The sequence below is a fragment of the Apteryx mantelli genome, chromosome 4 (genome assembly GCF_036417845.1).
Source record: "Apteryx mantelli isolate bAptMan1 chromosome 4, bAptMan1.hap1, whole genome shotgun sequence".
Classification (NCBI taxonomy): Eukaryota; Metazoa; Chordata; class Aves; order Apterygiformes; family Apterygidae; genus Apteryx; species Apteryx mantelli.
The window spans coordinates 67,404,384-67,476,472 of NC_089981.1; the positions used below are offsets into that span (position 1 = coordinate 67,404,384).

Sequence of the window (72,089 nt, forward strand, 5' to 3'; positions counted from 1 at the left end):
ACCTTGAGTAGAGACTGCCTGAAATACTTTTGCACTCAGAAAAGCTTATCAGAAAAACTGACAGTGGCCCTTGATACCTTTCAATGCAAAAACAGTCCTTCTGAGATTTACTACAGAAATCTGTTACAGTGCCATGGAAGTCAAATCACATTTATCTCACCACATTGCACAGACACAATGGTGCTCCATCTCTATTTATTTTTCTTTTCTGTAGATGAAAGTTAGGACTAGGTATTGAAGTCTTTGTTAATGGGAAGATTGCAACTCCCTCACACCTTCGCTTTTGGAAGAAGTCATTTAGAGTCTTTTGACTCTAGTAGCTGGCAGACTAGAGTGTCTTTTTTTTTAAATAATTCTTTATGCAACTAGGCAATACCGTCATGATCCAAAAATGTCTTTAAGCTCATGATCATTTAGAGTTGAGGAACATTCTGACATTTATCAAGTAACACTAATAAAACAGAGGAGATGCAGATTTACAAATGATATTTTGTATTTTTTTAATTTTAAATTAAGTGTTCTAGTGTCAGACTGAAAAGAATACAGCAACTGAAAAACAAACAAGAACAAAGTTGAGAGCCAGGAGATTGCAGATGCACTTGTTCTCAGTGAACAAGATGCAGTAGCTATTTTTACAGTCATTCATATACCTGGTACCTTTTTCCCATCACAGATTACAACTCCCCATTTGCTACAAGCTTATCAACCTGGAAGCTTAAAACCGCATTTCAGAAAGTTGGCAAATCCATTCCCCAGCTCCCTTCAAATCTGTTTCACAGCAAGGAAGGTAAAATAAGCTAGCTATCCCTCTGACGCCAGCTCACTTGAGCACACAGGCGATCACATCGCAAGCCCCAGCCTTGCTGGGAAGGGGAGGAACGACCTAAGCTTGAGCTACCTCAGGCAGAAGCTGGTGTTAGTATCAGCAGTCCCGTTTCCTAACTAGGTGTATAAGTGCTACTGTCAGCAGCTTTAACTGTTCAGAACTAGCTTTTCTCCAACACCTCAAATACATCAGACAACTGTGTAACTGGTTGAAGCCTCAGAGTTTTTCCCATTGATGGCTTGTACAGTCATTGTCTCATTGCTCACTTACTCTATTCTCCTTCCCCCTAAATGTTTCCTTCCCCATGAATAAGCACACCGGAAAGCAAACCAATATAACACATTTATGAGGGAAGACTTATACCACAACAGGTGGAGCCTGAAGGTATGAGCAGGTATAAAGAGGGCTGAAAGGCAGGAAACACATTTTGTCATTTTGCTCAGCTTGGAGTACCCCGTCCCCCAGTATCTACTTCTACTCATTGGATTATCTGTGCCTTAGTCTTAAAGATGCAATAGTAAGCCTAAAGCTACTGCCCACTTCTCAAATCACACAGCAGTTCCATGTCTGCCATAAACAGTACAGATGTATATACTGAAAAAAACTATAGTAAGTCTCTAGCAGTGCAGAAAATATAATCCAGAAATGTGCTTCTGCTGCACCCCTCCTAAATTAAAGATTGATTTTTGAGAGGAACAGGACTGAAAGAAATGTGAGTATCCTCATATAAAGAGATGCATTTGGTAGTGGTATATATCAGTATACAGGATTAACAATTGACATCCTTGTATCATAGCCACTGTGAACACTGAGGGTAACCACACACGTGGTATCTTTATTTCACAAGATTAAAGATACAGTACAAAATGAATCTGTACATCTTTCTATTAACAGAATTTGTTTACACAATTATATTACATTTGACCAGCCTTTATACTGATTTTTTTTTAAATACAAAATATACAAAACTCCTACAATACCCTTTTAAGAACTGCAGCTGATAAAAACAAAGGGTTCCCCCCAATAATACCTATTTGCCATATGCATTTGCAGTAGTTCTCAAATCAAACTAAATCTTCTTAGTTCAATATTCTCTGAAACAAAAATAGAATTTCAGTTTGTTGCCTATCTAAAAAGGAAGCAACTTGCAAAGATGAGTGTAATCCCCTGTAATAATCCTTTTATAGGCTGAATCTAGCATATAATAGGTGGAAACTAGATAATGCATAGTCTTGAAAGTCCTTTCACAGCCATGTTTTGATATTCTTCCCCAAAGAGAAGAAAAAAAAAATCTGTAAAGCATGTTATTCTTGCAAATTAGTCAAAGAACAGCTGATGCCTTACAGAAGACAACTAAAAAGCAAGTAAAATTGTCTCAAGAGTCTCATTGGGTTATTTATAATCAAAGGCTCTACCTTCCATTACATTGTCCTATGATGGACAATATAAAGCAAGGAAAAGTATTAACAGACTAAGCTCTGGGTCAAATTGCACCAGAGGGAAGAACTAGAATCCTGTTTTCACAACAGTTCAATGTTATTTTTCAAACTGCAAGAACAACTGATGTGTTTATTAATTTGAGATGCTGAACAATGTTTTCCCCTCAAATTTTCATCTTTCCACCATTTTTCTACATGCAGAACTCCTACTGACAACAGTTACTGCTCTCATTCCATTTGCCATGCAGGGAGAGAAGAGGATGTGTTTAGGAAGGTCAAACAGGCAGGCTCTGGCCTATATTACTACCAACAAAGAATACAATTCTTCCATTCAAATCACACTGCACATTCCTAGGAAGGCATCCCTTAAGTAGTTTCCCCTTGAAACTACTCCTGCATATAAAGTGTAAGACAATGTGTGCACTACTAGAAGGGAAGAGTACTTCACTCCAGTAAACTGAACCACCCAGCTCCCATAGGGAAAAAAAGCTGTTTGATAAACTGAGTGCACAACACAAGAAACATTGCTAGTAAGTTACATATGCTTCCCTCAAAATGCAAGTTTCAAATAGACTAGCAAGGGATTGTCAGAAAAACTTAAGTGATGTTCTAGACAGATTTAGAAAATGTATTCACTTCTTTAATCCCTGAGTGAACTTGCTATTACTCATGGTAAGTACCTTTCTACTACTACCACACTTCATTCAAATGAATGTCATCTGAAAAAGTTAAGTGGTAGCAATTTGGTGGGAAGGGAAAGAGCAGGACTTCCTTATTGCTTCTTCAAAAAGCAGTTCTTTAAAATGAAACAACTTGCTGATCTTCAATTTTTTTTGCTGATTTCTTGAATGTAAAATGCAACAGTTCAGTGAAAAGTCAGCTATAAGACTCTCACATAGCAGCAATGATGAGAGATTCTCATGCAAGTAGGATAGAGTTTTTAGAATTTAGTTATAGTAGATTAAACACAAGAAAAACAACTTTAAGATTAAGAAAGTTGTAACAAAATTGTTAAACATCCTAAGAGACCAATACCAATGAACCAACGGTAGCTAACTGGAAAACAGCCTCCATACAATTAATTTATTCATGCTGAGCTAAAAAGAACTATTAGTGACAGAGGTAAAAATACTTCAGAGGAAGTGTTCAGAAGTCACAGATATCTTAGAAATGCAGCTGGAGAGTGCTGTACATTTTAGACACTATATTTAAGCTCAATACTGTTCCATTTCCTAATGATGATTGGGACTGAAACACGACATTCCTCTATCACATGCTGCATCCCTCTAAACTAAAATGAAAGATTTGTCTGTACATAACCAGCACAAGCACTTTGAAGTACTGAGAAGCTCTACCTACATTTTAATACTAGTCACTGATGACATTTCGGTTTCCAAAAGAGTGGATTTCTTATCCTTGTTCCCAAACTACAGCTATATTGTGCAATGGTCTCCTTATAAATGCATTAAGTATAAAACCATACAGACATCTCAGTTCTACAGCATATTGATATGTTGCTGCCAATCCACTGGAAAAAAAGCTTGTGCATGAAAGGAAGCCTGTAACTCTTTAAACGCAACAGATTTTGTCAGAAAGCAGGTAAGACATCCCCATATTTCATTCTGCTTTAAGACAGCATATTCAGAGGGTTTAATGCTAATACAGAAACAAATATTTAACTGTTATTGAACAGAAACATCTGTATTTCTTGCCCTACAAAGCTATTCTCCCCCACCCCCCAAACTGTAGTTCAATGAAAAATAGTTACTAAGTCAAGACTCTTATTGCAGTCTAAAAAACATCAATCCACAGGTGATTTCTTTACTCCCATTAGAAGGCCTCTGCACTGACCTGGTGATATATCAAGAGGCCACAGACAATTAGTCTCCTGTCTCTTTGGATTTTCTGGTTACAAGGGATCCTCAGATGGCATAGCCATTCAGGAATGTCATTCTGGCCCTCCAGTATATGTCAAGGACAAGAGAGGTAGGCCACAGCCAGAGCACTGCTGTGATTTTTTTTTTTTTTTTTTTAAACCAGTCAGCCACACTTTACCATTACTGGCATAAGTCCATGCCCCTTTGTAGAGAGTTTGCTACTTGGGCATAAAACAGGTGCATGAATAAGATACCACATCCATTTCAGCCACACAAACATCTTGCAGTGCAGGTCACTTACAGGACTGTTAAATTATACTCAAGACTTCTACCTCTAGAAACAAAAAAGTAAGCTGACTCACTGAGAAGACTTCTGCCTGTGTCCTTTCTTCAATGTTCACGCTAATACTGGCAATTTCTGCAATCTAGACTCAGCCTCTCTATAAGTGCAAGGTTCAGCTATTTAGGAACACTACCAACTTGTCCTAATTTCAAGGAGGATTGCAAGTTACACACAAGCTCCAGAAGTTTTAGAAAGGCTGGGCACTGTGTGTATAGTTTTCAACTGACTAGCCTTAGGGACCCAATCTGTCCCAACCCTTGGGCTACATACTGACTGCTGACAACTGTCTACACTAAAATTAATGTAGGAAAATATTTGCAACAAAAGCACAAAGGCAGAGCGACTTGTTTGCTGGCGTAGTTTTACAGATTTTATAAATAAACCATGTTAAACCATCCAAGACAGCATAAAAGACCAAAGTGTAAGAAATACTAAGAAATAAAATAAGAACTGTAGGAATACTTGGGATACTTCGGATGTAGATCTGAACATAAGTACATATTGTCCTAATCTTTGACTTAGAATATTTTCAGCTTCTGGGACTTAAATTGGCCATAAGATTTTTATTTTTTTTAAATAGGTCAGCTGCTATCAGGCAGGCAAAACCTTCTAACACTAGTCTTCTGCTCTCTCTAGGAGATGAAAAGGACTTTGAATAAAGAAGAACTAGATACAGCAGGCAACATTTTTGTAGTAGCACACTTGTGCTTCCATGAAAAAAGCCATAGTGTTATTCCATTGGCACTGAAATAACATTCAAATCAGTTTCAAAAGAAGTTTCTTATCCCTGAAAAAAAGGCATCATTCTAAGCAGCTTTCAGACTTTTTTTTTTTTTTACACACTTCTTTGTGCCTCTTTTTGGGGGAGGGACCGTTAATCGAAAGTCCTAAATCACAATGAAAATCATTCCTGTTGGAAAAATCCAGTTCTTTCATTGAGGTTCATGTTGCTATTGTGGTGGTTGATGCTCTGGTGGTGGTTCCTGTTGAGGCACAGCTGGCCGCAGTCCTACTGGTCTGGGAATTGCCTGGTGTTGCCTTTGTCTGTAAGCTATAACTGTCCCCAGAAGCAAGGCGATGATGGTCATAAGGTAAAGATCCCACTCAGGCCCCAGCAGCTGGTCCATGTCAATATGTGAGAATACTTCCCTGATCTAAGAAACAAGAAGTCCACACGATCATGTTAAAGAGCAAGAATGAGAAGTTACTTTGATTTTAAATTTGACTTAATTTTTCATGTACAAGTACCAATTTTAAGACTTGAGTAGCTCTTTTCCACTCTGAAAAGTAGTAGTCTCCTCAGTGACATCCTTAATTTCCAGGAATTAAAAATCCATATGAGCCACACTCTGGAAGATGAGCTATTTTAAAGACAGAGCTCCTTGCTACATAGCTTTGTGACTTTCAGATATGTAGCATTAAAGAACACAGATAATTTAAATCTGAATGGGATATGTAACAATACTAGTTGTCTTGAAGAAAGAGGAGCAAATACCAAATACACAGAAACAGCAAACTAATCAGTCCAGCCAAAGTGGAAGCCATCAACAGATGCCAGTGAACAACAGAACATTAAACCCCAGGATGTCTGTGTAGACAAATACTGAGAATCATGTAGATAAGGCACAGGCAAATTATCAGCCAAAGTGACTTACTGTTAATTTTGACTGAACTGCTTTTACATTGTACTCTAATTTGCTTAGACATTAGTCAATGCACAGTTGATGCACACTGACCTTCCTATGCAGAGACATTGTCAATTTGTCTGCATTTGCACACTTGAAACTTGGAATATCAATGTTCTGCATAATAGGTTCTGTTAGCATACATGGATATTTGCTCGATTGGTTTAGAATATTTTGATTGTCCACTCCAGAAAAACCCTAGTCCTAGACTACTGAGTGTGGTCAATCTTAGCTGGATTGCTAAAGTCTAGTTTGCTGTAAGTAGGAATAACTTCCCTACCATTTGAATTCATCAAGTAATCCAAAAGACAGTAAGATATCAGAATATTGATCATTTCAGACACTACATGGAGAGAAGTCACCTAAAAATTTAGCCAAGTATTTCAGTGCCATCATTCAGCACAAACTGAACAGTAGCTAGTCTAATACATGTAATCTCTTTACAGAAATCACACTGGACTCAAGGGGGATTGTTACAGACAGCATAAAATTAGGGCTACAAAAAAGCATTTCTTTTTTCTTAAACAATGATCATGTCATTTGAATCATCTGTTTAACAGATGATAACAGGTGCTCATGGATAAGAACAGTCAAACAGGTTAGGGAAATTCTCTCCAAGGGAAAAATAGCGCAAGAGTGTTGGCTGGGCACATTGCAGTTTCATACAATAGCAAAAATAAGTAAGAAGGATTGTGCTTTCAGTAATTTTCTTGAGACAGTGCAAAAGCCATCTATCCCAAGTTTTCAGAAGGCTCAAAGAAGATTTCTATTTTTAAATGAATTGAGTTGTGAACACATTCTTTGTTGTTTTTCTTTTTAATTCTGCATTACTTACATTGATTTCTCGTACATACTGCAAGGAGTAAATCACTCCAAGCTTGCAAAGTGCTAGGAAGACAGGAACCTGAGCATCTGGGCTTGCTTCAGCGGCCATATCATAGAATCGTTTTGCAAGGTGAATATCCTATGGTTAAGAAGATATAAAACTCAAATTTGAAAGAAACAGAAAAGGTCACCATAAAACCGAGAGCTTTTTCTATTTTATACTGTCACTTAGAAATAGGACTTGTTGGTTGAATTAACAAAAAATATTTAATAAGACTTCCCCCTTTTTCTCTCTGAGGGATGCTGATCTTTGAAAAGTAAAGGAAACCTTTTATCTGAAGATGAAGCTATCCTAGCTGATACTGAAATTGAAGACCATAAAGAGACTAGTATTAATATAGTCAAGCCATGCACTGCAAACTATAAAGTACAAATTTAGATAGTAATCACACTACATCTCCAATGCCACACTAAACAAAAGCCTGAGAAAACAGAAGACATGCAGGAGGACATACTAGCTTCTCCTCCCAGTTATACTATAGTATGCCTGTTGCATAGAGCCTGCAATTTCTAACCATTTCTGCACATACTCCCAAATTAGGTATAATCCTTACCCAAATTGACATAACTTGCATTAGTGAGGGCAGCTTGGCAAAAGCATGAGTACAAATAGTTAGCAACTTTAGGATGAGCTTGTATTAGTGTTCTCTGCTGTAGAATTAGGATAAGAAGGTGACTGTAGTGAGAAGAACAGATGATACATGTAGTTAAAAAGTTTAGCTTTCCTTTTTTTGGCTCTGCTTCATGCACACGCTGCAAAGTTAGGACATTTAGATACAAGTTGCCTATGTTCTCATTTGGACTGATGTGGAGAATAGCATAAGACTTACCTCTAAGTGCTCACAGTCAGATACTTAAAATAAGAGAAAACTCCAGAACTTCATGAAACATGCTAATTTTAGAATTTTATCCTAATTGTGGAATACCTTCATCATTTTGTTTGCTGATATAGCAAAGCTTAGTGTCATAGTAAGTGAAGATAACAATATGAAAAGATACACATTCATGTATATCAGCTAGCTCCCATACTTCAGCATTTTAGTTCAATAGAACAACTGTGAATACTCCTTGAGCCTGGGAAGTTGCCTTTTGAAGGAACTGTTTTAAATAGCTGCTTATCTCCCTTGTACTGTGTTAACACAGAAGCAGATTCTAATCATAGCTCATTTTCATTTCTAATTAGCATGCATTGTTCTGCTTACATATTCTTCATTCTCACTTGATAGACGAGCGAGAACTGAAACTCATGAACTTTAATACACATGAAGAACTGAAGTACCATGCCAAGTCTTAGATGTCTATGAAAAAGTTAAATTATTTTGAACAGGCTGTTCATATATGGAAACAACATTCATTCTGTGATAACACAGACTCAGGAGTTGGACTACATATTAAGTCCATGAAAAGCAAGTGTATAACAGTTTACATGTGTGAAATTTCTGAAGGGGCTTAATATTTGGCATGGAACTAAAAAAACTCCTATGTATATTAAATTAGACATGGAATCCTATATGTAACAAGAAAAAACATTTACTCAATAAGTAAATACTGAATAAGGCAAAGCCTGTATGGGGACAACAGTAAGGAATATTGTAGTTGTCCAGGATTATTCAGGATAAACAGTGACCTGAATTGAAGTTGTGCAGGCCACCTTATTGATCATTTTCTCTAATTTGGGATTGCTTGCAATTTTATGATGTAGACATAGGTAGGGAGAGAACAGAAGAGCATACAACCCTTTCTTCAATACTGTAAATCCCCAATTTGCTGGATACCATAGTACTATACTTTATGTCCCTTCCACAGATCTCTGGTGGAAGAACAGACTTCAGTGGTAGCCATCATCTGCTACATGAAGAAGCATTACTTCAACTGTCAGTTATTTTCAGAGATACTCAAAATTCAGTAGTTTCCATTCTAGGAAAGGAAAGGCAAATATTCTTTTGCTTCACTCAAAATTCAATCTTTGTCTTTTCCAGAGTATCCAACTTCATTGCCTCATTTTAGTCTTATCTAGTCAGTAAGAATCTCCGTTCTCTCTCATCTTACAGTCCTAGTCTTTCTGGACTCAGCAAGCAAAGAAATTACATATCCAGAATTTGTAGACTGGTTTCATACACTGAATTTCCTTGCCTAGACTTTTGAGTGCCTGCCTCCTGCATCCCTATTAAATGTCTCCATTTCCCATGCAGTCCAGCTCTTCCTTCTGTAATGGATCTATATAAAAGCATTATTCAGCTAGATAAAGCAAGGCTGCTTTTGCTTATCTGAGAGAACATGAGAGCCCTCCTGCACTCATTTCAGATGTCTAGGTGCAGCCATCTCCACTTCAGGTTGGAGAATGCTCAGTGCAAATGACAGCATCATGACTCACTCTTCTCAAGTTCTTGGCAGTTAACCTGAGCATGATGTAACAACATTTTCCAAGTATTTATTAGTGACTCTAATTTGGCTCGTTTCCAAGGCAGAAGCAAAAGGAACACTCTTGTAGTCTGTGCTCAAAAGCATGAACTTAGATTTTTAAAAAAGAACTCCTAACTTTAGCACTGTTACCTTCAGCTGCAGCCTCATTTTCAGAAAAACTGGCTAAACTGTTTTTAGTTAAAAGTCTGAAGTAGGTATAGACCCAACTGCAAGCTTCCTAGCTTTGAGGACTCAGTTTTACAAAGAAAACAGTTCTAAATAAAATTTGAAGATAGGCTGAGAAATAATGCTGCTTGCACACTGTACTGCCACCTCTGCAGCTAGGTCATTAAGCAGTTTTCAAATGTTGATTGCTTGCTGCTGCCACAGTAACAATATAGGCCTAAGACCTGCCCTATACTGTTCTGACTTTTTGCCAAGAAAAAATGGTCTTTTAATAGACCAAAAGAATAAAGAGATGCGTACCTACACAAAGCCAAGTGTTGAGGCTCATTGAAAAGAAGGAAAATGAAACTGTTCCTTACAGTGCCAGGTAACCCAAAAGATATTACTAAACTCATTCATTAATTGTATGGATTAATCATTAAGGTGATGTAGGCTGCTCAAAATTAGCATGCAAATACAAATGACATTATTTTGATACATACAAGAGGATGATACACAGGGTTTACAGGATTCTACAAATCTTATTGTTCATTGCTGTCCAAGAATTAAGTTTCCTAAGGCAACCAGATATACTGCCTTATTTTAGGGAATGTAGTTTGTAAAGCAAATCGCAGACTAACCTAATTTGAAAAAACATAGCTAACAATCACATTGTCATTAGTGCATCTGGTTTGTCACTTAAAGATGCACAGAGCTAAGGTGTTTTCAAAACATCACAATGTAGAAAACATTAACTTAAGTTTCAGAGAATAAGAACAACCTTGTGCTAAAATACTTTGACTCTGGAATTGATCTGCATTCATTCTGTTATACTTCAGAGCCTTGAAAGTATCACTCAAGGATATTTTAAGCCTGAGTTTTTTTGCCAGTCTTCACAATTCTGGACAATTAATTTTTTTTCCCTGTCTATGCTTCATTTCTTCATATACAGAAGTGTGAAGTAGATATACTTATCCATCTGCTCCTGGAGAACACAGAGATGCTAATTTCTGTTAAGTATTTATATAGTACCCAAAACTCAATACTGGTTAGGGCCTTTGTCTAGCATTAATAAATATCCTTTTATTTCAGTAAACCACACCATCAGTCTACAGCTTACTCACCTGCTTGATGCCCAGTCCCTTCTCATGCATGTAACCCAGATTAAACATTGCCTGGGCACTGTGCTGCTGCTCTGATGCCAGTCGATAGTGAATAAATGCAGTTTCATAATCAACATCAGTGCCAAAACCATAAAAATGGTAGTCTCCAAGTTTAATTCTTGCAACAGTATATCCTATAAATCAAGAAAGAGTACAAAAACCAGAAAAACAAAAAACAAACACCCCCCCCTCAAAACCCAGAGATGCAAAGTCTAATTTCACAGGAAAATGCTTTAAGAAGGACTTCTGAAAAAAGTATTCCTTTCCAGTTTGCACAGACCAGTTCCTTGGTATTCCTTTCCAGTTTGCACATACCAGTTCCTTTTTCCTCCCCCATGTAAACAGCTTTTCCAGAAATAATTGGGTTTAGATAACCAAAACCCAATTGTTTTCTATTTTTCCAGAAAAGTGATAAAGAGAAGGGTCACATAATCCCAGCAATCTTCGCAGCGTTCCTACTTTTGAATACTTAACCATCCTTTACTTTCTTGTAGAAGACAACACTGTAGTTCTACAGACTTTTGGACAAACCCTTAGGCTCCATTTGCATGATATACTTGCTCAATAAACAGCTAATAGATAGACATTGATGTAGATGCATGCACCTGTGTGAAAGTGACTTCACATAGATGTTTAACAATGAAGTTTAGCTTTGCTTATTTTATGATAGGGTCATATACACCAATGCATAAACTCTAGTTCATTGCACATCAAGGCTGCATTCTTGATCCCTGAGCCTTGCTTGCTTTGAGTAGGAAACTATTTCTTAATTGATCACAAGAACCAAAATCCTAAAGGGTATATACAGCCACTTTTCAGAGTGGATCTATTCTTAGAAAAGTCAGTTTCAATATACATTCATCATAATATTGTTCAATACTATTCTATAACTCCCTATGGAATAGCAAGAGAAACAATGTATATACACCAGATCTACACATTTGTGCTTCCTTTTATTCTTCAGTGCCTCAGAATTGCAAGTATACTGCAATTATAACTGCATTAACTGCATTATAACTACCAGTGGAATGAAGAATGGCAGCTAACCTATCAAGAATATAACTAATGCTGAAAAGAAACAGATAAGCTTCCTCCCCTTCCCTGTTTCATAAAAAAACATGAAATCAAACATTAGTGGCTCTGCTAAACAGTTCAATTGGAATTGTGGAGTATAATATAGACTTTAGTTTATGAAAACTTGAAGACTGAAGAGTATGTATAATTCTGGGAATTACTATCCACAACAAAGGGGACTGAACAAGACATGGACAGGTAGATGCGGTAGTCACTTAAATATTTTGTCTAGTTTGCAGTGTGAAAACTTGCTCACATGCTGCTTAAGGATTAAGAGTAGACTCTGCTTAGCCAAACTACATGTCAGCTGGATACAAGAAAATATACTGTTCTGGGAGACTAGATCTTATTCCAAGACAAGAAAAAAATCTACAAGATTAGTAACAATAAATAGATGGCATCTATTACTGGGTACACTCCAGCCTAGCTAGCAAGCATCAGACAGGAGACCTACCTTGAGAAGCTGCTCTATTCCAGTGAAGCAAGGCTCGAGGATAGGTTTCGTTTTCTCCTACTATGCTAGCTTCTTCTAGAGAAGAAAATAATTCAGTTAAGAATGAACACAGTATGTACACAGAAGTCACCAGAAGGCCACATCAAAAAAATCTGTTTATATTCACAATCTGCTAAAATGAACTAAAACTTAATCTGTGCTACAGCAGAAACAAGATTCAGCCTGTCTGAAACTAACAAAACCTTCATTTACATCTTTTCTGTCTCTCTGGCCCACATCAGGCTATGAACAGCAAATTACATCATTGCACTCCTTCCCCTGAAATATTTCTAGATTGAGTAATTTAGAGCAGCCTTTACACTGGCTGTTACCTTGCTAGGATTTACACTGATGGCCAGTTCAGTGCCTTGATCAGGAAGGTGCAAGTGATTTATATACACATTTTCGCCTTCCAATTTCTACAGTAAGCACTATAGCTCCTTCTGTAGATTCAGTATGTTATATTCAGCAAGGACTTTAACCTTCCGATAAAGGCCTTTAAGATTCACCTGCATAACCTGAACAAGCACCAAGAAGCACTGTTTTGTAGATGTTTACTTTGTTACAGAGCTCCAGAAAGTATTTACACTTAAGTTCCTTTAGAGTCTCCATACACAGTCCACTAGTCTATAAGTGCAGACATCAAAAATCATTAACACTTAAAATCAAAAAGAACCCATCCCTCAACTAATTTTCTTCAGAAAACTGCACTAGCAAGCAATGTCTTTGTGTCCATCCCATGCTTGTGAGTGCCCAGACCTCTCCGCCCTTTAAAAGCTTGAGTTACTTCATATAAAAATGCTAACATGCTACTTGTCTTACTGCGTAGAAAAATATGTCTAAACTGTTCCTTCTAGTAGATCAGAAATTAAGTATGATGTAACAGAACTTGAACCTCTTGATTATTTTGAATAAAAAGAATTTTTTATTAACAGAGGGTTGAGTAGTATATAGCCCCTATGTTTACAGGGGTTAGATTTTTCAGTATTTTAATTGTGAAAAAATTAATGGATCATAAAGCTAAGTACTAAAAATGCCTTCTTAAGATAGTCTCGCTTCTTTAAGAACTGATGTAATCTTACAAGTATCTTACCCTTTCCTACTCCAGGAGATTCTGAAGCATTCTTGAGGAATGCCAGAAGATGCAATTCTCAAGAGTACAAAAGGTCAGGCTCTGACAAAGGTGCACCCAGATACAAGTGCTAAGGTACACACTCTGGTCTGGCCATCTAGAAAGCCAGACTAGTCAAATAAAATGATGGCTTAAAATTCTTAACCAGACAGACTGCATGTTTTATACAGCAGTGTTACAGCTACTTCAGAATGGAACTTGTTTTACTTGTTTGTGTTGTAAGTTGAAGGTTGCTGAAACAGAGAGATCAGACAGCTGAAAAGATTTATAACTTTTCACTTTTAGTGTAAATATGGCTTTGGCTATACTATCTACAGTTAACATACACTTTCTATACAACATATAGTTTTAAAATAGTTTTAAACTGATCTAAAATTATTTTTAAAAATATAGTATAAAAAGTTTTAAACTAATCTCCAGTGGAGATATAGACATATCAGAGTAATGATAACTGAAACTTGAAGCCAGAGAAGATGCTAAATTTCTCTGCAGGAATGCCCTCACAGCAAAGAGTGATGTCCCTGCTGTAGCTTGTCTAAATAAGAGTCACTAAAGCACCTTGGAAAAACATTAATTAGAAACTAAGATATTAGATTAGCCTATTGGACACCAATATTTGATTTTTATATTAAGAAACAAAGCTCTAAGTCACTAAATCGGAGATCCAGACAATTTAAAATACTGTCTTCTGTAGTTTCAGGAAAAGATTTATTTGTACTTCCACTGTTTCCCTACAACTCTGAACTTTAACACACTTTAAATCTAGCTGCTTAGTTTCAATGAAAGAGAATGAGAAGTTTTTCCAAGTCTAACAGAACCAACTGCCTGGCTCTTTGTTTCAAATGTAGAACAAGTTTAAAAAAAAAACGCACTGAGAAAAGCCATGACAAAATACAGAACAAAGGAAAGTGAAGCTTGTGCACATAGCACAGAACAAAAGTAAAACTGTTATTCCCTACTTTATTGATTTAAAATAAAAATGTGAAAACTGTGTTTAGAAAGCCTGGGAAGAGAAACTTCAGCACTGTGCAGACATCTAAAGCATTCTCTCACTATTCAACATTTTTTGAATCCCAGAAGTGAGAATTTAAATATATGCTATCTTTTAAGCCAGAATGTTATCCTTAGAGGTAAAGAGAAAACTGACTGCTTTCCAGTGTAAGGAGCAAGAAGAGGGACAAAAGCCTCACTTAAAAGTACTAGCTTACAAAAGCTATTTAAATATTGATATTAAGCTATTTAAATATTTTAATACTGGAGTCCTTACTCTGATCAAGTATGAAAGCAGCGTTGCTTTGTGCAACTTCATAGCCTTGTTCTGCTAAAAGAAGATACTGAACCACAGCAGAATTTGAATCGCCATCTTTATAGCTGTTGTAGGCAGTCATAAGTCTTTCAGACCAACGGCCTCGCTCGCATACATTCTTAAACAACTGCAGAGGAAAAAAAACAGAATGGTTGTCATGAAGTTCAGAAATTTAGATTTTGTAGAAGGTACACCTTTAATAGTTGTTCAAGGTATTTAAGATTTCAAAGGGAAAACTAGATAGAGAACCTCAGTGCTTACAACACAGCTTCCTAAGCAAAAGCAATACATGCCAAGTGATAGAAAATCTTCATGGATACACTGCATCAATAATGGCAAAAACAAAACTAATCCTTCTTCCCCCTCACAAGGCCCTCCAACAGCCAAATGCATTGTCTATACAGGGAAAGGCTTAAAAGTTTGTCAAATATAAAACTTCTAGAAACCAACAATTTCTATCCTGAAGTCAGTGCCTCTGCAAATTTTGCAGACTAGATGCTTTCAGAATACAAAAGCATCCAAGACAAATTATATGGGAAAGTGGCAGTTACATCACTATGGGTTCTCATGTCTTTTTTCAAAATGCATTTGTAAGACTCCAATTGCTTGTATTTTCATAAATCTAGTTCTTTGAATCCACAAGATTCAGATGCTTACGCAGAACTATACTTAAGATTAGCTTTTCAGAAGCTTACTCTGTCAGTTCAAGTGTTATGCTTGAAACCATGTCTAAATGAAGAATTCAGTACTCAAAATAACGATACTTTGCTTTATATTACTTTGATTTTTCTTCCAAGTTTTGAAAACAAAATTACTAGCTTGCTATATCAGAGTACCATAGAATTTAAAGATTTTTCCTCATGAAATACAAATGAGTTTGATAATATTACTTTTCCTAATGATAGCCTTGATTCTACAGTGACCAATGTATTTTTGCTAAAAAAAAGTCTATACAAGCTGACATTTTACCCAACCTTTGGAAGTTAGCATTTATTTGACCTTTATAAAGAGATGCCCTTACCTCAACAGCAGTATGACAGGATCGCATCACTCCAGTGCCAGTAGCATGCATCTGAGCCAGATTGTAAAAAGCCAGGATGTGGCCACCCTGGGAGGCCAAATTAAAGTATTTCAAAGCTTGTTTATAGTCCCTCTTGACTCCAATACCATCTAAAAGAAAGAATAAGTCAATGCTATTCTTTCCTCCTAAAAGGGAGAGCTGCATGAAATACAGTATGCACTTATTCTTTAAAATTTTTTAATGAAAGGTAACATTATGCAAATATTAGGAAAAAAACCAAAAATGAATGCAATACAGTAACACCACTTTACATGCAGTCAAGTAGAAGTATGTCTACCCTTGTAATGCCACCTAGTGAACAGTTAGTGAAAGGGCAGATGTTTAAAGTCCTGGCAAGCAATCATTTTGATGTCACTTACTGTAATACATGGAACCTAGCTGAAGTTGTCCGTCAACCCATCCCTGCTCTGCAGCCTTCTGGAAATACTTCAGCGCTAGCTCATAGTTCTGTAGGAATATTGGGTCCAGTCATTAGAGCCTTGCAATACACCACAACTTAAGTAAAGAAAGAGCATGTGCACATGTGTGTGGACAGACCTTCTGTATTATAGAAGAATTGCAGCAAGATGTTCTATTGTGAAAATATGCCAGGTCTTAGTTCAGAAACAGAAAATGAAACAGACTTAGAAAATGCTAGTATCATTGCAGCCTATCTGAAAGCTGGCATCCACATACAGCATTGCTATGACTTGTTATGCTTAGCATAGCATTGGCATGGCCATTGGGCAGTGGATGCCCTGTTCTGTTTTAAGAACAAAGAGCTATAACTTTTTTCCTCAACTTTCAGTTATTTCAACTTTCTGAATAACTGTTTGCATAGCTAAATACAAAGCATCTGATAAAGAAACCCTTCATGTGGGGAAAAACAGGGTGAATGAACTAAAGTTTCCAAGCTTTCCTCCAATTTTCTTGCTTGTATCGAAAGAGACACAAAATTGGAACGTTTCAGATTTTTGTCTTATTTCACAAGAAAATAAAAGCTAAGTTTAAACCTATTGCTGAGAATTCATTTTGCTCTACCTTAATAGCTTCAGCCACACTTTCAAAATTGTTAGAAGGAACTCAGTATATGTGTTTCATACTTTTAAATGTAGTAGAAGTCTTCTCAAATAAGTCTTCTACAGTACTTTCCTCCAGAGAGGGCATTTGTTGACAAGTTACACAATCACCTATGATTAGAAAGATGACTGTCAAAAGCTTACCACTGGAACACCTCTTCCGTATAGGTAAGCCATTCCTAATCCACTCTGTCCAACTGGATTACCCTGAAAACACAGGAGAACATTTCTGGAAAGAAAGGCAAAACCTATAGCTATGTGTGTCCAATTTAGTACCTCTTTAACATCACTAAAGCAATTAAGATAGAATTGTTTTGTATCATTGCTCCTATTAAGTAATAGTTATTTAGGCAGAAAAGAGCAATTGGTAGTTCTTATTCAGTAACTACACAGCTGTTTTGAATGGGAAAGCAGCATACAACAGCAGTTATAATTACTGTACATTTTCAAAATGTTGCATAGGATGCAAAAATCTGGAAAGGCTGAGGCATTAATACTTATTTTGTCTTCAGTTTTGCCAAGTTTGATGTGTTCTGGATGTTACAGAAGCTCCCAAAACAACTAAGACAGCTCTGAGAATCTGTCTTAAATTCAGGGCAGATGAGACTGTCCTGCAGGCTGCATTACTGACCAGTGCCTCTGCAGCAGTAAATATTATGGTATCCCTTCAATACCAAGGCAGGCAATGATGCACACCAGAAAATTTTGCTGAACATATGAAGTCAGCAAATGGAGAGATCCTTACTCAAGGCAAAGAGGTGTAAGAGCAGCAATCTAATCGTGGAATGCAGAAAGCATGAAGACAGTATCTTCTAACAACAGTCCCTTCAAAACTCCATTTACCATTTCACATGCTCACCATCTTTCCTCGAGGACTACTTATGCTTTAACTCTACAAATGCTACCATAGGGGAAAGGTGGAAGAAAGGAGGGATAACACCCAAAGAACAAATACTCCAGTTAGATAAGAGGTACGAGAACAAAAACATTTTCTACTCCCTGACTACAAAACAGAGACAAACTAACACAGTATCAGTGCATCTTACATCACCATGGCAGGGCAATTTAGGAGTAATGAAAATTAACAAAATTGCAGAGGAAATTTAAGTGGACAGTATTTCATACTTATGCCTGCATTCATGAGTTAGACTCCTTGTGATATGCAGTTTCATGAAGCACTATGACCACAACTGGAGGCAATTTCAGACATCCTAGACAAACAGGATTTAATTATGGGCTAACCTGGCCTGGAAGTTAGGGGTAGGTGCATGTGCAAAGCCCACAAAGGAATCTGCAGCAAGCCTGAGCTAACCAACTATTTTAGTGCATATGCTGCAAGTATTTCTAGCTTATGGATATTCATACCATATCAGCAGCCTTCTTGAAATACTGAAGAGCTGTTTCATTGCTCTGAGGTACAACATCACTTCCTTCTGAGTACATCTGAAAGAAGCAGGCATTATTAACAACTGAATAAGTCAATTTAGGGTAGAGGTCATGAAGCACTTTAACTTCACATATCAGGAAATCTATTACACTATTAGCCCTATTCTTATTCTAGTATAGAATAATCACCATAGAATTTGTCCAGAAGCAGGAAACACGTCTCTGTGCTGCAAACTTCAGATTCTGAGGGTTTACCTTTGCAATGAAGAATGATCTGCCCATAAAATTAAAAAGGTTGGGTGACAACATCCTTCACATTTGTTCAGCTTGTACCTGTGTGCAGCGAAGAACACAACCAGGCAGACTGTCCCATGATATCAGTGGAAGCCAGACTATATTAGCAGTTAAAATACTTTTTGAAAACAAAGCAAAAGTTGGATACTGGACCCTGTTCCTAACATCATTCAGCATTCATTACATATAAAATATGCAAGCAATACAGAAAGCAGGAACCTGCAATTTCTCATGGCAAAGCCAGTGCCTTGACCAGCACACTGTTCTCTCATGCCCTAAGCACATGAATTGTACTTCCCCTAGTGCAGAGACAGCAAAGAGAAGAGCTATGAGCTGCTCCTTACCGCAGCCTAATCTTAGAGGGTACTCAAATTTAATAGTAAGGATCTGATTCCCCAAAAGGTGAAGACAGCCTACAATCCAGCTCTCAGGCAAGTAGCCTAAATACCTTTAAGTAGTAAAACTGTAACATGACAAATAGCAGTTTGCCAGTAACAGATTTATGCCCTGTTTTTATCGAAGACAAGAAAACTGATATAATGGTCCATCTTGCCGACAGATTCAGGTTTTGGAGTAGCTGCAGAGCTATTGGCAACTGACTCAGATGCCTCATCTTTCTAGATAGGGTAAGAATTTGGGTTTCCCATTTCTTCCTGCATTTACCATTTCCCACTAGACAAAATTCTGAGAAACCTAGTTTTTCCCCATACATTGCACGGAAATGTGTGGTGGCCAAATCTGAATTTTGAGCTCTACCATAGAAACAGGGCATTAAGATATTTAACCATTTCATTTCTTTAAATCTAGGGCAGGCACTGTTTCAAAACAAATCTTCCTAAGGGCGAGGAGCAAGTAGAAGCATGATAGACTATGATGCTCAGATCTTGCAAGACAATATAAAACACTAGCAAAACCAAGAACTTATCTTCCACCATCCAAGTTCAAGATCTGTTGAGATCAGAAAGTAGGAAGTTATCTATTATTTTCCACTGAAATACTGCCAATTTTCCTACTTTTGAGAGTGCTCTTATCTTACCTTTCCTAGAAAGGCCATGGCATGAGAGTTTCCAGCATTAGCTGCTTGACTGAAGTACTCAAATGCTCGCTGTAAGGAGGAAAACAGGTATTTTAGCAACCTTGACGTATGATTTGGGTACCTTTTCTTGCAAAAAGAACATAGATGAGTAGACAGTTTGCCAAACTACCACATTGCACTGGGAATAGACAAGAGTTATCAATCCTACCCAATTTAAGGTATGTAACACAGGGTTTCCCATATAACCTTAATAGTGAGCAGTAAACTCTTGACAGTATTCCAAAAGGCAGAGAAAAAAATATATAGCTGCTACTCTGCACAAGCTGCACAGGTGAAACTTACTTCCTCATTGTTCCTTCAAACTCTACAGAAAAATGGACATCTGGATGTTTCTATCTGGATTTTACATGGAGCTTGGATACGGCCAGCCTGACAACTTAGGATCTCTGAACCCTTATACAGCAGTCATTTTTAAGGTATTTTAAGGTGATGGCCATTAAATTCCTGGTAGCCAAGTCTGAAATAATCCTCAGGACCACACATCCTCAGCTCCTCATTTTTTTCAACACAGGCTTTAAGAAAAGATTAATTACTGTAACTTCTTTAACAGTAGCTAGGTTGGCTTACATCAGCAGAAATTTTATTTTCTATGACCACTTAATATCCATAGTATTGAAAGTCACACTGTTTTGGCTATGGAAGCACAATATTCATGCAAATCACATGACCTAGAATATAATTTTTAATGCGTGCACAGTGCATCAGGTAGATCTTACTACACATGCAAAAAAGCAAAGCCAGTTTCAAATACTACTTGATGAATATTTGGTTTTTGCTTTTGACTTAACCATTTCTAAGACAATTGGTCTTAAACTAATTGCATAAGAAGGAAAATCTGTTCCATGTACTAATCAGAAAAGTACACAGATATTTAAGTTTCATTCAAGGAATGCTGAAGTCATACCAAATACACTGCAATCCTCCTTAAACATAAGTCTGCTTCATTGTGGTCTTAGCTAGTGTATGGTTCTTCAAATGCCCCTCCCCTGCCCCCTGCAAGTGGAACATGAGTCAGTGATACACTGAAGGGGTACCTGGTGATTTTGCTCTACTCCTCGTCCTCCATGTAAGTGCAACTGTCCAAGGCCAACCTAAAAATTAAGTTTAAATTGAAAGTCACTTTTCCCTGGGGAGTTTATTTTTCTAGAAATACAGATACCAGTGAGCAATTTATATCCACAGGGACAGATCATAGAGTCAAAGATGCCACAAAGTATGAAGGCACAGATTTGCTTCAATAGCTACAATACAGTCCTATTTTTCATATCAGTCTAAAATTAAGTAGAAATTTATCCCAGATAAGCTAGTGACTGTCCTAGGTATAAAATAATGATTGTCCAATTGTATCCTGCCTACCCAATTCTTAAATCGCATCTGACCAAGTTGAATTGTGACAATTTGCTTATGGCCCATATTAGTCTCTTCCTCTCCTTCTGGGCTGTGTGTTCAAGAGGTCCCACTTGCAGCATGCACAAAGCCAGGTAAAACACAAGCAATGAGAAATTGAGGTCCCCTGGCAGGGTCAGTTCTTTTGATCAAGGCTTCCACCACAACATCCAAAGCTATCCTTAAACTGGTCTAGCTTGTTTTTAATGAATGCCAAGATGCTCTTTCCCAAAATATGAAAGTTGTAACTTTTTGCACTTGTTTGCCACAAAAAAACCCTTTATTTTCTCTTCAAGTTCTACTTAAAACCCACTGAAATACAAGTCCCTTCTCGTAAAAAAAGAAACAGGAAATATTTGACTAGATCTAACAGTCAGTTTGATTTAGTAGGAAGAGAAAACTAAAGCTCTAAGGTCTTTAGATATTTCATAAAGCTGTTCCTATAATTCCTAAAGACTTCTCCACCCCATCAGGTGAACCCTGATTTTACCTGTGCTTGTACATCTCCCTTCTCTGCTAAAAATTGGTAATATTGGATCAAGTCTTCTTCCAGCATTCCACTCGCCATTCCTGGATTTTCTACTTCATCTGCTAAGCGAATTCGCTGAACCACTGTACCACCAGTCAAAGAAATGTCACTAGCAACTGCAGAACAGATGAAGGAAAGTTTCAGGCAGCTTTGTTCAATACAAATATTACACTGCAACTTAGCAAACAGATCTCTACAGAGCTTCCAACTGTTACTCACAGATAGAATGAATTATTTTGGCAATCTTTAAGAATTAAAGGCATTAAATGAATTAAAAAAAAATTAAAGGCATTAAAACTTAACATATGATTCAGCACCAGACAGCTAAATTGTTTAATAGCAGAAGTTTATGTATTTCTACATCATTCAAGAACACAAGTCTAGTGAAGAGTTTTACCATGATTAGCTACAAGTCGGTAGTGAGTGAGAGCAGATTCACAACTCTGAAGGACTCCTATCCCAGCCCAATACCGGTAACCCTAGAAAGAAAGTATAAATATATGGGACTGCCTGGTGTTCTAACATATTACCTGCCAGGTTACAAACTGTTTTTCACAGTAACATGATTTGAGCAAGATTTGACAAGACAGACAAAATGAAGGCCACAAGGACATTCTATCTGCATTAAAAGCAACTAGTTGATACCATTAAACATTAACAAAAGCCTATATACTTCACATTACTCAGGCAAAAGCGAACGAACAGACTGATACTTATGGGGGAAAACCTGAAGGCCCTTCTACTTATACGTGTCACACTGTCTTAAATCTCAATGCCAAATAAAACAGAACCTTCAGTAAAGATGTCTGGCTTTCAGTTCTTATCAGCCTCTAACAACTAAAAGTCTGATGCTTCTGTTTTAAGTCAAAAGAAATACAAATTTAGTCCATTTAAATCCATGTTTATACATAGCTAAGTGAGGAGACTTTTCCTTAAGTTAACAGTGAACAACAGGGAAGATTCTATCATCCACCCATCACATGCATGTTGATCTAACACTTTGAAAGTGTATTCATATGAATAAAACCATTGGAATGCAAATCTTATGTTAAAAATTTAAGAGGAGAAAAAAGTTCTATGTGTAAGATTGAAATTCACTATGAAATGTTACTTACCAAAATCATATGTGCTATCAGATTTCCTCCTAAAGCTCCAAAAGTGTAATAGACCAGGGCCTTAAAACAAAACCATTGGTTATTTAACATTTGCCTACATGATAAAATATGAGAGCACATACAAAAGACTTGTAAGTTACCTTAGCTTGACTAGAATTGACTCCTAGACCAGATGCATAAAGAAATCCAAGAGCCTAGAAATAAAAAAATAAAAGTTAGTCAGCACATCCTTTGAAAAACCTAGGATTTTGCCTGGAATACGTACATATAAAAAAGTCATAACAGCTAAAAGCTTTAACTCCACTTTGGTAACTTCTATATCTATGCCCTTCCCTGCCCTTTTTAGAATATAAAGTATCTAAATTATTCATCGCCTAGGACACTACCGTAAGTATGCCTTGCCAGAATTCAGTCTGGTAGACTGAACATGAGGATGCACCAACTACTTTCCTGTGTAACTGCAGATCCAACGGTTCTGACCATTAAAAATATCCCAGTTTAAAGACACCTCAAGTGAAGATTAGCAACATCTGTCAGGTCATGTATGTATCTTATTTACCTCATATGCCAGTGTAAGGACACAGGAACACCACCTTCTCTAGAGCAGTTTTACTGCTTAATTTACCGTCTAACAGATCCTATGAATTACCCTTTTGCATGGCCTGTTCAGCTGCAGATTAGCTGCATTTATGACTATATTTATAAGTAGTTAGAATGCCAAGAGCTGTTTGGCAGAGGTTTTTTCAGAAGTTATTTTTATTCTTATTATTTACATAAATACTGCTCTATCTATAGCACCTGTTATAGCTGCATGGCTCGAAAGAGAAACTAGAACAGAAGATACAGTATATATAAAAGCATCTAAAATGCACAACATCCTAAGACTATCCTAAGCAATTTGGAAAGTGCAAAAGGAGACCTCATGCAAACAGCAATGAATTTTAGACCAATAAAACTAAGTCTTTTTTGAGCTATAACACCTTTATAGAAAGCACGTGTTCCTGCTTTCTAATGAAAATCAGCGCTCCAACATTAAGCAGGGAACAGCATGAGACTTGGAAATCAGAGAATTAAAGGAAGCTGGATAACTCCTAGAGAAGTTGACACTTCCAAAATAATAAATAATAATAAATAATAATAATACAGCTAAACAATAAATATATGCAGATATTGAGGTATCAAATACCCACATTTTTTGAAATCACATATGAACAATTCTATAATGTTCAAAGACACAGGGACAAAAGGAGTTCCATTCCACTAAGAGATGCCAGGATTCCCTAGGAGTTTATCATCTCCTGAGTTATAAACTTGAATATACCTCTATATTAGATACAATTAAAGCCATAGTATCTGAAATTCCATACAAACCACAGAAGATGTAATGCAGAGACTCAGAGAGGATTTGTTGGCTGGAGTCACCTGTATTTATCTGGTTTTGATTTATACATCCAATCTAGTTAGTCATACAACAGACAAGAAATTAGGCGACAAAAACACTACACTGTATTACCGGTAGTTTAATATTTTTAAGACTCAAAGAAAACACCTGTTTCCATTTAAATGTAATTTATCTTGTGTTTCCACATGTATTTACTAAGTACACAAAACTAGATAGTTCCTCTACCCAGTTTTTGCTATTTGTTCCTGCACCCTCAATAAAGCTAGCACATCATCTGGGGGACCATCTGTGAACCAAATCAAGGAAATGCAATTAAAAAAATGTAAAGGCAATGAGTAGTCAGGTGTAGGAATGCTCAAGCATTAGTAACTTAAAACATTTTCTGAATCAGAGCCTGAACCAAATGTTTCACATTAAATTTTCAACCAAAATTAATAAGCAGCCTACCTGCTGTCATATTTAACCAGGGAGCAGATACAGCCAAAAAGAAAGGCAAGTTCATGCATTTACTGTTCTCACCCTGATCTAGAGGCAATAATCTATAAAATTGACCTGGCTGAAGACAAGCTTCTGCAGAACTTAAGGACATACATACCATTTGTCCTTTAGGAGAGCCACCTTCTGTTAGTTTTTCAAATAGTTCCTTCGATGACTGGACGTTTTGCTTCAGGTAGTCACCAAACAACAAAGCATAAGACACTTTCTCCATTGCCTTGGTGTGATTCATGTCAGCTGCTTTCAGAAGATACTGATACGCTCTTAAAGGAAAAAAGTTCGCTAGTCACCTTTAACCAAAGAAGCAGATCCTATTCATAAACTAAAGATACTGGGAAGGTGTTCTGCTCCTGTGTTTTAGCAGCTACCTTCTACATATCTACCACATACCTACAGTCATGTGTTCCAGATGTAAAATGTCTACGCTATTCAATAACTCATAGGATTCACCTAATAGAGTGAACATGAAACTGCTTTGTCTATTACATATGCAAAAGCAATATGCTTTTTCTCCTCTATAAGATTTACTAAGAGTTTACAAAGTCAAATTATCACATTTTTGTAGCAATAATTTTGAGTCCTGTATTATGTATCTAGTAGGATCACTGCTCTAAAGGTTTCATAGAACATGATAGATAAGCCTGAAAATGACTGCTGAATCTTTGATTTAGTATAAAATCATTCAGATGAAAACACTGAATACTGGGTCCAAGACAACTGTGCATATGATTTTGTGATGAAACAGTCGCATTAACTATGAGACAGCTCCCTGGAAACACCTGTTTCAGCCACAGAACTTACAGAAGCTCTCCAAACTAGTTTTACTGTTGTCAGCTTCAACAGCAATTTTAAAAATCGTATCCTTATACATTGTAACACAGTACTGTTAAGTATGCTTTAAGCTTGATTTGTCATGGACCTTTGACAGCATACCAAAATTTCTTTACCACTGTTGCTTTCTATTCTCAGACTTTTCTCTTCCTTATCCCTCTCTTCAGGGCAGGCTGAAGCAAATCTGCTTCCTCATGTGATTTTGTCTTCTAAGAAAGCGTAAGGCGTTCAAGAGAACTTAGACTTAAGACTTTTTAAAAATTCCTAGATCGCTGTATACAAAAAAAATACTAGGCTGGGTTCTAACAGTGGCTCCCTTTGTCTTTGCCGAGGTGTGATGGATAACCTCTAGCTGTGCTTCAGTTTCCCTGATACATAAGGTAGGAAAATGCTTCCTTATCTCCACTGACAAATTTAACGTAAGTATAGTAATGTAATCACAGTTAACTGTTAACTTACAACAGTAAGCTTACAACTATTTAATCAATAATTGGAGATATTAGAGAGTAGAAAGTAAACAAACCAGAATGCACAGAACATGCACTTTATTCTTTCTATTCTTTTTGGTTTCTTCTTTCAAGCACTATCCTTCTACCTCATACAATACTAATTACTGCAGTTGTAATTACAACAATTTGGGCAATTTGGAGCAAGTTTAGTACTATTTTTATGGTGACTGAGAATATCAGAAAACAGGAACAAAAACAAAGCAGGATAAGAAATGCTAATCTTTTCCACTTAATCTTTGAAGCAGACTGAGAACAGGAATGTAAGAAACATTTGTAAGAGGACTTAAGAAAAACAGTGACATTTATATATCAATTACCTGGTACCACATTCTTAGTTTTTTCTGGGCAGCTGCTACATATACCTCACAGCTAGATAACTGCACCAGTTTGCATTAAGTCAACATTTGGAGCCACACTACGTACTGTTGGAACTCCTGAAATCAATCTTATACAAAACTTTTGTTGATTCATATGAAAGCAAGCATAAATTTGTTTTTCTGAATGCCCCCAAATTACTATTTTCAGCACCGTCATTGCATAACTTGATGCTAAGTCCCAGAAACATCATGAAAAACTGCAAAAAAACATCTCTTAGTTAAGCCAAATTGACAAACCATGTCGTCGTTCTCTTGCGGGGATGGAAGCAATAGACTTACTCTTTCTTCTGAGCCTTTTTACTGCTCTCATTAAGGATTTTCATTCCAGTCTGATAAACATCCTCAGCTTCTTGCATCTGTCTTCTCTTATTAGACTGCTCTTCAGCTGAAAAAAGAAAGTACGTTAAGAGCTCCAATTACACAGCTTCAGGCTATTCTCTCAAAATTCCTATTGGGCAAATATAAGTGCAAAATATAGCCAGAAAAACATTTCTAAAGATCAATAAACAGCACAAATGACAGCAAAAAGTTGTCTGAAACAACTGTTGGATATCTTTGTAGACAATATCTTCTCATTTGATCTCCCTCATGTGAGAGTTTGCTGTCTCTCCTTTCATTGCTCCAAAGTAAACTGTGAAAGGAAGAAAACTCCCCCCTTCAGCAAGATGTTTCCTAGAAAAGGGTTGCATTTGTGTAACAAGTGAGTATAGTGGGAAACATTGTCAAATTCCTATATTTCTACAGACTCAGAAAGTAGGAGTTTAATAGATGCCTCCATTGCAAGATTTCCCAAATAGTGGCATCTGCATTATGTTCTAATCTTTTCCATTACCACCATCATGAGAACTTTGCTTTTATAGTTACTTGCATGCCATAGCGTAAAGTGGTCCTTAATACATGACCAGGACTTCTAGACCCTGAAATAAAGAGCATTCAGAGGACTGAAAACACTAACTGAAGTAAACATTCCTTAGACATGTACAAAGCTATCCGATTACTTACTTTCACAGAAGCCCCACTTTTGATCCTTCTTGTAATCATAGGTTGTCGCACACCAAAGCCTGCCATCTTCCCTCCCATCTGCAGTACACTCTGCATACTCCTTCTCCAGAAACAAAAAGGGGAAGTGGCAAGGTTCACCATCTGCAGTGCCTCCAATAGCTGTCAAAACTGAAAATATATACCCAGGAATAAGACTGCTCTCCTTTAATTCACAAATTAAATCCATCCACTACATACAAGAAAGCACTGGTATGCTGGTCTTTCAATTTCTAAGACCTTCATTTCAACCATTTTTCAGTAAAATTTCTAGTTTATGAAACTGAAAAAACATTTTAAAGTGCTGCTTAGAAAAATAAATATAATTCTTATTTTTATATAGGAAATGAAACAGGTGTGAGGCTTCTTATATTCCTTAATTCTAAACAAAGGAAATCTTTTTGGTTAGACTGGAAAAGGCAAATCTCAGTTATACGTTTACTATCGAGATAAACTGTCCTTCCTTTCACTTTCTCTTCTCTACACTCCCTTTCACATGCAAAAGACTACCTACCAAGTACATTTCATCTCATGAACTCTTTTTAACCCCAAATGTAATCATGTAACAAAACCACTCACATTGACATTTGCACTACTGAAAGTACTTGAATATCAGCAAGGAGTATATTATTAGGAGACATAAGGTAAGGAAAATTTTGACTGAAATCACTTCAAGTCAAATAAGTTTATATTGCTGCATAAACTTATATTGAAAACTATTTCACTTAGGCAATATATTTAGGTTGCACTGAAAATTAAATCAAGCAGCTAGATTTATCATTTCTCCTGCATCAGAACTTGAACATTTCCAATACTGCAATGATATTTAACTGTACCTTTTTTGAAAGGTAGTAGAATTATCTTTTTTTGAAAATGAAAATATTTCCATTAGCTTTTGTAAAGGCCTTTCACTAACTATGCTAAATCCAACAGTTGTTTTCAAATGAAGCTGAAACTATTTGTGAAGCCATTGCATGGCTTGATTGATAATGTTTTTTCAAGTTAAAGTTCCTAATTCTTGTAATTAAAATGATAGTTTTTTTTCCCCCTTAGAGACTATATTTGCAAGGCCTATAGACCATACTAATTTTGAAATTGTGTGACAGCAGTGAGTGGTTTTTTTGAGTCTCCTCAAGGCTAAGAAGCTATGCTTCAGTCTTTCTGATGCATTAGGAAATACCTTCAGAACTAGTTAAGCTTGCTCACAAATTGTTCTTCATAATTTGATTCCTTGACCCATATTCCCCTGCTCCTCCCAATTAAGCTCTTAATACATGAGGAAAAAGCAATTTTTCAGAAACCACAATCAAAAATAATGTGACTAAATGCAATTAGCCTGGAACAGTTTTAGACAACTATTAAACATGGGGCAATGCACAAAGTCATACTAAGAGTACATGTAAACTACAATTAAGATGAAACCTCTTATCACTGTCATTTGAACAAAACCCAGGTCCAGGATATTAATACTACTGAGAACTTGGAATTTTACCTGTATTGTCTAGCTCCTTGTCTCTTGTAGTGTAAGAATTTAGAGGATGCTCTGCATGAGAGTTAGCTGTACACTAACATTATAAATTATTCCTCCCAAGTCCTCCCCCTTGCCTTTTTTAATTCTAATTTCAGCCATAATGCTTTTTCCCCCTCCACATACAATTACAAATACTAACCCCTAAGCAACAAAACAGCGCTATTACAGGATAAATTGCTGACTACAGTTATTTTGTTGTGTCCTTAAGGAATGCTAAATACATCAAACTAGGTCATATAATTAACTTGAACAATGAATTACTTTTGTCACAAATTGCGTGTACAAGTAGGGATTTACCTGTCCTGCTGTACCTATATCAAGTATATGGTATTCTATCATGTTGTCCACATATATCCACATCTCAATCAATAGTTTAAGTTGGAGGATACTCAACTGCAGATTTATAAGAATTACATTGCTGAAAGATTTCCCCAAATGGGAAAACGAACACAGCAGGAATTACCAGCTTTGTGCAAACTAGTGGGCAGTTTTCATCAAAAGCTGTAGTAATCAAGTTCCATGCTGACAAAGAAAACCCATAAAATAAGAGCAAGATAAATATCTAGAAAAATACCAGTTTCTTTACACACAAAAATCCTCACTGATTGGAAGACAGCTGACAATGGCAGGATAAAAGACTAAAAAAAAATTAAAAAGCCTTAACTGTACTAATTCTAAATTACCACAGAGAAAAATCTCTTCTGCTCAATAACCTGCAAAATATAGGTGGAAAATTGAATATTTTTTAATGAAATCTTATCACCATACACAGAAGACAAACAGCATTTAGAAAAAAAGTTTTAATTTCCCTTAATGCAACCCTGTCCCCAGTAGCTCATTCAAGAGATGTAATATTTGCATCTGAGGTAGATTCCTGCCCTGCTGAGTTACAAAGCTTGCGATAAGGCTGCTCTTTAGCAGTTCCTCCTTCCCCACACCCCCCTCAAGAACACAGGCACCCCATCCCCCTCAAAATTTGCATTCTGGAAAAAAACAGCAATCCTTCCATCCACGTTATTTATTTACTTCATAACAGATTACAAAAACTGCATGAGATGTTTGAACTCTTACAGTTTTGGAAAGTCACTTGCAGTATTTTTGATAGGTGTAGTTAAAAATCTTAGTTGGAAGCAGTACTGGGGAAAAGACATTTGCTCACACCCTTCTGAGGTAAGATAAGTATCTTGAAGTTTGCTTCTGAGGTAGACTGAACAGATTAAATAAGCATGGTGCTTACCTCACTTTTTGGGGGAGCAGTGAGCTACTTTATGGATTTTATATAGTATTTTCCTGTACACCACCACACTTACCTACGGCAATATTTAAATCTGATAGCAACTTTTTAACTAACTGTTTATTAGCTCTGCATTAATAGAGGGATGCTTGTTAGAAAATAGTGGAAGTCAGCGTATAAACAAGAGCCTACTCCTGCTTTCTTTTGACATTCCAGCCTGGAGTTGAGAAGATGGATAACTGGTAATCTTAATGAAAAATATAATTATATGCTGAAGTTGAAGGTTTACTTTTTATGGACAAGTAAAAAGAAATAACTTTTTGGTGCATAGGCTAGGGTACTCAACTGTGACTACTATTTATCATTCACTAACTTCAAGTCAAAAACAATACTCAAATTAACCTTGTATTTTTAATACTAATAAAGAAAAGTTTTATTAGGCTTTCCTGGAGAATTTATGTACAAGGACATAAGGTTTTACTTATATTTGAAAACTTAAAAGTTTACATGAAATTTAGGTATTCCTCTAACACTCCTAAACGCACTGCTAGCAAGCTTCTCTTTGTATCTAAGTTTATTCCTCTATTAACTGACTCTCTAGGCATACAGCCAACAGGCTGAAACACTGATGCAACTTCTCCTTCTACAGTTACTATATATACACACAGGATAGTCTGTGTACTTGAGTCCCATTTGAAGAAAAACAATGCTTTCTCCATTTGATAGTTAAAACTTTCCAAGATGATGGAAGCAGCAAGAGTTATGGAAAACCCTTTATAATGCATCTAAAATAACCACTGAGACTTCAATTACAGTATATTTGAAAATTCTTTATAACATTTTCTGATAAAAATAAGGGAGCAATTACTATTTTATTCTGGAATGGTTAAGACACTAGTTATTTAATATGTACAAACTACTTGTGTTCATCAGCATGCCAAAGTTACTCAGATGCATCTTTCTTGCCACTTGCTGAAAAGCCAAACAGTTACCTGTACTCTGTACTTCTGCTTCTTCTAAGTCCTTATTTAACAGGTTTGACATTTCTAGAGAGTTCAACTCTTCCAGTGAACTCTCTTTTTCCTCCTCTTGACTGTGAAAGTTCTCTTCATCCTCAGATTGAGAGTCTGATTTCCCTGACTCAAGGAAGATCTGACCTGCTACCACCCGAGTTCCTGTGGAATGGTCCTTCACCTGGTCCTCTGCAGATAAAGTCTAAAAGAAAGCAGCCATATTATAATTTAGAAGCTTAGGAACTGAACAGCAGCAGTTGGCAAAAAGTTTTTTTTTAAGATATGCTCAATGAACATACTAAATTTAAGTAGCAGTATCAGAAGTACATTGCTGAGGTACTTCTGTCAGTTCCCATTGACTTTTCCTTTTAGTTCCTTGAAGAAGGATATTTTTCAAAGAGTCAACAACACTAATTCCTCTGTTGCACAGAAGAACACTAATGTAGCAGTGAGAGCTACAGGTCAAACAGTTTAAAAATGGATTCATAGTCCTGGATTTCAGACCCTTGCTCTCACTCCACATGAAAACCAGAATGACTAGGAACTTATGCCCTCACCTTTGATTCCAGTGAGTCGTCTTGATTTCCCTCTTCATCTATAAGAGATGTTAGAAGTCATTAAATAGGTTTCCCATATGCAATTTTCTTAAAAATAAAAATAAGTTGGGCTTTAATATCATACTATTGTTCTAAAATATTCTACTGTTCTAAGTTTACTAACACACTTCAAAAGAGCCTGTTACAGTTGTCAAGAAAAATCAAAGGTTTCACAGCTGATCCTCCTCCTCCTCAAATTACATCAATACAACTGTGTCCAACACTGGAAAAAACATGAGGAATATTTTAACAAAAATCAGTTCTCTAGTTTACCATATAATATGAATAGTTCCAGTTCAACCGACTGTTAGAAAGGTAGGCATCAAGTAAAAATGACCTGTGGAAGCTAAGGTTTTTAGTCACCAAATCAGCTTTAACATAAACAGCTTCCATAGTGACCGGAAAGTCACATTAGCACCACCCAACTCAGTCATACTTAAACTTTGTTCTTCGTAGAAGAGCGCCAATTCATTTTGTCTGACCAGCACATTCAAACCTTTGCATAGATATTTCTCTTCAAAATTGTGACAAATTAGACTAGGAGAAAAAATTTCTCTCTAAGCTAATGGTCAAGAGCTCTGTTTCAGCTGTTTAACAAGTTCCTGTTTAACTGACATCTTCCTCATCTGAATGGGCTATGACATCTTTGGTTAGATTCTACACGTGAAAAAAACTATTAGGCTATTAGGTAAAGGCCCATTATAAAGCAAAAAGTAGAGGTGAAAAGAGGAGGGAAAGCCATGAGAAAAATTTATTATGACAGTTTCAACTGTTGTGCAGAGCTGTTTCTTTCTGATTTTCTTAGTTCCCATACCTTTAGTAGGAATGTCACCTACTTTGAATAACTAGGTTTGCACTGACATCTCAAAAGCCTCAAACTATCACAGCTGAAATGTGAGCATTCCTACCCATCAGGGATCTGATACCACCTCATTTACGTAAACTAAAAATGACATTAGAAAGAAGATGCTATATTCCTCTTTCTCCCCACTGCAGAACTCACATCTAAATAAAAGGTCAAAAACCTAAATGAGTATCTAAGCATAAAAGCTGCCAACAGCTCCTACTACATTTAAAACTCTCTCCTCTTCTCCTGCCCCCCTCACCCCCCGAGACTTTGGAGTATGTAATGTCCTATAGAAGTTGATAGGTTAAAGATCTGTTTTACTTGTACAAAGGGAATCTAAACCAACAGACATTGGTGTACTGCACATGAAATATAATAGTATGTTATGATTAGCTACTAAAGACTACCCGCACAAATACTGCACGCCAGAATTTTAGGCAACTCTGCTGACTTTCTGAAAGCATTTTGCAGCAAACTAAACTTGCAGATTTTTCATCTTTACGCAAGTCAAGCATCTTACCAGAGACAAGTCACCTCCGAAGTGAAAAACCACAAACATGGCATTTCACTGACTTCATGTTTTGAAGATTCTAATGTTTTAATGTAAGGAAACAACTGTGGGTACTTTCAGTGCAAGGGCTAATCTTGGAAACCAGATCCCAGAAAGACTCTTGATCAAGAAGTCATCTCCTTTCCATTATTTGAAGTCTAACCTTTGGTTACAACAGGTAAGTGATAATGATTGCCTTTAAGCTGTAACAGCATAATAAAAATCAAGAAGAATGCTAAGTCTGGTAAGTGAAGCTGAATAACTGATGTAAAAGGAGTTTGGCAGTATAACTGAAACAAGGAGATAACCGTCTACTGAGTAGGATGTGAAGCTGAACAAGTTTGTCTCCCAGGAGACGCGGGATTAGAAAGGATCTGGAACAGTTACTGGGTGAGCAGCTGTATCCTACAGTATCATTAACAGGTGAAGAGCCCTTCAGAGTCAGCAGTGGCCAGTAGGACAGAGCAGCCCAGATGAAATAGACCCTGAAAACAGCAATGAAGACAGCATATGAACAAACACTAAATTGAAGAAATACCAAAACTGTTAAAATAAAGGCTAGCTAGGCTAGCTGCATTTCTGCAGAGACCACAGTGCATTTCAGCTTGAGGAATCTAACACAAGAATGATTGCAATAAATCATGTAAGAAGTTCTACCACTGAATTTCAGCACTTCAGATCAGCATATAACAGTAGGTTTTAAATATGTTAGAAGTATGCACACATTTAGGATACTTGCTGGCCATTCCTATTTTGAAACTACAGGGCAAGATGGACAGAGTGAAATTAACAGTTTGAATTTAACATTCATTTCCCCAAAGTTACATTCTAATAAATAGTCTTGATTTAAAAACCAAATGCCATCCCTGCAGCTTCAACCTCTAAAGCTTATCAAGAGATCCAGACATAATTCTACAGTGTGGGAAAACTGAGCCAGGGTTAAATTACCTAGTAGCTTGTACATGGCTATTAATATATACAAGCACTTATATAGTGCCTGTTACTGTAGTAACAAGCATCTTGTTATTTTTAACAGCTACACTAGTTAGGCTTTTTTTCCCCCTCCAAGTCTGGTCAAAATCAGCCCATATGCCTGACATAGTAAAGCCTTTACTGAAAAGCCAGAAGGGTCTAGTGCTAACTAATTTCAGTTTGTGGGTGGCTGACTTTACAATAGAAGACTACACAAAGCCAAACATAAAAAGTTTATATTATCTGAGCACATATATCAAAGAACAATTTTATTGTAACTTCATATCCACAGCAAAGGGTTTATGAAATTAAGAAGCAAGAAGCATCTGAGGAATGCAAGCAAAAGCTCATTAAATGTTTGTTCTTCTTCCTTGAAAGTAAATCATCCTATTTCATTTCTATTGCATCATTTAAATTCTCTCTGAAGGAACCAGCTTGTTATTAACAAGTTGTAGGCAAACCCTAGTCACATAATTATCTTCAAAATAGTGGTTCCAAAACAGAGCACCAAAGCAACAATTTTAGCTATAGCTCTTGGGCTTCCTTTTAAGTTAAACCGATGAGTTTGCTGTGATGATTGATAATGTGACTAGAAAAGGGATCATTTACAGCCTTGTTATTACACTGAATTGCTGGCTAACACGCACCCACTACTCATAAAAGTGCATCCACTTTAACAGACAGCTAAGAAAACTGTTCTGAAAGTGTTAATGAACAATCAATGGAAGGTCACATTTGGGCTTAAGAACAGCTTAATAGTCAAGGCTCAACTACTGAATAAAATCACAGATGTTATGTTTGTGCACCTGCTTCAGAGATTAAAGCTGATAGTTTAATTTGTTTTTCCACAGGCAACTCCAACAGAATTGTTAACTAACCTTTTTTCTGAAATTGAATCTGTCACGAAGGTTGCCTAATTCTATAAGCACTTTCTGAAAAAAGCCAATTGGAAGTTAATGCTACCATTTGTTAAACAAAGCAGAGAGATACTATGATATATTGAAAGGAAAAAGTAAAAAATACTTATGCCTGAAACAGGCAACTGCTAAACAAAAAGCTTCACTTACAAGCAATACTAAAATACATGTACTTCACTATGTGTCTCAGTGCCCAGCTAGGATTCTAGGGCACTCCATACAGCTAAACACTTATTTCAAGCATCCATCACTTCATATGTAATTAAAATCAACCTTCAAAATTTATTCATTTTTCCTCAGTTAGAAAGACCAGGGGTCGGTCTATTTAAATACAGTGAAAATACCCTGGCAGCCTAAGCTACTTAAAAAAAAAGATTCTACTGTTTTGGAGAATTACTGTTTTCAAGAGAGCAGTATGGAGGGAGAGGCAGGAATAAGAGGAGCTGTGCAGTGCATTTCAGAGAGGAATATCACCAGGCTGAAGGAGTCCAACAGTTCCAAAGCTGAAGTTTTGTTGTAGCAAAGGAACAAGTCAGCTAACAGCATATAAAGCTAAAGCACTGTTAGTACCAGGTGAAAAATACTATTTGCTTTAACTTTAGAATGACCGCTCATCTTTGGGAAATAGCTGAAAATTCAGTAACTGCAGGCAGTAGACAATCTCACAAATCTCTGATGAATGCCCTAGCTGATCACTGATAGTCAGCTTCCTCCCAGTTATTGCCATGTTTTTTCAAGCTTGAAACACTGTCACAACAAAGCAACTAGTAAGATTTTGCATGCCCTAAAACAGCCAAAGATTCTGTGGTATTTTTAGTTACCTCTTTCAATGTTCTTTCTGTGCAAACAAAAAGTTACCTGAGATTGCCTCAAATTTTTCAACTGTTAAATCAGAAAAGAAATGGACACCAGAGCCAGCTTAGTATAGATGCTATTCCTATTATAAGGAACCTCCAAAATATGCTGCAAGTTAAGCAAAATCCTGATATGATATCTATTCCACAAGACTAGTTTCAAAGTTATCTTTGGCAGCAAGCAAATTATTCCAGCTAGAATCTTTGCAGAGTACTCATTTTAAGGCAAGTACAGGATTAAGATACAGGTCAACCCTCACCCTGAATACAAATCTCTTCCAGCCTCCTTGCCATAGCTGGCTAGCTATTTACAAGACTTTTACTCTGCACCAGTCCTCTTGCAGGAATTGAGATTCCTATCAGACAAGATGATGATGGAATATTTTTCAGTTAGGTAACAAACCTCTGAAGGGTCAAAGAAAGAACAGTGAGCACAACTCTTGAGAGAATACCTACAGAAGTTTCCTGAAGACAGGTGCCTGTGCTAGCATATTCTACCAGTTAATGAAAAACAGTGTATAAAAGTTCTATCACTGAAGTTAGCCAAGGAAGGTACAGCATAAACAGAACAAGAATCACTTCCTCTCTTCAGGCAGCTTGAAGGAACTCTGCCTCCCTAGTCCTGCAAGCAAGGGAGAAATCAGGAATCAAATAATATCTGCAAGCAGAAACAAGAGAAGCTCTTTTGTCAATATCTGTAGCAAATGATCACACAAAAAACAGAAGGCCATCACTGCTGTGATACGCAGAAGATACCCAGCTTTGGCTGGAATAGGAACAGTCACTGTCTTCTAGTTGCTTTTGCCCCATAAACTCCTTAGTGTTCCTTGCCAGACCTCAGCCTTCAACTTCATCATAATCAGCATTAATACTTTTTTTTTTTTTTTTTTTAAAGCAGCAGCATTTCTTTAGGCTGGCAAGTTTTCTTGCATTCATGTCACAAGTTTGCAAGAAACTGATTTAAGCAAAGTTTATGACTACAGAGTTAGGATTCAAAGCTACAGTCAGGCAGCTGATTAGTAAAAAACATCCTTATTAAAAAAGCCTTCTGAAGTTAGGAAATCTAATTTTTGAACTATTTTTATTCATCCTTCTAAAAACCCCTCCCTCCAATATGTTCACATCCCAGATAACTGTTTCCAGACATTAGGAACGAACAGGTATTCAAACAATTATCTGGAAGGCTTACTCCATAGGAAAACTAAAGAGGCATTTAACACCTAGTGCCTAGGCAGGCTTGTACCAGACTCCAGAGATAATGATACTGTTACTGCAGAAAACAAGAAAATTCCAAATGATTCTTGAAAAATATGAGAGAAAGGTCTTTCTATTATTACCTGCTGTCAAAAACTACACTCAACACCTTCTCCTAATTAATCTTGGATACTGATGAACAGTTTTACTCCATGGTAACAATTATCAAGTTTGGCAACAGCACCTAATCCTTTATGCACTGTACCATGTGCTTTCTTTGGGTACATTCACTGTACTAGTTCAATTGTTTTGAACATATGGGTTTTTAAAGGCAGAATTAACCTATCAGAACCTCACAATCAAACTCTGATGGTGGAAAAGCAATCAAGTCAGAAGAGCTGCATTCTACATGCTAAAAAGCCACTGATGTGCACTCAAACAGCCCTTATTTTTATCATTTAACTTCCATGCATACAACAGATGGTTTACCTGACATGAACAGCCTCATCTCACCTTAGTTTTTTTCTCTATATATGCTATTAATGAGAATACACTATTCAGACAGAATCTGGCTTCACCAAACTTTACATGTCTTTTCTACACTTTTGGAAGTGCACCACTGGCTAGTAGTGTTACTTATAAAATTAGAATAACTGTGCTTGATTTTCAATAACATAATTTAACAACCTAACTTAAAATTTAGCTTTCTACTGCATACATGAAAACAAACCCAAAACCACAGAACTTACCTCTGAAGACACCACCATCTTAAATTACTATTAAGAGTCTAAAAGCACACTGCAATGAGCATTTGATAAAGCTGTCTACTAAAGGAACGTTTACTGGCTTTAGAAACACTCTATATAAACAGATGCATTGAACACCCCCCCCCCCCAAAGTGCAAAGAAGGGAGTGGGAGATAGAAACTCCAAGACAGAAAGCTGATGAGAACATATGAGAAGCACACAAAAATTAACCTACATAGAAACAAAAGAAGCAGAAAAAAAGTATTAAAGTGACATAATGCAGGCCCCAGAAGTGCTCTATACATATTTGTGTGAGAAGACTGATCTGATACCACTAACATCAGTATTATCAGCTCCGCAGCCAGAAAATTTGTATTAGGGAGAAAAAACCCAGCTCTTTGTTCGTGAGCAGCACTAGCATTACCAGGTAGGCTCCTGTCTCAAGGCTGGAGCCACACCAAGCAAGACGTTAACTCTCGCTACATCAGCTAGCGGAGCCCAGGGAGATAAGCCCCACAGCTGGCAGGCACAGGGCGAGCAAGCCGCCCACCGCCCGGCACCTGCGGACACGCAGCCCCCGCCGCCGCCAGCAGGCAGGAACCGCCGCGCCCCCGCAGCCGCCGCCTCGGCGCCGCCGTGAGAGCACCGGTCTCCCCCCCCCCCCCCCCAACCCCCCAGTGCCCCCGGTGAGGATGCCGGAACCCTCCTCCCTCCCCCGCCCCACCACCTCCGCGCCCCCGGACGCCGCCCGCCCTCGGCAAGGGCGCAAGGACACCCCCGCCCCCCACAGCGGCCCCCGCGTGCTCCCCCGCAGCGCCCGGACACGAGCCCCGGCTCCGCGCCCCGGCTCAGGCCCCATGGGGGGCGAGGCCGCCGCGCAGCTCAGGCCCGTCGGCGCGCGGAGGGGGGAGCCCGGTACTAACCGGCTGCGGCCAGTCCACGGGCCCAGAGCACCGCGACGCAGAGCACCAGCCCGAGGCGCATCCGCCGCCCCATCCTGCCGGGCTCCTGTGGGCCGCCTCCGAGGGACCCCGAGTCCGGCTTCCTCACCCCGCCCACCGGCCTGGCCGCCACCAATCCGCTCACCGCAAGTACACGTTGACGACCAATTATCAGCCGCTAGTCGCGGCACACGCAAGCCATCAAGGGAACGGCTTTCTCTACATGGCTCACTCTGATTGGCTTGGGGGGTATTTATAATTTGATACGCCCTCTGTTAGCCAATGGAATCGCGAAAGGAAAGCACGTGCCTCAGCAAGTGCCACCTACGCGACCGTACCCTTCCGAAACAATGTCTCCTATTGGCTTACACGTCTTTTCCTACAACACCCACAGTGCCTTGCGCAGGTCACGCCCAATTCGTGTCCACTAGGCCGCTAAGGCGGCAATGACGAGGCAGGCGGCAGGGACTACATTGACCATCATGCTCCGCGCCAACATGCGTAGGGCGTGCGCGGCGGCAGTGCCCCGCCGGCAGGGGCAAGGGCGGGCAGGCGGCGTCTGCTGGGAGAGGCCCGGGCGCCCCGCGCGGCGCGGCGGAGCCTGGCCGTGGCGGCTCTGCTTCCTCTGTTTGCAGACAGGGCGGGCTGCGGGGGGGGGGGTGGCAGCGGCAGCTCTGTGCGCCGGGGGCTCAGCGGGGCTCCCGAGCGGGCAGAGCACCGCAGGCAGGAGTCCGGGGAGGGACAGGCCGCCTCTTCGGCGCCCGTTTATAACGGTCGGAAACGGGCGGGCGGGGCGTCGGCTGGTGAGGCCCGGCTAACGCCGGCAGGTGTCAACGCAGAAAGCGTGGCTTTATGCGACGGAGGGTGCTGTGGGGCTGGGTGTGACACAGCTAAACGGAGAGGGGTAGGAGCGGTAAAGGGAGGGAGGAAAAACCCCCTTGCGCTGAAAGGGAGACATCCACACAGTCTGCTAAAAACCCTCTCCTCTGGGGGGGGGGGTGTCATCCTTCAGGCTGGCTACAAGCTTCATAATGCAGAGAGGGCCAAAGTCAGAACCATAATTCCATCCTCTCTTTCAAGGCATCTGGAAAAGGGGAGTAGAGGATTTAGCTTAATTTGCTAAATTTCTATTTTTATCTCTTCTCATGGTATATGTTTATGCTAGGTATCAATTAGTTTAGACTTCCACATTAACTTTTTTTCATCTAATGGAAAACTATGATGTTTATGATTTTCATTGGCTTCTGAAAGCAACAGGGAGTCCTATTTCAGAGAAGAGAATTCCAGACAGCTGAATGTACTTTGTTGATTAGGTGTATGGGAAGAAGCAGTTAATTCAATAGCTACCAAAATCAGCAAGCTGAAGCATGTGAAACTCGCAAAGGAGCTAATTAGTTGAACTTTGTCTTCAGAACAGTGTCAGTTCCAGAAAGAGATTGAGGACTGTGGGACACAGCTCTTCTGTTCTCATAAGAATCACTTCTTTCTGTAGATCAGTTTAAAAAAAATATAGCAACAAAAAAGTAGGAAGCAGAACCAGTGTTCCAACCTGTAATGGATTTAAAATGTGACTAGATACTAGATGCATGTGTAGATACTACTGTCATGGGGCCACATTATTACACAATGTTACACTGAATTATAATATGGGTTTGTTCTTGTTTCCCTAAATAGCGTTAAATCATCTCATCTTTATATATCATTACATTTGTAGTATCTGCAGGGTGAGAGTAGCAAGCAATAGCAGTGTTTTTCACATGGAAGAGAATTGTAAAACCAGGAATTTGGACTTCTACCCGAATGCTGGCTGAAGGTTATTTTGCCCAGTGGGACTGAGCCTACAGGCTCTGAAGTGAACATCTGTGCCTCTACAGCCAAGATACTTCTTAATAGTGTGTTGATAGATCTAGTAAGTATTTCTGGTTCTAACCAGAAGGATGCTAAGATAATAAGTATCAGTCAATTTTTTGTTGCTATGGTACAGCTATAACAACATCCATCAACTTAGGGAAAACCAGGCCATATTATAACATAGGAGCATTATTTTTTTCTTACAGATCTAAAGGGGCTTCATCAGAATACTTTTCTGTGTTTAGAGAAGGCCTCAGCTTAGCCTCCTTTATGCTAAGCAGAAAAGCTTTAAAGCTGGGTTATTTCTACCTGTAGTTGCCGAGAGCAGAAAAAGTCGACAGCGCTGTAGCCCCCGCTGAAAAACCGCGTGTGTGAGTAAATGCCCCTGTGCCTGCTGCCCTGCCGAGGCAGTGAGTGCAGCGAGGGGTCCTGCGGGGGGCCGGGCCGGGCCGCCCGCAGCCGCTCCGGGGCGCCGCGGGGGGGGGCGGCGCGCACGTGCTGAGCCGCCGGCGGCCGCGAGGCCCTGCCGCAGTCTCGCGAGACGAGACCGCGCGGGGCTTAGAAAGGGCGACCGGGAGCAGGCGCCATGTCGCGCGCGGCGGTCGGCGGACGCGAGGGCGGTGCTGGAGGCGGCGCCCGGTAGGTCCGTGGTGCGGCGGGAGGGGGGCGCCGCGCCGGTGTGGGGTCTCCGGCCTCGGAGATGTTCCGCAGCTGCGCGAGCAAGTCTGGCCGCAGCCGGGTCTCGGCAGCCCTCCTTTGAGCAGGCGTCAACGATCATCCCCGGAGGTCACTTCCAACCTGAATTATTCTGTAATTCCGTGATTCGGGACCTAAAGCTATAGGCAGAGTTAAGAGGAAGGGAGGTGGAAGGGAAAAAATATACTGGGGGAAGGGCATATTTTTTTGAATTCATTAATCGCCTTCCAAATTGGAAATCTGATATTATTGCAGACTGAGTTAGTCTGAGTTAATTTGGAATGTGCTGTACTCCAAGAGCTTGATAATTATTTTGCTGCCTTTCCATTTATATGTGCATCAGCCATAAAATTCCCATTACTTTTCTTAATCAAATGTGTGTTTTCTTCTGTAAAGTTTTGAATGGATATTTACATATTTTTGCTGTGTACTTTCTCTTCAATCTATGCTGAAATGTGCTCTTCATGCGCACCTTGGAAGAATCCATTCCCTTGGTTTAGACTGAAAAACAGGTTATAATACCACTCCAAGTGATCAGGCAAACAGTAAGGATTCACATTTTGTCCTCTGTGTATTTTAGGTACACCTGGTCTTAATTTCTCAAAGTATCGTTATCTAATGTGCATCTTCAACAGGTCTTTAGATAGGAGCTGTTAAGATACTGCTTAGTGTTTGTATGGAGTGATGTAATATTTCTCTCATTTCATGGGTAGGTGAATGAAGGTGTGTGACTTAAATTTTGAGTTGTTTAGTGATGTGCCTAATAACTTAATGGAAGTTTTCTGCGCTCTGTGACTTGTCTCCTGTTTCTATGCAGTACTTTGATTGCACAACTATTCCTTCTGCCTTGTAGCAAAGCTCTTTTTTACCTGGATTGTGGAAACTTCCTTTTATGATTCTTTATGTGCAACTACAGAAGTTGAAGAAGTGTAAAGCTTATTATATTTAAGATTCATTTTGTAAGAATCATCCTTTCAGTATATTCTGATATAATTTGTCCAGCTTGCTTTACAAAAACCAATGAAGAAGCTTCTGCTGTCTCCTAAGGAAGACTTCTGTCCCTAAATTCACTGATTTTCTGACACTTTTTTTTTCTGACAAAAGCAGAGTAATAAGTTTTTCCTACTTTTTTTCCTGTTAATGTGAAGTGTATAGTTCTTGGGCAGGCTCATTTTCATAGCTTTTTGAAGATGATATTTCTGCTTTTCTTTGTTTTAGCATGTGCTTTTAAAATTTCTGAGGAAACAATTACAAGGAAAATAATCTTTGTTAATCTCCAGTATTCATGGTGATAGAATGGTTATGATTTTTAGCTAAGTAGGTAGAAGGAACATGCAAGTTAAGGGACATAATACAAGTCTTAGTCAGGCAACCATAGGAAAGATGAAAATTACCGAGCTCCTTATTTACCTGTGATAACCAAGTGCCCAATTGCAGGGAACAGGGGGAAGAAAATGGTAATGGAAAGAGAAGAGAACATTTTGCTAGCTTATGTTAGAAAATAAGTTATTGGCATGACTTCTGTGATGACTTTTGGCAACAGGAACAAGGCTGTAGCTCTAAGAACTCCAGGCCAGCCTAGAGTGGTAACAAATTATAGAGGCTAACTAGCTAGCTTCACAAACTAGAGGAGATACTGGAGCAGCTAACAGGAATACTTACTATGAAATATAATTATTAATTACTGTCTTGTGGTATTACTTTTTGTAATTTATTTTATTACCATGAACTTCTGTTGTTAGGTAAATGCCTGGGTTTTTTTGCTTTGTTTTTTTCGTCTTCCTTAGACCTTGTCTGCAATAGGCACTGCCTTCTGTATCTTAATGGCTAATCCATTATTCAGGAATGCACTGACAAACTAACCTATCTACTACCTAGACAGTGGTCAGATTGTAGAGTGGGGAAGGCACTGGAACAGACAGTGGTGAGAAGGCCTGAAACATAAGGGTTATTATGAGCTTTCTTCTTAGTCATTGTTTTAAAGGTGTGCTGTATCATGGTCAGGAGGTACAGAGATACCAAATAAAAATGCATGACCTATTATGTCAGACTGAGTAGTCACAGTGGTGTCTTCTGCATCTAAAATCCATGAGCTGGTCCACTGTAGCAGAGATGAAAGCAGTGTAAGTTTGTGTTATGCTGCCGTACTTGTTACTTCAGCCTTGACCTGTTTGGGAGTGAGAGGGCATTTGGCTCTTCACTCCTTTGTTGGCCTCTGTACTGAACTGAAACTAGAGGGTGAGCTGTGACATGACCGTTTCTGTAGACACTTGTCTTCAGTGGTTTGAGACTCCTTTTCATTGTAGCTTTTGACAATTCACTCAATAGTCACATTCTTACATGGCTTAAGGATGTTATGAGAGCACCTGAAGCCTAGTCAGGTGCTCTCTAAGATCTAGGCAGCCTCTCCATTCCAGTCTGGATGTGGCTGCTGCTGTTCCCGTGTTCAGGTCTGGTCAGTAGTGGGGCTGAACATGTTTTCCAGGGGCATGTATGTGTGTGACACTGGCATGGCTGGCCACATGCACCAGCATTCAGAAAAGCACAAGTACATATAGCCCAGTCCTGTTTCTCCTCACCAGTTGATCAGAATTGAAGTTCCTTAATCAAAATACACATGCCCTTGCTCTCTAGATTCATAAGCACACCTGCATTCATGGATCCTTCAGATATCAGCCTGATCTAAGTCTGATATCCATGTCTGTACCCTGTGCCCCTCACCTGGTATGTGGGGCTCCTCCTGCTCACTGGCTAGTCCAGCTTGATGTTTGCTAGCAAACAGATGCATGCGCTCATGCACTTTTCTCACAAGCCCCCCATGTTTTCATGCATCCAAATATTAGTAAGGGCTGATGATCTAATATCTATACATGGACCCTGTGTCCTTTACCTGGTTCCTTGCTCAGACCTGCAGTCTTTCCAAAGGCAGGTGATACTCCTACTAGTCTAGGTTGAAGTTTGCTAGAAAATTGCACATGCCCACACATACACAATTAAATTCCTTAGGGAAATATAAATACAACCTGGTACTGCTGCCACTTAGATCTATGGGCCTTGTGACCCATGGTCCCTTCTCCAGTTGTTTGTATCCAGACCTCTCTTGCACTTCAGTCTCAAGTTGCTGACATCTAAACCTGCTGGTCATGTGAGCCACAGCACATTCTCCTGTTGCTGGCACTTAAACCTTGCAGCACACCCCGTCCCTCCAGTTGCTGACACCCAGGTCTGAGCCCTCTGGTCCGTAGTTTCTTAAGCAGTTGCTGGTAGCCAGATCTCTCTTGCGCTCCTGTCTATTTCTGGTAACTAGATCTACAGGTCCTGTGACTCAATCTGGTGTCTTGTCTAGTTGCTCGCAGTTGGCCCTTGTAGCACTCACATAGGATAGAGTGAGATTACAAAGGAAAAAGTCAAGAATAGGGTTTAATAGCAAGATAGGTAGACTGATGATCAGGTGCAGGACTGTCAGACAAGTGTCCCATGCTTGTTCTTCCCCTATCCATACTCATCCCTCCCTTTCCCTGCCTTTGTTCCTGCCCCTAACCATCACAATTTTTACATAAGCATGCAAGTTCCTTCTGGTATTTCATAGCTCTTGTGCACTCACACAGTCCCCCTCAGACATCCCATAATATATCACGATAATCTTGTTTACCCCCCTTCAGCTGCAAAGTTCAGGTTGATCCTCTTCAGGACTGCCTGCATAGTTCCTTTAATAGCCCATCAATCAGTGACTGAAGAGTTCTGGTCTTGGTTGTTGTCTCCTTTACTGCCTGCTTGTTAATGTTTGTGTGCCTGTGTTTACTTTATTGCTTTGTGTTGCTTATTTCTGTTACAATGAATAGTCAATAACCAGATAACTTTAATGAGCTGCTCTTACATTCCACATGCCTTTACAGTGATATACAGGAAAAAATACTTTTGTTCATTTAACCTTCCTGAATCATGGGTTTTTTTTGTGTTCTGATTTTACCTCTGCTATTGAGTTACTGCTATCACTTGTCTTTTTACTGTTCTTTTTCTCTAGGGAAGTACTCCAGTTAACTTCAGTGAGATTTCCTATAGGAAATAAAGAAACCTGAGTATTACATGCTTGCCAGACTTGGAATGTTAACGGTCCCAGGGGCATGAGTTACTTGCTTGTATAGATCTCCTAAGTCTCTGAATTCTGCTAAGAGCTGAGGTGTGGAAACCTTTTGGCAAGGGCTGTTGGTACGCTTGAGTTAAAAGTAACATTACCTCCTTGACCCTGTGCTAGAGGTCCTGTTGTTAGGTGACAGTGAATAGCAAAACACAAATGAGCTTGCAGTGTGTTACAGCATAAAAAATACCAGCTTACTCTGGAGAGGTAAAGTGTAGTGACATCAGGTCAATCTGTGTGCAAATCTGGTGAAAACATGGTATTTAACAAAAACTTAATCCTTGGAGATATGCTGGTTAAAAACAGTAGAATTCTATCTAGCCCCTAAATTTAGGCAGCTGGACGAAATGAAGAAGATAGTTTTATTTAGAAGAAGCATAGTCTCATGCTTGGAGTCTATAACTGGAAATCGGGAGAAATAGTCTGTTCCTTTTCTCTATCTCTGCATATATATGTGAATTTAGGTACTTTAGGTGAATTTAGGTAGGTATTTGACATTGTTTCTTGAGAGTTGTCTCATGAGTTACAGTGTAAACACTTTAGGAGAGGAACAATTTCAAGGAAAATAGCTTGTTGCAGTGACATGTCTAATATCCTATTAAAACTAATGCTATTTGCAACCTAAAAATTTAATATAAGTGGTACTTTACTTGCATTTATGGATGTAGCAGTGTCTGCGTTAATTTAATTTCTAGAGTAACCTGAATTACTTTAAAGTAAGAAAAGCTCAAAGGGACTAAAAGAGGCTTCAGGGTAAAATAAGTAATAACTAGTGAAGCAAGGGGGATGGATTTGGAGGTAAGTGGGACCTGGACATCACGTTTTCCTTTCCTAGCTGGCAAGTTCCACTGTTGATGCTGACTGTGGGCCCAGGACCAGGACAAGAGCTCTGGTCGGACAATAGGTCAGGGGAGCAGGTGAAGATGCACACAGGATATTCATTATGGGAGTAGTGTTGGGTATAACTGGGGAGCATCAACAGAGCTGTAGTCAGAGGTGGTGGTGGGAACACAAAGCCAAAAGAGGAATGAATAGATCTCTGAGAATATATAATTATATCTGGTTATATTCAGTGTCCCTCTGTTAGCATTCTGTCAACTCCTGGGTGCCTAATTTGTGTTTACAGGAGCATTCTGGCAGTACTCCTATTTCTGGGGCTTTTTCAAAGTTAGTTTTTAAGTATAGTTATTTGCTATTCATAATTCTTTGATTAGAAAATTTGAGTCACTCATCTGGAAAAAACGAAAACAATCACAGGGTTTAACCTATCAATTGCTAGTGAACAATCATAGCACTCATGCAGGGTGCGATTTATTCAGAAAAAACAATTCAACAAATAGTTGTGGATAGTGAACATACTTGGGGGAGGCATAATTTGTTCTGAGGTAATTTGAGAACATGAAATGGTAAAACTGATCAGTTATATATTTAGAAACATATATAGAAATTTATCTACATCTGAAAGAACCTAAAACTTGAAAGAGTAGGAGGCCAATATTCAGCATAGATGTCAGTCTGACAAAGGCTGAAGTGCACTAGCAGAGAGTTCATAGATGGGACTTGTAGCAGGTCAGGTGCATTGGTTGGACTCTGTGCCTCAGGAATGGAATAATAGCACAGGTTTTGCTAGGGCTTACTAGGAGGAATTTTGAGGAGAACTTTCTCATTACAGATCAGTCTGTCATGCTATGAATTAGCTATGCTATGATTGTAGTATCAAGAGTGAGGTGGTGAAACTAGACTGCTGCCCACTGGACGGAATGGCGTACTGGACTTTGAAGAAAGCAAGATTAAAATCATTGGTTGCTGGCAATATGCAACCAATATTGCAGTCCTGTTTCATTGCCTACAGCAGGACATGCATAAGTCACACCCTGACACCAAGTGATGATATCACATTCATGTGGAGTTTCTCCTGTCACCAGTTTCATTGGCTTTCTTTCGTGTCAGTACTCTGATGCCCTTGATGCACTAACAAGCTGGCCTACTTGCGGTATTCAGACATGATTTGGGAGCAGGCAAGTATAACTAAGCACTGGCAGAACATGGTTAAGTGACTTCATTCTCACTGCATGTTGCTCATGTGCTATGGAAAGACAATTTCACATACTCCTCCCTCCTCCCCCCCCCCCCCCAAAAAAAAAAATCTTACGGGAAAGAAATAAAAGGCTCAAGGACAAAAGAGAAACCAGGAAGAAAAGTAACTGATCAGGGAAAGGAATAAAAGAAGGAGCAAGGAAAAGGAGAGTAAAAGTGTTTGAGGAGAATGTGGTCCAGGAATGACTGCAGAAGCTAGAACAACCTGGGGAGAGAAGGGTGTAAAAAGGTGTCCTAGGAGAGACTGCCCAGCAGGTTTCATGTGCAGATTTGTGGTGGTTGGGGGGAGGATGGGGAGGATTTAACTTTTATAGCTTTAGCTTTCTGTCAGTTAACATCAGGTGTGCCACATACTTGTGTCATGGAGCTTGGTTGTGGACATGTGACTGTAGTCTCTCTGCTGCTCTTTTGTGTGAGGTATTGAACTTCTGATTTTGATTCTTTCCCATCTCCCTAACCAGCATCCACTTTCTTTAAGAATGAGTAGCTTAACTCATCTGTTCGTGTTGCTCATCATGCTATCTAGAATATGTAAGCTCTCCTGGTCTAGGAAATTGACATTCACTGTATTTTAGTAGCCACTTGCATAATAGGGAGCCATTCATATTGGAGCCTTCAGATATTTATATAATACAGGTGGATAATAAAATATGGATCAGGAAATAAGAATTGTTTCTTCCTTTCTTCCTACCTATCACATGATTGGTAGTTCCCAGATACTGTTTTCCTCAAATAGCCAGAGGTTCTGTTACTGAATGAGTTAAAACTCTTCTGTGCAAAGGTAGCAGCCCTTCAGAAACAAGATGTAATTAGTCTCTTCCAAAGAGGAAGACAAAGGGAGTGAAAGATGGCATAGGGATTACCTGAGCATGTTATTTATACTGGTTATTGTTAATAGCAACAATGCAATAATGGGATCACTCGCAGTGGGAGCCCTTTCTAAATATTTTGTTCCACAGGCACTGTTCTTCACTCTCATCCCTCCTTTATTCTCAATTTGATTGTTCAGAAGTTTCTAGCCCCATTTTCCTGTCTCACTATTACTGTTGCTATTATATTTTCCTTTATAACTCTTATTTCCTTTCTTTTCTCTCTTCCACCTTTTTTGTTCCCTCTCCTCAGACTGAGGAAAAGATTTTTAAAAGCCCCATGTGCTTGTTGCTAAACCCCTACAAAATCTTGGTGTTATCGTGGGCAGTTCTCTGAATATGTCAGTTCAGTGTTCAGCAACACTCAAGGCAGATGGAACTTTAGGAATTATTAGGCAAATAACAGAATAGAAAAGGAGAGACTGTTATGCTGCTGCTATGTCCACATTTTTACAGTTCTGCTCATCATATCATGAAAAGGATATAATAGAACTTTAAGACAAGGTACAGACAGGCATCAACAATGTTTAGAAAGATGGAACAGCTTCAGTGTGAGGGGAAGACTGAATGGACTAAACTTGTCTTAGAAAAGAGGCAGTTAAACAAGTACCTTAAAGGTCTGTAAAATCACAAGAAACACGGAGAAGAGAAGGAAGGAATATGCACTATTTCTAACATAGGAGCTCAGCAGGTACCCAAGGAAATGATCAGCAAGTTTAAAACTGGAGGAGGAAGTTTTTTCATATGATGTGGAATTAAATTAGAAAAAAATCCATGGGTTTTTGTGGCAAAATATGAAGAAGGTTGTAAAGAACAGGTCTGCTAGCGGCTATTAAACTTAAAGACCTGGATGTGGTCTGCACCATAAATAGTACCTATTTTTCTGGTTCTTGAAAGCTGGAACAGACCAGTGAAAGCTCTACTTCTGATACTTTATTACTTTGGCATTCTCTTTCAGCCATTGCTGAAGATAGATTATTGACCTCAGTGGACACCTGATCTCACAGTATGGTTCTCAGTATGTTTGTATATTCTTGGTGTTCCACTATTCCAGATGATTTTACTTGTCAGGTAAAAATTTTAACACAGCAAAGCTGTGTGCACTTAAGACTGGACCACTGAAGTCAAGATAAATAATAACATATGCGATCAAAGCTGAGTGTCGTATCAGGAAGTAAAAAGCCTGCTGATGAATTGCATTCTTAATGTCAAGTCCTTTACCATTAGTTTCCTAAAGGATCTGAGGGGTAGAGATAAACATGAGACTGAAAAGTCAGCTAGTTCAACTGAGAACATACAGCAGAGATGCACAGTCACTTTGTAAGTCTGTCAAAAGAGGGAAGAGAGGCTTACCATAGTTATTCCCATTGGTTATGAGGTGAGCTTTCTTTTGTTGATCGAGTGGAACTTCTCCACTCGTGAGTTTTTAGGATGGCATGGAAACTAATCATGGCAGTGGAAGCAGGGAAATATGTACATTATTTGAAAGGAATTTTGGATCTGATAATTCTATTGATTTTATGCATTTGTTCTTACCATACAGTTTCCTTGAATTTTGTAAGTTAGAGTGTTTTAAGTAAAAGCAAAGCTTGTCTTTGGGTACAGACATGGTTTCCCCAGTGAAATGCATCAAGCTTTTGGGGTGAATATTTTTCACACACCACACTAATTCTATGCTGCCCGTGAAAGGAAGAAATAAAGAACACTAAATATCTTATTGAACTGCTAGGTGAGCTTTTGGGGGTGGGGGAATGGGGAGGGCTGAAAGTCACAGGTAGGGTATAAACACTCTGGAAGAATTTAAGGGTGCCATAAACCTGAAGATGATGAAAGCCTTCAGTAATCTCTGTTAGCTTGTGGTCAGAGCTGTAGTACTTGTATCGCTCAGTAAACATTGGTCTTTGTAATATTGACTTTGAACTGGCAAATTTCTTGAGTCTGATAGTCCTGTTCCTATGCAAAACTTCAGTAACTGTGCAAGTGGAAGCTAGGATCAGCATTATAACCACCTCCTGGGTAGCTGAAGCGGAAAGAGTAATTCTGTAGTGAAATGTAGTTAACAGGCACTGATCCATGCAGTGGACTGCACTACAGATGCAAAGCCTCTCTTTCAGGTTACTGCTGTAGATAATGTTTTCATAGTGTATATATCTCAAGCATAACCAAAGTTGGGTGTGTGTGCTTTTGCATTCATGGGGTATAGTTTTTTTGCAGGTCCTGTATGCAGTGCTCAAATCGGCTTTTGCTGAGACCAGCTGCAAAAAATGCATGACAGCAGATTCAAAGTAGTGATACTTTCCAAACATAACTGATATCACTTCTACTTACTTTTTGGCCCTGTAGAATGGTTTATAACGTTTTCAAGCTTTTCTCTACAGCCGCTGTGGTTAGAAACGTTAAAAAAAAAAAAAAAAAAATCAGGATACTAAAGTAATCACAGGCTTCCTGCAGCTGGACCTTTATGATATACAATTAATATCTTCACATTCATACTTCATGTTCTGATTATTCAGGAATGAGTTAGACTCCTGAAACAGAACTTCTGGTGAAAAAGGGATAAAGTTTGAGCCAAATTCCCTGACTCGTGTTTCTGATGTTTCCTTTTTTTGCTAGTGAAGGCAATAAAAGGTGCCAGATTATTAATACTGGGGAAGGATATTCTGCACATACTTGTAGAAGATGTACAGGACCATAACTGGCAGAGCATAATTAATTGGAAGAAGTAGAGTTTATCTTCCTCTAAGTTGTCAGTAACAGTTCTTGCAATTGCCTGAGTAAGCTCACAAACAGTTCCTATGTTTGTGTTTTCTTCCTACATCTGCTTGTCAAAACCCCTTATTAGGCATGGAAGAGATCATTCTGAAGTATGTATAAGCTTATTAAGGCTAAGTGCCCTTTCTGCCACCCCACAGAATAAGGAAAACTTAAAAATTCCTTTTATATCCTCAGGAAGGAAATCCAGTATCTCTGGGATAATGTAGAGAAAGGTTGTTCATTTCATTTTCATTTGAAGGAATTCAGCTGGCATGCGAGTAAGGTAAATAATACATAGATGCTTTTGCCTATTGGAGAATTACAATTGTATTCTGTACCAACCAAATGAGTGAAAACATTAATGTGTTGCTGGTCTGTTTTAATGGGACCTAGTTTCTGTAATGATCGCATTACTTCTGACTAAGATGCTGTTGAACTGCTCCAGTGAATCCAACTCGTGTTGTATATTCAGCACATTCTAAGAAGGAATTTATCATCTAAATGTACACCATCCTTCCTAAGACAAACAGATTAAAGCTAGCTGAGATCCAGAAGCTACCTAACTGTACTATGATAATGCTGTGTTCAACCTAATAAGCCTAGTCTATAGTAAGGTCTTTCTAATACAGATACATAGCTTTTGGCTTTCAAGTGGCTTACATCTGTCTTGCAAAGTGCAGAGTTAGGAGCTGAGTCTGTAACAGACAGTGGAGGAGAAACAAGTTGGAATTTTTTCTTATTGTCCTGTATCTCATCCAAAAATTGTGGAGCCTTGTTAAAGGAGGCACAGGCATCGCAATAGCTTTAAGTTTGACACTTGGCTTAAGGTACCACTCAGATGACTTGAGATGATTTACTCCTCTTGCTCCAGGAGTTTGAGCTTGCCTATGTACAGCAAGGCAAGCGTCCATCAGCTCACACAAGAGATACAGATGATTCTCACAGGGTGGAAGAGCTACATACTATGCTTTTGTTTAATGCAAGTAGTCTTTAGATTTTTCTTTCTATAATTGGTTATGAGTTTTAAATGCTTGGTTTATGAGTCTTCTGACTAGATGATGCTCCCTCAGGACCATTACATTGGTGTGATCAGTTTACTTCTGTTTTGATCTCAGTTCCTGTCTGCTAAGCTGTTCAATAGCCCACGATACATAAAGCAGTTCTGGTGGAACTCAGTGTCCACATCATGAATTTCAGTGGACTAAACTATAAACTGGATAGAATAGAGATCCAGCTATTAATTTGTTTGTGCAGGAGGAGCATTGCAACTTAGCTTTAAGAGGAGCTTTTGCTGTGAGGAGGGTTTTGCTTCAGCAGAAAGCTGTCTTTACTGCTTCTTTTGCTGCGTATGTCAATCTTTAAGACTAGTAATTGGGCATCTTTTCTCAGCAGTTCATGTTCTAAATATTTAAATTCTTTTAAATTTAAACACTTTTTCAGTGAAACTCACTTGGGGTGTAAATTGGATTTGTACTGAATAATAGATGATCCTCTGTACTTAGATTCTCACTTCAGTTTCCTGTTAGATACTAACCTAAAATATCCAATTCCAAATATCTCAAAGATTATAAATGTTGTGAAAGTAGGATGCCACAAATACAATATGAAAATGCTTTCTAATGCATTTTGCTTTAGCATAGACTCTTTCCCACCCCTGGAGCTACTACATAACCTGTTTGCTAGGATTGTATTCTGAATTTGGCTCTTATACACTAGTTAAAGTAGTCTTCACCCACTAGATGGTGCTGCGGCATTATCTTTGAACTGCCTAGCTGTGGCTGGAAAACCATGCGGGCTATGTGAGGATGTTTTGGTGATGGCTTTACAAGCATTCAAATGTAAATCAAATTCAAATAGTTAATGGGATCAGGAGATAACTAAAGAACCCTTCCACACTCTCCATTTAGCAAAAACCTCTCTAAGTTCTGAAAACTCAAGATTTTGTGGGGGGGCTGAGTTTTCATTGTTATGCTCATCAAGTGGCGCTTGTTTTGAGTGTGTGTCTTAAAACATCTTGAACACTACTACTGGTAAAGACTGAGTTCTGTAAGCTTCAGCAAGGGATACTGGTACTTAGTATCCCTACAAATAAAGGGCAAAGTGTGTTTCTGGTTCACAGTCCACTTTCTGATAAGTTTGGCCTTAATCTTTCAAGACTTTAGTTGTCTGACTATGAATGGCATTAGTAATGCTTCCTTCTGTTACTGAACAAGAACTCACTACTAGAGCAATGTTCAGGTATTTTAATAATGCTATGTAAATCTACAAGTAAAACACCACAGACAGGGTAGATGCAAAGCAGAATTTATTTCTTGAAAACAGCAAATGCGGTGTAGCATCATTGTGAATAATCTACTACATCAAGTTGTAAAATAACAGCAGTTTTCTTCGGAGTGAAGACAAATATGATTCAGAGATCCGGAAATCTCTGAATCCCTGAACATGATTGAAATATTTCTCTTATCTCACTCTTCTAGGAATGGGTAGTATTTGTATCAGATGTGGGCAACAGTTCATGCTTTTATGGTTTTACACATTCTTTACAGTGATTTTATTTTTTAATCCAATTGAGATTGACTTTTTTGTGGGAATTTTGTTTCCACTTAATTCTGAGCAAACTGTGTCTGGAAGCAAAATTTTTCTAAAAAGCAGCTTTTTTGATTGGGACTGAAAATATTTACCAAATGAATACAGAATTTTTATGTATTACACCTATGTAATACAACCCAGACTAAATGTCTCTTAGACTTATTGTCTAATTAAAAACTTGTCTTTCAGTATTGCTGGAGATTTAGCTTAAGCTTGATGTTACAGGTTTGGTCCAATTTCAATTTTGTAGCAATTAGGGTTCTTTTTACATCAGTTGTATTTCTGTTCCTAGTGGTTTATTGGTGGCTAAATTGAGGCAGCATATTGTAAGGAAGAAGTGGATCAGAATCTAACCCACATTGCATCCTCTAAAGGAAATGTACTAGTTATTTTCTTTAAAAAGTTGTCTACATTGAAATGTCTGTATATGCTACTCCTTTATACATGGAAAACTAAGCGAGTTGTCTGAGCGTTTGCCTATTTTCTTTCTTCATGCAGCTTTAGTATGTATTCAGTTCATATCCTTGAAGGAACTGATACTGCATTTAACCACCCGTTGCAGCAGGGCCCGATTTCCACATATGTCATACTGGGAGCAAAATTTTGGATTGCTGAGACTCTTGTTACTCACTTTCAGATCTAATACCTTTTCTCTCAAAGATCACTAAATGTTTTGGAGAAACTTTTTTTTAAATTCCTCTATAATTAGGATGGTCAGTCATGCAGTGTTTCATGGGGAAAAGAAATTCCTTCAGAACTTCTTGCAGCAGTAAGATGCTGGATGAATGATATAACATAAATTGATTAGCATGTGTAACTATATATTATTTACTTGGATAGCCCACAAATGTTGGGTTCCTCAAACAAAGAGAGAGAAAAGGACAACAAAACAATACAGTTCTGCAGAGACTTCCTTTATATTTGTGTATTTTCCACAGACATGTGGACAGATGCATACAGCCATTTTATATTACTTTTTTCCTCTCTCCTAAAGAGGAAGAGAAGGGTAGAAAAAGATCTTGTGAGTTTAAAGAGAATGAACAAACTCTAATCTCAAGGTACTATTTTACTTATTTATTCTCTGGAGCGCTTTGTTTATTCTCTGAAACAACAAGGTAAAGATGCTGATTGGTATTTTCTTGCTGTGTTTTTCTCAAGAGGAAGAACAGTTTAGACTGGAATGTTCTTTGGCATGAGTACTATTAAATGTAATATTAAATAAAAACAAGAAATGGCATTGTGAACAGCCTTGATGAAATGTAGAGCCGTGTAATTAAATGACTGCAACTGTTCATTACAAAGGAGCATATCCCACATTTTTCTGGATCTAATGGGATAAAGCCACTTGAGTTTGGATATGTTTCCTTCACCATGCTGAAAGTTTGTGTCTGAATAATAGCGTAAGCTGCTCTTTCTCTTAAATTCAAATATTCCCAAAGCTTGTGGAGAAAGAACTTGGCTTCAGGATTTGTTTTTTAATTCATTATAAAGTTACTGAACTGAGCCTTGACTTCATGCTTAGAAACTGAAAGTGGCTTTTGTCTATGGTCTGACTAGCTAACCTTTATGTGTAACAGCTATATGCCAAGAGCCAGTATTATGAGTTAATGGCTGAACTCATAAGATCAGAAGCCTCTACCTTTCTTCTGTCTACTTTGCAGACCAAAAATTCTATTAGCTTCATAATCAAACACTGATCAAACTACTGAATGGATACCCATTTCTTCCTAAACTCTTCCTGATGAGTAGAATGAGAATACCACTTAAGAGTAGCTTAAGAAAGCAAGGACAGGGCTGCATGCACAACAGGAGCACTGTGTTAAGTAGCACACATTTATGGTGTCATAAACCTAGTGCTTTTATCTCATTCACAGCAAATGGCAACATTAACTGTTTTTTCTTTCCTTGTATAATGAGGAGAAAAAATTATCAACAGATGTTTAATCCAGGACTTGCAAATGTGATAGTTAGAATAAGGTATTTGGCCACACATGTTCCTATGATACTCCTGAGCTATTCATGTAGGCAAAAACTTTCAAAACTGAGCTCCAACAATTTTTAATCTAGCCAATAAATAGGTAGCTAAAAAAAAAAAATTCTCCTGACATTCAGAGATGCTGATTACCTTCAGTTTTCAACATGAGTATAGTTGTCTGGCTGTAGGACACCTCATCTGAAAATGTCACAGTGATGTCAATCTCCCCATCTGTAAAATTGGAATATCTAATTAGGTTAAGGTGAATACACTGGCAAGAGGCTTGTGATCCTTGAATAATCTCAAGGAAGCGTTGTTATAAAACATCTCATACATTAAAAACTTTGTTTATAGGACTAATAAAGCAGGTGGTGTAACTTTTTTCTTCAAGACTGATGTGTTTCTATTTGTATTTTGACCAGAAAAGGAAATAAGAAATCTGACTTTGTCAAATGGAATATTATTTATGAATTACAAATGACAGACCTTTCTCCTGATGTCTGTTAGGACTGCTAAAAATCTGAGGTAAAATTGAGACATCTTTCATGATGGAAAGCATCAAGTTAGCAAGCACTGTGCCAATTAGCATTATGCCAATGAAAGCATCTGCCTTGGAGGTTTAGTAATGGGATATAGTACCTTTTAATTAGAGGTCACTTGCTTGAATTCAGCTCTGGGGCTGTGGTTGTTATCATTTGGTTTGGAGGCCTATGGGGATACCAGCCTGAGACTCATTTCACATATATATTTTTTTAATAATCTGCAACCAAATTTTTGTTCTTCTCCTTTAACTGCATGTATATTAACAGCAATAATTTTCTTAATTTCTCTGAATGGACAATAAAATGTTTATGAAAAATGTCTTCCTAGCTAGCAGCAGGGGAGAGAAGGACTGAACACTTGCCTTGACTGGCCGCCTTGTTTAGATAGCTGGTATCATTAATACAGAATTAATGCAGAGGGTTTCATCCTGCAAGAGCTTAGCTATCTTCTGAAGCAAACTTTGTACTCTATCTTTAGTCATGTGGATAGTCTTCCAGAAATACATGGCATTAATTGTATTTAACATTGAAATACATGTTTTGAAAGCTTTGAGTCAGGTTTCATGAAAAAAGGCCATCATGAGGATAATCTTAAGGTATTAGATTAGAAACAACTGAGGCAATGCTTATCTGATTTCCTGTTTCAGGGATCTGTGGTGTCTGGCTAGTAGCCTTCTGATTCTGAGACAGCAAAATCCCTTCAACTTTCAGATGTCTTTTTAATCTTCCAGTACTTGATGGACCTTTTGTCTCAGTTCTTCAGCGCATAATTTCAGCAAACCTTTCTGTTTCAGCATCTAGAGTTTAAAGAGTGAGACCTTTTTTTGTTTTATATCTTTAAATTTATTTGGCTTACAGAAAGCAGAAAAGTACCAAATTATGAAACAGTTTAATTTGCACTGAATGATCAACTTTGTTAAGGAGCGCTGTATTTTACTCTGTTCTGTACTATATATGGAATTGTATTATCCCAGAGAATCAGATTTGACAGGACAGGGATGTATTTCCTCTCCCTGTCTGCCTTTTTCCTGTGCCTACAATATGAGGCAGTGCCCTCCTTCCTGTCAAAATATAGGTAATGACCCCCATTTTCCCACAGAGGAAGATGCTGAAAGTAATCTTTTTTTCAGTTGCCGGAAATGAGAATTACAGGTGGAACAATTCTCAAGGGTCTCTTCATAATTCATAAATCTTATTAAAAAGAATGTCCAGAGCCCTTTGCATCACCTATGCACTGCTTCTCCTTTAACCTTTCAGTCTGACAGAAAAGTGCCTTAAGCTATGACAGCAACAAAAGTATGAACTTGCCTATTTGAATTAATGGTGGCTAGAGTATGTCTACTCTCTAACCTTTTAGTGCAGTATAGAGACACCAAACTAGCTCTAAACTAAACAGCTCTGGTAGGGTTAATTATTCCAGTGCAGCAGCATGGAGCCTAAAGTGGGCAAATTTCTGCTGCTTCTTGACAGATTAAATTAGCCTTTGCTGAGCTCCAGGTGCTTCTGGTAGTTTACCACAAATACCAGTGCTAAAGCCAACATGGGTGATTTTGTGCAACAGTTTGAAAACACAACTGCCTCATCCTTTCGGTAACCACCACAGTGGAAAATGTGGGATTCTGGCTGGTTTACAGACTTGGAATGTGAGTCTTTAGCAAATTTATTTTCAGTTTTTCTCAATTTTCCGTAGTTTGACATGATTTTCCTCTGTCTACTTAGGCAAGTATGCCGTTGGGCTATAAACAAGTCTAGATTGTAAATTTGCTTCCAAAAATTAAGCAATTTGCCTCTGAAAAGGCAATTGCATTGATTCAGCATGTCTGATATTACAGAGGAAGGTATTGAGTCTTTTCATGTTCCATTGGCTTCAGTGAGAATCGGCAAATGTGACCTTACAGGGGCTGGGAAAAACACCCTCAAGTTCCTCCATTTCTATACCATGAGTCTCTTAAAATCTGAGCATCCCAATAGTTTTTTTGAATCGTAACAGAAGACCTCCAGCACCTGCATGTTAAGGTGAATAGGAAGGAGTAGGCGTGTGAATTATGGTGAATGTTCATCTGATTACCTGCAACACCTATGACGTCGCCAAGCTCTAGTTCTGGGAGTTCTATGAGAATCTGCATCAAATAGCACTTAGAAAAGCAGCTGTATGGGTCTTTCCATCCTTTTCACCCTACCCACACCCCCCTTCTGAAGAGGGAGATATCAAATTTAGAGAAGAGATGCGTATCCTCTGGACAAGGCTTTAGGAGATGCCATCTCAGCAAACAGTGAATTTCAAAGGGTGGATGAAAGGGACAGATAAGACAAAAAGGACTAATTTTACCTGTCTCTGGGAATGTCTACAAAATTCTTCTATCACTGCCTTGTTTTTCCTCCTGTGCTTTAAAGAGCAGTTGGAGAAATGAGTTAAAGACAAACATTTCAGTAAAATTCTCTGGTTTATATGTTTTTGTTATGGGAGTACAATTTTTTTATATTAAGGTTTAGGGAGAAAACCTCAGGCCTGTAGATCCTGAGATAATTATGACAAAGTTACTTTCAGAAATTTGTAGGTCTGCATAAAGTTAGCTTATCTAGTTAAACAGCAGAAACAATATCTAATTTGCTTGACCAATTGCAGTACTGTCATTGTGAACTCTGAATCTGTAGCCAGTATGTGAGAACTGACATGGATTGGAAGGAAATATTTGTCTGGAGAATTACTAATAGCAAACATCTGTAAAAATGGCATGGTCTTTGTGGACAGTTTGAATAGTGACAGAGCTACATTTGGAGACTAGATTGTTCATTGTGAATTGCTCTCCTAGCTTTTCTAGTAAGTGATCTTGTATATCAGTGTTTGGAGCCTCAAATAAAATTAAATGGCCTGGCTCTGTGTCATTGCCTCACTTTGATTCACATGCTATTAAGCTTGCTGCTAGCATGCATCTCCTCCCCTCCCCCCCTCCCCCTCCCTCTCCCCCCCCTCCTTTCACTCCTTTTTCTTCTCTTTGAGTCAAGCTACCCACCCACAAACCAGTGTTCATACATTTTTTTAGTATAATTTAAAAATGCCAATTGTGGCCTTTCTTTCAATAGTTAATCAAGAAAACTATTTTTTCTACCCTCTTTCTTCAGTAATTCTGGTCATTGCAGGAGCTTGTTTTTGTTCTTGGCCTTGTCTGATAGAGAAATTTCAGAAGGCAATCATGCCTGAGAGTGTGGGTAGGAATATTAAAATCGGATCTTAGTTCTGAGAATGTGTCACATTGCTAAACCTTCCTGAAGTACTGGTATGCAATCACTGTGTGCTGCCCTCGTCACACCATGGATGTTGTCATGGATTTGCTAAAATGAACAGTTGAGCAGTCAGAAAAGACAAGGGCTGTTCCACAATTGTGCTCAGACACAGAGTGCTTGTGGGCTGGAAGATGGTAAGGATTTATCTAGATAGCAATGACTAGATATGCATATACTTCTAAACTTAAATAAGTGATTATAAATATGTAAAATTTACATCAGCTGCCCAAGTTGTGTGCTCTCAGTGTAGTCATCAGGAGATATTTGGAGGGTTTTGGCAGATGTGACTCATACTAAACTGAAGTAGGAAAAAATGTCCTTTAGATAAAATAAACTTGTTTATTGATTTGCATAGAAAAGGCACCATTTACTTACTGGACTTTGGTGTGTAGTTAAACAAAAAAACACTCAAGTGCTTTGCTGTATCAGGGCCAATACAAAATGTTCTAAGAATTAAGCAGCAACTGAAGACAATAAAAAGTTTATAAATTGAAACTTTTTATATATACTTATTAAATTTTTATATTCTGTTATAGCTAAATGGTAATCCAGCAGCAAAAGTCAGAGCTAAATCAAGTGATTGACTTCTGAGAAGGATATAGGAGAATGCATTAAAATTGAGTGCAATTTGTCTGTAGGGTTAGATCCACTTTCCCTTGATCTGTTCAAAATTTATGCTCCTTAGTGTTGAATCCCAAATAGATGGTGAAATTTATTAGAGTATAGAATAGTCTCCTGAAGAAGAGTAGAAGCTTTGTCCACTGGGGTATTTATAATGAGGTTGTGAAAACACTGGAGAATTAATTACTGCTCTTAAAACATGGTTTATCTTTTAACACAGATACAAAGGAATAATCGTGAACATGACTTGGGGGTTAATGGAAGAAAAAATCCAGGTTTTCCTTAATTGTGATTGAAAACATTGTTTATTTTATTGGGATAATTCAAAAAGCTGTCTCTTCCCTCTTTTGTGGGGAGGGGCAGTAGATCTATCAGGAATAGGAAAACCCACCATCAATTCTGGGATTAGATTTAGTTTTTTGTGACTGTATTAGTCTCAGAATTGCTTAAATTTTCAATAGCCTGATGGGAGTAAAATTATATATTACATATGAAGGAAGCATCATGAGTAGATTCTCTTTCTGACCCACTTGCCTTCATTGCTTTTAAGCTTTTCTGCTCTTCTAAATTTGTCCTTAGTTTAATGATGATTCATCACCCATAGTGTCTTTCAGTTTAGTGTATGAAATACATTACTGATTTCTTAGACTAGGTTTACATCAGAGGGTAATATCAGCAAGAGGAGAGCAAATAGTGGACTGTGCAGAAGGCTTAAATATTTAAGGTCTTTTTGGCTTCAGTGTCTGTCCTGTTTTCCACCCTCCCCCATCGGCAGAAAGTTAATTGTGACCAGATACTTGAAATTCCTTTTGAAAAGGAAGTAATTAAAGACCTCAGCTGAGTAGAAGGAAAGATGACAGGAGCTGATAAAATTCACTCTAACTCTAGTTTACTCAGGAGACTAGACAAAGCATTTGCTCAGCTTTTAATGATCCTCTTTAAGAACTGTCAGAGGATGGAGATAGGTTCCAGAGGACTGTAAATGGTAAACATTGTACAAGTTTAGAAAAGGAAAAGAGGGCCAAGGGGCTTATAGGCCAGTCGGTTTAACCTTGATAGCAAGAGAGTCAAATCAACAAGCAGCCAGTTTATAAATGTATAGGGTATAACAGGGCAATGAGAAATACCCTGTACTGGTTTGACAAAGTCTAGTCTTCACAAATTAATCTAATTTCCTTCTTGGTCAGAGTGTCTGGCCATCTTGGTAAGAGGGAAATCAATAAATGAGTTCTCTTGAGTTTGAGATCTTAGCATCTCAGATCATCATTCAATCTGGGGGACTTTGCAATTTTCAGATTAACTAGAGAATGGGAAGGGTCCACCACTGGTTTGAAAAACAAAGTGAAATAATTCATTTTCAAACTAGAGACATTTCAAGGGTGGTTCCTTTTGAGTTATCTCCAGTCTTGCTGTGTAAAGTATTTTCATGAGGGATCAAAAGTGTGCTAGGCTTTCCTCTCTAATTTTAAGTGAGGACACAAGTTTTGGGTGATGCATGTGTTGAACTCCAGATCAGAACTAAAACTGATCCTAATGCTTGGTAGTAGAAATGTCCAGACTTAACAAGAAATGCAATTAAAAATAAAAACAAAATCTTTTTTTTTTTTTTCCATGTTTCCTTCTCCTGCCTTAGAGCTCACTGACTAGAGGCTTGTCACATTTGATGCTCTGACCTTTCAGTTTGTTCTGTCTTGTGGTTTAGCACAGAGCATCAGTGTTGTGCCACAGCACTGTCTCACCCCATCCAGCATTATTCTGCTGTCTGGTCTGTCCTCTACTAGACAGAAAAGAATAATTTCTAGCAGGATTCTGTCCTTCATTTTGATGGATGTTTCCAAACACCTGTAGCCCCATAAGGAAGGAGGTGTTAAATGCCCAAATATCAAGTGGGGAAATAATTGGCCAGAAAATGGTTCAGGTAAAGGAGTTTTAAAACAGCCTACTGGACTCAATATTGTTCACCATTTGAACCATCTGGTGAATCCTTACAATGCCAGAATGCAAGATTAATTTGCAGTGGATTCCCAGACAGCTCACAAAATTATCCACCTTAAATACTTAATTTACCTGCTCTGTTGCTTCTCTGTAAAATATGTGTGCTTTCTTCTTTGCCTGTTGGCATGCCAGGCCTGCAGAAGTGTTACCTGGTGTATCTTTCCCTGGAGGCGTGGAGTAATGTCACACAGGGAAGAGTGCTTGCCTCTCAAAAGGCTGTATTTATTTCCTGTCTCTCTGGCTGCTTAGTCCAAAAAACTAAAGCAACATAATGACCTCAGGAAGACTCATGACTTCATGTAACATCTAGTAGTCAATCTACCTCCGTGTAATCTAACTGCTAGGTGCATGCTTAATTTGGGAGAATAGTAGTCTTCATTTCTTTGTTCCTGCTCACTAAAAGCTGCAAAAATACAAGTTGGTTGGTGGGATTTCAGTTAGTGAATAACTTTTAACCAGATACAAATAATTGTCTGAAAAAGCGATTAACCAGCCAAAAAAGACTTTTTATGGCAGAATATATTGAGGACATCTGCTAAGCGGGATACTGCCAGCCCCTGGGCCATATGTTTCATGTCCCTGGCATATGCATAACTAAGCACAACAGCACAGAACGTAATGGGAGAGATAGGGATGCCTCTACACCATCCCCTCCCACTCCTCAGGGAAACAGAGTGGAGAAACTTCTTGTGTGAAGAGCCATAGTAGAAATTCACCAACCCTTAGGCGAGAATCTAATCCAGATATAGAATCAGGACACCTCTGTTGGTCACACTCTGGCATTGATGTTATCCTCGTATAATGAACTAGTGCTTGGAATCTACCTTTTGGTTTCAGTTTGTGTTGGGAAAGGGTTTCAGTTGCACTGTTTTTCTTAACTCCCTCTATGCCATTCCAAAATCCAGGAGCTGGGGAGTGGATCAGGGAGGCATTATATTTTCCAACATTTAAGATAAACATTTTTAGATGTTTTTGGCTTTGTTTCTCACAGGCATCAATTCTATTTTTATATTTTAAAATAATCAAACAGCTTCTGGGCTTCTGTATTTGCCTATACCTTATCCAAAGATAATGAAGATAATTCTCAACATTCAAAGTAGGAGTAGAGTGAAAAACATTGGAGAAATAGGTCTCTTTTTTTGCTTGCCGTTTCAGTTGGTGTTTTCTTCAATGACGCATGACTTGTTCAATGCGCAGAGCTGCTTAGACAAGAATCTTACTGCATCATTTTTCTGTGTTTTCAGAATAAAGCTGACATAGGTAAATTTCTGTATCTAGTTTCTACTTCGTCACTATGCTAAAGTAAGCTATAGGAATAAAGGGAATGCTACTTTTAATCCTACTTTTTCTTGGCAATGTGGCACTTTTAAAGTGTATATTGGCAACAGCAGTACTGCCCTCCACATTCCCCCGATTAAATTGATTTTTTTTTTTTTAACTGGGTCAATGATTTATCCATTGCTGAATGGAAAGTAAAATTATAGTGATACAGAACAGATAAGTGTGGCGGATTAAAGCACGGACTCAGGAGGATTTGCGTCCTGAGACCCTTATTGTTTATTCTAACACATATTTATACCAAAAAGTTAGCTACTTCAGCGATTTCAGATATGCTTTGCTAAGCCAATTATTATGCAGATTATGTCACAGGTAGCCAATCATTACACCAATCACGCATGCAGCGATCATGTCTTGTACCTTGCTACTTGTTTAGAAAAGCTGTCTTGCTTTTAACCTTGGTTCCCACTGGCTTCTGCTAGTTTATCTGTACTTTCTCAGGATGTATCATTCCCAGCTGCACTGGTGTCCTTGGGTACGTTTGTCTGAGGCTCCTGTTGCTTGCTACTTGCAACTTTCCACCAGTTTAACCCTGTCATGACCCTCCACAGATAAGTGTTCAGCTGCTATTTTTGCTCCTTTTAATCCTCCTATGATATTATGCATGGTATAAGCTTATTTACTGTAGTTAAAGGAGTTGTGGGGAGCACCTATTAAGAGTAAATATTTTTCTGATCAGCAGCTCTGGTTAACTGATATCCAGGAATCCTGAGGGATCTGACATTTAAGTTCTCTGAACAACTAATTCAATGTTCAAGAGCTTTGGAGACTGGAAAAGTTCTATAGAAGTACAAGATTGGCATCATAATCCCAATATTTAAAAGTATTGTAAGGGAAGATCCAAAACTCAAGAGAACAGTTACTTTCATGTAAATTCTGGCAACAGAGCTGAACAGTTCATTTGGATGCCATCGACAAAAGATTAGAGACAAAGAGCATATTGTCAGTCAAGATAGTTTTATGGAAATGGGTCCTGTCAAACAAAACTGTCATCCTCTAGCAGGACTGCAAACTGGGCTGATAAAGACAGCAGAATGAATGTAGTATACTTGACTTTCTCAAAGGCATTTGACTTAGCACTCTGACATCTTAATTTAAAAAAAAACTTGGAACTAACAGGTTATATACTAGATGGATCAAAATCTGGCCTCCTGGCAAATCTCCAGACAGTGGTTATTGGGACAAAATCAGTAAGTCTGTTCCTAATAAGGTCTCTCTCAGGAATCTATTTTTATATTATTCAACATTTTAGCAGTATTCTGAGATGCTATTTAAAGTGCTTACTAGCAAATAAGTGATTAGTGGGTTATTTAATACTGAAGAGGACAGGTCCTATCACATTATTACAAAATAATCTGAGTTGCCTAGATAAATCATCAGTTAAACATTCTATATAGATGAATACAACTTAGTACACAGGGGGGTAGAGAATGTTAGCTCTGCCTAAACAAGCTTTCCCATAAACTCCTGAAAAGCAGTAATTCAGATAAGGATTTAATATGAATAATCATTTCAATATCAGCTTTTAGTAAAATGATGTGCAAAAAGTATCTGGTATGAAGGCTTGAACCCTGAAAAGGGTAGATATATAAAAGTGGTCTTGCCTCTAAATGCAACAGTAGGATTGCTATAATCCTACATCCTGTTTTGGAGTTTCTACTCCAAGAAAGACATGGCAACATTGGAGAAAGCTCAAAGGAGGGCATAAAAGTGATCCTTAGTTGGAAATGAGTTTGAATACATTGATATACTCCATCTCTCTTGAAGGAGAGTCTGAGTTTACTTAATCAGTGTATGCAGATAACTATCTGAAAAAAAAGATGTGCTGTTAGGGGAATTTTCAGTCTTGTTTGCTATGACACAAAATAGACGAATTTAATTGCAAAATAAGATGCAATCATTGAGCCAGAAGATAGCTTTCAGACAGTTCACCAAGGAGTGTTGTGGACTTACCCTCACTTCTGAAGTCTTAACATAGGATTCAGTATCTTGTTAAAGGGTATGTTTGAATATAGCTCTTGGAGCTGTCTTAAGGCTGTAAAGTTATGCTGAATGATCTCTGCAAGTTGTAAAACCTGTGAGGACCTGGGCAAACATTAATTTGTTTGAAGCTTGTGGTCAAGGCTTTGTCTAGTGGCAACATCCTAAATAGCCCTGAGGAAGAGGACCTGGGAAAATGAAAAGCTGGGGTTTGGAGAGAAGATGATGAAACAAAAGTAACAAGGAGGGAGGTAAAAGGCTGGAAAAATCAAACACCCTAGAGAAAAGGGAAAGGAGGAGGAGAGAATGAGCCACTCCAAACAGGTGCCTCAACCTTAATAGTGGTGAAATATTTGCATGTTAATTGTGCCTTATCTCCGATTACCCTGCACTCCTCAAAATGAGGAAGAATAAAATGCTTCATGTGGGAGCAAGACTTCTCTTCCATTTTCACATAATGTGTTGGTCAGTAATGTACCTCTAACTTGGCACATATGGGCTGAAGGAGGGTTTTATTTCTTTATTTTTTTTTTCCAGGAGATCATAAGCCAGGGTTCATAGTGTTTTATCCCTTGCATTTCTGGACTATAGAGCATATTCTGCAGAGATTCATGAATTTCTGCACACTGGAACAGGTTGCCCAGAGAGGCTGTGGAGTCTCCATCTTTGGAGATATTCAAAAACCATCTGGACATGGTCCTGGACGACCTGCTCTAGGTGACCCTGCTTGAACAGGGGAGTTGGACTAGGTCCCTTCCAGCCTCAGCTATTCTGTGTTTTTACTGTGGCTCTCTGTATCCAAGAGCTAGCCTGATATGAAGACCTTAAACGGCTATCACTAGGACTGCAGTGAGTTTTTCCTCATCAGTTTTCTTCTGCTTTCACTTGAGGCTGCTATTGGGATGAGAAGAAGGGAAGACTTAAAAGCTATGTAAGAAGTATTGGAATCCAGGGCAACCCCCACCCTTTCCAAAGATGCCACTCAAGGCTCCTTTTTTAGGGTTCTCTAAGTTTGGATTTGCCCTGATAAAAACTTTTTTGTCTTGATCTCAGCAGCCGGTTAAAATTATGCTTAGTCAGCAGAGCACAGGGCCTTCTTGCCTGTGGTAGGTCTTTACCTGGGAGTTGTGCAGGCACATAGCCTTATTACCATGTCAAACGCTTCCTGTTGCAGTTGGTTCTTAGCTTAGCTTGTATCTATACATAAGATCAGAATCACAGAAAAGGTGATTGGAAGGGGCCTCTAAGGGCCCCTCCAGCCTCCCACTTGGAGTAGGACTGTTGCTGCTGTTAGACTAGGTTGACTGTGTCTGTCTAGGTGTGGTTTTGAGATTCCACCATCTCTCTGGGTTACCTCTTCCAATGCTGTGCTACCCTCCTATTGAAAAAGCTTTTCCTTATATCAACTATGAACCTCCCAAGCTACAACTTGTGGCTGCTGTTCCTTGCTAGGATTCTGAATGTTAATAGTAAATGTATTGCTTGATTTCCTGCAGCAGGGGATCCAAATTCTCCTAGTGCACTGTCTGGGCTACTGCTACTCCCCCTGCACAGGTGATTTTATGAGCATTAATGGGCAATTAAGTCTCTACAATCCATTCATTTGCTGGCAAGTCTTCTGAGAATGACAGGAATGTGGCCTATTTACAGTGTTAAACAATTATATAATATCCATGGGCATCAATTTGGCAGGAGATTACTATTAAGAGAAGTCGCTGTAATACTCTTGCCATAATAAGAGCCATTGTGTCTCCACTGTTAATTTAGCTCATTTTGCCTTAGAAATTCATTGAACTGGTTAAGATAACTTCAGACACTTGATCGCTGTGCTGTTATTAAATAGCTGAATACTAATGTGTTCAGATGACTTGTAAGCTTCATGTAATCAGAGACCAGCTGAGCCATCAAAACAGGTTAGAAGGAAAAGACAATTCTGTCTTGCTTGCATTAGCTATTTTTTCTTGAGTAAATGAAGCATGTTTTAACCATGCCAGGGTGGTACTAGCTTGTCCTTTGCTTCTGGCCACAATGTAAAATGATACCAAGTATGTTTCTGTGCTTTTCCTAACTGCTTTTTTTGTTTAGCCCTAACCTCAAATTATATCAAAGACAGAAGTTGCAAAGAGATAGCTTATGCAGTACTTCTAAGCCTAGATGTTCAAAATTCATGTTTCTGATCTGGGAAGACCATGAAGCTGATTAAATAAAATTTAAAAATACTTTTTAAACTCTGCTTATTCCCAGTTGCAATTTTTTGTTCTTTTTTTTGCTGGTGCTTCCAGAGCATAAGCCCTTGATGTCTATTTCAAGTTTTTCTTGCTCTTTTTTTATTGGAGAAATACCCAACATGGAGTATCAGTGGATTTCAGTGATAAGACTGAATGATAATTAATGGAAAAGATGAGCAGAGGGACTGGAAGAAATGTATGTGACACATCGTGGGAGGATGGTGTGTTAGGTTGGAGTAGGTTAACCATATTCCACCTTGCTTTGTACAGTGGAAGCCTTCACTACTTGTGCTTATTAATGAAATGGTAAGAATGTGAAAAGCTCTTGCCTCCTTCATTGTCACTAAGTAATAAGCAACATTTCTCTAGCTCAGATGTGCACTGAGCTTGCATGTATGTTGGGTTGTATTTCAGTAATACTTTGATCAAACTAATTTCCTTCAGAAACCTGTTGTGTTCTTACAGTTCGGTTTATCACACTTCACCTTTGTCTTTTTGTTTTAACACTGTGCTGAGACAAATCATTCCAGGCTAACATTACACCATCACTGTTGTGTATCAGCTGTGAGCATGTGTCAGTCCATGCTTTGCATGCATGTGACATGGAACAGTGCTAATCCTCCTCATGATAAGTCAATTTGCAGTGCAAGTAGTGCCTGTGCTTGTTTACCTTCTGAATGGCTGTTCCCATTCAGTACGCAGGGTCTTTTTTCCTTTCAGTCATGAATGAAATGCCTCCCCAGGTTTGTAATGTGCTGGTGGAGGGAGGGGAGGGAAGTGCCTTTTTTTTTGTTTGACAAGCCAAAAATCTTGACCATTTCCCTTCATTAAATATTCCATGGCACCTTTCCAGGAAGACAGGACTTTTAGCCCAGGTGTTTTCTCCAGATGTCTTGCCAGACTTCCCTTGTGATTTCAAATTAATACAACATTTTTTTTCTGGCTTACTAAAATGTAATATAATATTATTTTGTGCAGCTGAAATTCAGCCACCTCTGAGATGGAGCACCATATTTATGTGAACTCTCACTGTTGCTTATATAGCTTGTAAAACATGCTAAGATCTCTTGGGAAAGAATCATTAAAAATAGGGACTATTGCTATTATTATTGTTGCTGTTAAAAGTAATAATTACCTTTTTCTTTCTGGAAATTCTATATAGCATTTTTCCTATAGGAGCTGTCTCTGCAGTTTTTCTAGTGGCCTTTAAACTTCAGTCTGCAGCTTTAGAAAACCTTTTAGATACAGGCTGAAACAGATTTTGTTACTAAAGCAAGCCCTCCTGCTGATGGAGCTGTGTGCTTAATTCTTGGCAAAGCTGGGGAAGCACTTGGCTTGGTTTGCCTGCTGTTCATCTTTTCATGTAGTCTTGTGGGAGATCTTGATAATTCTCAACTGCAGCTTGGAGGGGAAGAGGAACAGAGTGTATTTTTAAAATACTGCAGATAAATTATTTATTCTATTTGGTTTAAAAACCTTGCTTCCATATACTTTTTTTTAAACATGTAAACATGATGCAGTTGCTTTTAGTAGGGAGATTAAAAAGAGGTGATAATATAATCAGGAATTCACTGCGGTCAGTGACAAACATCTACACATAGTTACAAGCGTATTTTGTAAAAAAAAATCACTGCACTTTAGTGCTTGGCTTGTAAAGGAAGACTCTCAAAAGAAGAAAATGTTGGTGCTACAGTTTTTCTAACATCTTCACTGTTTGTTGCATTTATGTGTTAGTCTTTAGTTGTTGAATCTAGTATTACTGCAAGACTGGCTTCAACAAGAAGTGGATGAGGCAGCAAACCAGTTTTACTGTAGTTCTTTGATAGCTTGAAACTGGCAAAACTCCACTGATGTCGATGGATTTATATTAACTTACATCTAAGTTCCTGGTCACTTTGTTTTTTTAGTTCAGTCTGTCCCCCTGTGCCATAAGCATTATAGTCTTGCAAGCCTTTAAGTCATTACAGTTGGTGTCAAACACCAGACATCTAAATGTAGACATTTATCTTAAAGTAGCTTCCCTTTGTTCCCTAGTGGTAGAAATGGGTTCTTGCAGGAGGCAGCTGAGAATAACTTCGGTTAAGCGCAATTCTTGCAAAAGCTTCTGTCTCTGGACTGTATGAGGTGATTAATCTCAGTGTAGGCACCTAAAACTGGATGATGTGAAAACCCATGTCGTTGCATCTGTCCCTTTTTTGGTTGTTTTCTGACATGGAACAAGTTGTATCAGCATGTTCTTTGACATCTCAATACCCTGTGGTGTCCAAGTATGTCTTGGATGTTAACAATCCCATGTGCTGCAGCCCAGTGGTGATGTATGGTGATCCTAGGCAGTATCTTGCGGTGATGTGGTACAATGCAACTATAAAATGCTCTTTTGCAACAGTCATTACCTAAGAACTGGGCTGTGCAATAGTTACCCAATAACAAGGAAGTTCAGCAACTGATAAAGTTTTTGTATTAGGAAGTTTGCTTATGATATTCCACCATATTTTTGAAGTTTATTTAATAATCTTGTGTGCCTTGTGCAACAAGACCATGATCCCAGCTGAGGTCCATGTGTAACAGAAATAAGAATGAATGACAATTCCCATGGTTTATATCTTCCTTTCATTTGAAGCATCTTATTTTGTGTAGAGAAATGTTCAATACACTCTTAATATAGCTCTGGATTTGAGACAACACAAGACCAATATCTAAATCTGGCAGCCTCCTGGAGAATTATTTAATTCAGTTCTATTTAAAAAGCACTGTCAAACCCCAGGTGGATGGAGGAGGGAACATGACATGTAAATGTGGTAGATGTATGATAGTGGACAGGTTGTTATGGAAGTCCAAAAGGCTGCTTGCTGTATGAAGTAGTAAGAAGAGAGGAAGAAAAATGTTTTCTGCCTCTGTATACGTTATTAAGAATAATAACCATCTGGTGGGTGGAGAGCTGTAAGAAACTTTACTTAGCGACTCCCTGCCTTTAGTGCTTTTTTTTTTCATAACAAATCTTAAGGTTGAAATATTTGTAGTTAAATGAGTAGTATAAAATAGCTGGAAATCATTTCAGCCTGGCTGTAAGCGCCCAGTTAATTTCACAGTGGAATTACAGAGGGTTTGTTGGTGCTTTTTATCACTACCATACATTCTTGTATTAAAAGTGAGAATCAGAAGACTTTACCTTGCTATTGCTTTTGGTCCCTAGCTGACAGTTCAGTGTATGAAGTCTGCCCAAAGGGCTAGGATGGGAGTCTCTGCTCAAAGGATTGCAGACATCAGAGATGGCAGATAGCTGTCAGTGTAGGATAAAGCCAGAGAACCTTGAGATTCATCCATTCATTCATTTTGCAGCAGGGACAGATGCAACTTTCACTGCAGGAATTGTTTGGCAAGCAAACAAATTAATTTTACCCAATGGGAAACTCTTTGAAGAGCAGGTGATGTTTCCAGGAGTATGTGTCCCTGATTTAGATACGAATCTAGATTTTTTGGATCATCTACTCTCTAACTAAAAAGTCTAAGATTATTTGGATGTAGCCTGTTAAATATAGGAGTTTGAGAAATTTGGAAGCAGGCTGATCTTGATAGAAGTCTGGATATTAATACTAGGTTTGGATCTTGGTTCGTATCTGGCATCTTTCCTCAGGCTGGTTTCTGTTTTCCAGGCTGTAAGTGTTCCAAGCGATGGACTGTCACTGCTGTTCTTGGAAGATAGAAAGTGTAGGGCTTGTTTGTTGCACTGTCACTGTTTCATTCCCACTGAGTAATGGTTTCCTCCCTTCCCAAATTCCCCATGCAATTGAAGTTAGACACAACATTTTTCTGCACTTTTTTTCTGGCAATGTGATGGAACATTTAAACATCCACCATGCTCTGCAAAGTAGTTGACTGCACTGTAGCGTAAAGTTATGCACCCACCTGTCCTCCTATCCATTTTTTGGGGGGCCTTTTTTATGTAAGCCATTATGGGGAAAACAACATCAGAAAGAAGATAAGTTTGTTTGTTTGTTTTGGAACCAGACTTCTCACACAGGACATGTTTGACCTGAGGAAATTCATTCCTTTGCTTGCACTTGTTCTCTCTAGATTATGAAGCACAGCTTCATCATATTCTGGTCTTTTCTGCCCCAGTGGCTCAGCTGCTTCCATTTTTGCTTCAGCTGCCTTGATTGTGCTTTCTGAGGTGTCTGAGATGTTTGGCTTTCTTCAGTTACCTCTGTCACTGTCATAAATGTAGGCACTTTAGAAGTGTTTAAAGTCACAGGCAAACTGCAAAAGATGCTAACAGTCACAGCATTACTCTTATTACTGGACCGTCTGTTCCCGTGCCTTTGTCTTGCTCAGGCAGTCCTTACTGGCC

At 38.5% G+C, this 72,089-nt stretch overlaps 1 protein-coding gene across 2 annotated transcripts; it reads right to left on the reverse strand.

Moving 5' to 3' along the window:
* Positions 1-1,635: 1,635 nt before the first annotated feature.
* On the reverse strand, positions 1,636-38,839 carry SEL1L (SEL1L adaptor subunit of SYVN1 ubiquitin ligase). Of its 2 annotated transcripts, XM_013940622.2 has the most exons (21): positions 38,766-38,839; positions 31,724-31,761; positions 31,146-31,368; positions 27,353-27,520; positions 26,630-26,735; positions 24,734-24,896; positions 22,877-22,930; positions 22,737-22,796; positions 22,019-22,100; positions 21,583-21,737; positions 20,741-20,797; positions 19,647-19,715; positions 18,296-18,373; positions 17,075-17,137; positions 16,232-16,319; positions 15,813-15,961; positions 14,753-14,918; positions 12,315-12,389; positions 10,748-10,920; positions 7,006-7,134; positions 1,636-5,639 (listed from the first exon to the last, which is right to left on the reverse strand). In XM_013940622.2, exons 1-21 carry the CDS (start codon positions 38,836-38,838, stop codon positions 5,436-5,438), a joined length of 2,373 nt encoding a protein of 790 aa, XP_013796076.1. In that variant the 5' UTR covers position 38,839; the 3' UTR covers positions 1,636-5,435. The 2 variants fall into 2 exon arrangements, with proteins under 2 accessions (XP_013796076.1, XP_067152991.1); XM_067296890.1 differs by lacking the exon at positions 22,737-22,796.
* Positions 38,840-72,089: the final 33,250 nt, after the last annotated feature.

Excerpts from the sequence above, each read along its gene's own strand:
- SEL1L (XM_013940622.2), bottom strand. The coding sequence starts at position 38,838 with ATGGGGCGGCGGATGCGCCTCGGGCTGGTGCTCTGCGTCGCGGTGCTC. Across the intron at positions 18,374-19,646 it reads CCATGGCCTTTCTAGGAAAG|ATGTACTCAGAAGGAAGTGA; the intron begins GTAAGATAAGAG and ends TGCTTCTTTCAG. Across the intron at positions 12,390-14,752 it reads TGCTTTCATACTTGATCAGA|AAGAAGCTAGCATAGTAGGA; the intron begins GTAAGGACTCCA and ends TTTCTTCTCTAG.